Consider the following 72,089-nt stretch of genomic DNA (forward strand, 5'->3'; position numbering starts at 1 on the left):
TTTTTATTTGGTTTTGTATTAATGACTTTAATAACTAGTTGCTTATGTTGAAAGTGACTTTTCCTTATCGTTTGTCCGTAGTGTCTTGGCATTATTTTACTGTCTATATAAAATAAAAGATTTTCACCATTCATATCTCCACGGTATATATGGAGGTATGTTGGCTACCTGGTCGGGGGTTAAGGGAACGGTTTGGTAAGGGTCTTGCCCTTGTTCAGCGTTTAGAGGTCCTGCAAGGGACCTGGGTCAAATTTAGTAGGATCTCCTTCAATACCCATAGGTGTTGGATGGCGGGGATCCAAACTCTTTGACCCCCTCATAAGTTAACTACTATTAATACTATAACCCGGCTATTTAGGACTGTATCCCCGCTGACTCAGACTACTTAGTCGAGGGTAACGTCACCTCCAAAAGAGGGGCCTACCATAATTTGCATTAATAACTTAATTCATTATCTTTCAATAATCCGACCCTTTAGGATTGTATCCTTGCTGACTCTAACTACTGGGTTGAGGGTAACGTCGCCTTCAAAAGAGGGGTCTACTACAATAACTAAGATAATCTCTTAAACAAGTGCAAAAGGGCGAAAATAATCAAAGGTTATACTAATACACGAGTCGGATCCAAGTGATTCATCTTGTCTATCTGTTTTTATTTTTATTTTATTTTTCAGCATTTAGTTAGTTTTTATTTTCTTAGATTAAAAATCTTTTCTAACATTTTGATTTGGTTAGACGTTGAGGATAAACCGGTACTAAAAGCTCTTGTGTCCTTGGACGATCTCGGTATCTTACCAACACTATACTACGTCCACGATGGTGCACTTGCCCATATGTTTGTTTAGTATTAGTGAATATCGTGTTTTATAAATTTAAAACTTGGCTAAAAGTGTAAAAAGGGCTTAAAATATACATCTAAAATACACTATACACGCATCAAGTTTTTGGCGCCGTTGCCGGGGACACAAGGATTTTAAGAAAGTTAGGAATCGACGGCCTAATCATATTTTTATTTTTCTTTTTTATTTTTTAGGATTTTCTTAGTTTTTCAGCTTCTGCAGAGCTCAGCACGGGCCGTGCCTGCTAAACACGCCCCCGTGCTCAATCATTGGAACTGCCAATCCTGTTTTAAGTCAGAAAGTAAGCTGAACACGGGGTCGTGCTCACTCAACACGCCCCCGTGCCCAAGATTCACTTACTGAAAACAGAACCGTTAGATCCCGGCGGTTGGTAATTTCTGACACAAACATGAGTGATGGTAATTCTTTTTACTTTCGGCACTCTTATGGTACGTGGTGTCAATTATGTGGAGGCGAACATAGAGAATTAGAATGTTACTTTCTAAACTATAAGCCCCACTATATAGACCCACCATCTCCTTATAACCTTAAGAGGGGCGAAAGTAAAAATAATCACTATCTCTCCCTCGAATGCGTCCAGCCAGATATTCTAGGAGAAATGCTCCTTGACGAGTTATTTCAACTAGAAGATCTAATTCTAAATTGGTCAAAAGAGCTTAGGAAGGATTTCCTTGATTCACCCCAAGACGAAGACCATGAAGAAATGTTGGGATCGCATTCCAATAACCTCGTTGCTTCCAAAAATACCTTCATACCTAGCGAAGACTTGGACGATAGTCGTCCCTGTGCCGATTGTGCCGTGAAGGACTCTCCATCGACTTCGTTCGGTGCATACATAGACCTGAGCGATTCGGCATATACATTCTTTATCGAGAGCCTGGGAAAGGGTTGGACTTGTCCACCTAGAATAAAAATAGGAATTACCCTCACCGACAACCTCTTGCGTTCTCGCCTTAGGGGGTGTTTGGCCTAGCTTTTTTAACAAAGCTTATAGCTTTTTTTAGCTTTTTTTACAAAATAAGCTTAATTTGGTGTTTGGTTTAGATTTTTAAGCTTATGCTTATTAGCTTATATAAGCTAATTTGAAGAAGCTTATTTGAAGATGGTTTTTTAGCTTATTTGAAGAAGCTTCTTGGTGTAAGGGCTAATGATATAAAATAAGCTATAAGCTAATCCAAACACTTAAAAAAACCTTATCAAATGATAGAAAATAAGCTATAAGCTAGTTTAAAATATAAGCATAAGCTAAAAAATAAAAGCCAGGACAAACACCCTCTTAGTCTAGGACAATTAAGGTATCTTAGGCACTTTGGTGTTGTTCCAACCAGTAAGGAACCACCCGATATTAATAAGATCCTTAGAATTGAAGAAACTCCATAAGACAGCTTCCAGACACGGGGCCATGTCCAGGTCAACACACCCCCGTGCTCACCTAAAAAGATTCTCTGCTGATTTTGTCAGAATACGGACAAAATGTGTTAGGATTTCCTCTGCACACGGGGCCGTGTCCAGCCAACACGGGGCCGTGTCCAGTGCGCTGTCGTTTTCTTTAAATGCAGCCTGATTCCTGCTCATTTTTGACCACTTCAAAAGACAGAGATTCCTGAGATCTTCACTTATACCATCCTAGGTAAGTTCTAAAAGAAGGTTCCCAAGAACCATCTTGTCCCTTCCCTTTTCATTCATTTCCTCTTCTTTCAATTTTTCAAACATTTCCTCCATGAAAGCTTGGAAACTTCATGATTCCAACCTTTAATGTGAAGTTTGTAAGATTATTTGCTAAGGAATCTTGTTTAAAGTTAGTTGTATAACTTTGTTTTAAATTATCTGTGCTTAAAACCCAGCTGAAAATCATAAAAATAATCTAAAACTACAAGACTCCTTAGCCTAAAATCCTGCAGACAAGTGGACACGGAGCCGTGCTCATCGAGCATGAGGCCGTGTCCGAGGTTCTGTTTCGTAAAAATTTAGTTTTCTTCGGTTTATTTTTCAGAAATGGCAAGCAGAACAAGCGGAACATATTCAAGGAATAACCGACAAGGGAGGAGATCATCAACGGCGGAAGACTCTCTTGTAAACTATGTTTACACTCTAAGAGAGGCTATTGATGAAATGACGGGGGTGGAAGAAGCATTGGTCGACCGTATCAACCATCTAACGGTGGGACTGGAGGGATGTCTCCGAGAGGTGAACCTCTTGCACCAGAGGTTAAACCTTCTCGCCTCCCCGCCTTTGGTTCCTGTAATAACCCAAAGGGCGTGGAACATGGTGCCCGAAGTTATCATTCCGGCCGAATGGTACGCCATGCACCCTGAGCCTCCGCAAAGGGTGGTGCAAGGAGTCCCGGTGAGTGTTCCCCCTCCTCCACAAGTTGCTGAGAAAAATGAGGCCGCCTTCTTCCTTCCAAGGGAGATAGAAGAATGGCTTTAAACAACATCTAGGGAAGAAAACCATCGGCCGAAAGTCCTACTACATCGGGAAACTATTCTCGAAATTTTCTTAAAAAGTAGAACTCTTTATGATAACTCCGTGTACCTCCTGACCTAATTAGTTAAGTTTTTATTTTATTTTAGGAATGTTATGTATCTCTCTATGGTTTAATGGAATGATGGTTTAAGGTTTGAATGGTTCATAATAAATAAAACACACTCATGGTGGTAAAGGATGATAAGGGAAAGGAGAAACATGGCCCCATGCACAAGAACAAGGCAACCCGACAACAATTTCTCCATTACAGAAGGTTCAGCACGGACCGTGCCCAGTCCACACGACCCCGTGCTGAACCCCCTGCAGAAAAATACCCAGTTCAGGTAACTGGACACGGGCCGTGTTCATCAGACACGCCCCCATGTCCAGGCTTCTGTTTCTTTTCTTTAATTATCGTTACTGGCACCTGAACACGGGGCCGTGTCCAGACTGCCAGCAACATAAATTTTTGCTTTTAACATCATGTTACACATTCAATCAACCTAAAAATTTATTTTTGGGACACATTGAGGACAATGTGTAATTTAAGTATGGGGGGGGGGATGCTAAAACCTTGAATTTTGCAAGTCCGAATAACAAGCCTTACACAAAACTCTATTGGAACCGCTAATCACCCCAAATTTTTTTTTCAAAAAAATTTTCATTTTTTTTACTTGTCTAAAGTTTAAGTTGGGAATTCTAAGACTAACAAGGTTATATTTTTACAAATTTACAACCAATAGCGTCGTGATAAAAAGAACAAACATAAGAAAATTATGAAACGGCATGACAAGCTTAGTTAAAATTCGATTATATATACTTGATCACATAGAAAAACCCATTCCCACAAAAAGTGAGTTTTGAGCCTTTATTGAGCATACAAATATACATCTTTACGCTAAATGCTCATTTTTCGTTTCTTATGTGAATAGCCGCTTGGTTCTTACGAATCTAGAACTTGCCACGACAATTCATTCCCGGTCCTTACCAACTTAAACCCAAGTAAGTAAATGATGGAGGCATTAGGACTAGCCCTTTTTCTTTCAAAACCATTATTTTTATTTTTCTTTTCACCTACCCAAAAACTCCCCCTAGTTAACCCCTTTGAGCCTAAACCTTTTCATTTCTTAACCCAAAACCCTCTTTACCCACCAAAAACCCTTTTTATTTTTACCTTTTATTTTAGTAACAAGCTCGGTTTTCGTGTGACTAAAAAAAATGAAGTTAGAAATAAACAAAAAAAAGCTCTTAAAAAGCTTGTTTGAAGAAATACTTCATTAAGAATAAAAAGTCACTAAAACAAAATGTTTAACGAAAACCGACGTTTTTTACGCTTTTCGCCCTTTTCTACTAACCACTAACCCAACTACCCACCTTTAGCCCAAGCCTTTACCCAAAAAAGTCCTCTTGATATTTACAAAGGTAACAAGTTAAAAAGGAAGAGGATTGATTGCTTGGCAAGCCTATGGTAGGAATAAGTTCCATACCGCTCTCGAGTGATTCACTAAAAAATATACACCTTCGGCCGAGTGTGAGTGATTTCTCCCGTGAGGTATGTGAACTTGTATATAAATGGAATTTTAAAAAGGCATGTTATGCCCAAATAAGTAATTTCTCTTATGAGACGTTCTAAATAAATCATAACGAATAGGATTGTAAATAAATAAAAATAAAACCCAATAAAGATCTTGGATTCCCGACACTCTATGACAAGCCAAAACCTTCTCTTCTACCCATTCCATTTGGGAGTGTAAGCCACATATTAAAGAGTTTTGCTTGAGGACATGCAAAGATTCAAGTGTGGGGGTATTTGATGTGTGTAAAATGCAACATATAAATTACATCAAATGAGGCATAAAACTAACCCTTTTTAAGTACTAATGTTGGAAAAAGAGTGTTTTTGTCTTCCTTTTGTATTTTCAGGATTAAATGAGCTCAAATTAACAAAAGAAGCAAAAAAGACATCTAAATCTAACATAAATACAAGAAAAGGAACATAAGTGGATTGCCCGACCCCTCGACAGCATCCTCCCAAGCAAAATAGAGAAGGCAGAAGACTGAACACGCCCCGTGCTCAGCCAGCACGGGGCCGTGCCCAAGAAGCAGCAGAAAAGACAAACCAGTAGAAGCTTCTATTGCCCACCACGGGGCCGTGCCCAGTGAACACGGGGGCGTGGCGAAAGTACTGCAGACGCATTAATTGTAATTGCGAATTACAATTAATGAAGAGAGAGAATGTCAGACAGGCACGGGGCCGTGCCCAGCGGACACGGGGCCGTGCCCAGCCTTCTGTTCAGCCTATAAATAGGAGTGCTTGGTTTCATTGCAACTCATCCCTTGGCACACCACCTCTCTCACACTTCCTCCACCACCACCACCATCACAACACCATCATCCACCACCATCATCCATTGTCCATCATAGAGTGTGTGAGTCGTCTCGGGATCCAAGATTGATCGTAAGAGTTCTTGACAATCAAGGCCATGTTTGCCTAAGTCTTTTACATCACTTGGTGAAGACAAGTGTTTAGTATAATACTTTTTATTTTTAATCTTTTGCACTTTTTATTTGGTTTTGTATTAATGACTTTAATAACTAGTTGCTTATGTTGAAGGTGGCTTTTCCTTATCGTTTGTCCGTGGTGTCTTGGCATTATTTTACTGTCTATATAAAATAAAAGATTTTCACCATTCATATCTCCACAGTCTATATGGAGGTATGTTGGCTACCTGGTCGGGGGTTAAGGGAACGGTTTGGTAAGGGTCTTGCCCTTGTTCAGCGTTTAGAGGTCCTGCAAGGGACCTGGGTCAAATTTAGTAGGATCTCCTTCAATACCCATAGGTGTTGGATGGCGGGGATTCAAACTCTTTGACCCCCTCATAAGTTAACTACTATTAATACTATAACCCGGCTATTTAGGACTGTATCCCTGCTGACTCAGACTACTTAGTCGAGGGTAACGTCACCTCCAAAAGAGGGGCCTACCATAATTTGCATTAATAACTTAATTCATTATCTTTCAATAATCCGACCCTTTATGATTGTATCCTTGCTGATTCAAACTACTGGGTTGAGGGTAACGTCGTCTTCAAAAGAGGGGCCTACTACAATAACTAAGATAATCTTTTAAACATGTGTAAAAGTGCGAAAATAATCAAAGGTTATACTAATACACTAGTCGAATCCAAGTGATTCATCTTGTCTATCTGTTTTTATTTTTATTTTATTTTTCAGCATTTAGTTAGTTTTTATTTTCTTAGTTTAAAAATCTTTTCTAATATTTTGATTTGGTTAGACGTTGAGGATAAACCGGTACTACAAGCTCTTGTGTCCTTGGACGACCTCGGTATATTACCAACACTATACTACGTCCACGATGGGTGCACTTGTCCATATGTGTCTTTAGTGTTAGTGAATATCGTGTTTTATAAATTTAAAACTTGGCTAAAAGTGTAAAAAGGGCTTAAAATATACATCTAAAATATATTACACTATACACGAATCAAACAGCATCTTGAGGCTTTGAACCTTGGTATACGTCATCATAAATCAAGCACCTACTAAACCATTCGTTTCTCATTTCACATGGAAATTGTGAATGTTTGTTTGTATATTAAACAAACAAAACTTGAATAAAATTTTTATGTTTAACTAAAATAACCGACATAAAGATAGACTTTACGCATTTATGTTCATGAACATTTAATAAACTACTTAGCAAGGTTCTATTAGTTGCCAATGTTTACAATTTTTTTATATTTTAATATTATACGTATTCTTAGTACTTAACAATTAACTAAATAAATGTAAATATAAGTTTATCTTTAAGTTCGTTTATATTCCTTTAACGTTTATAGATAAACATATTTTGTTATCCCACGAAAATAAACACAAAATCTATCTATCAGTTATACTTAAACCAATAAACATCGAACAAGCCTAACTCGTATACATTTCATTCATTTAGAGATGATATATATATATATATATATATATATATATATATATATATATATATATATATATATATATATATATATATATATATATATATATATATATATATATATATATATATATATATATATATATATATATATATATAGGGAAAGTATAATGTACTTCAAGGCTTAACCTACATTAACATACATGACAAAAAATATAACGTGCGTTATTATCATAGAACGTGCGTGATTATAGTCCCATTCGTGATTATGTGGTCCCATGCGTGATTATGTGGTCCCATGCGTGATTATACCCCTGATCCAACGGTTACCATTGTCTCCTACGTGATGTATGATAAGGCTTTTTGTATGTTAACCTTACTCTATATATATATATATATGTGTGTGTGTGTGTGTAATATCTTTATGGTACATACCGGTTTAGGCATGGGGTATGATCGTCTCTTCATCATTATATCTCATATTTATTCAATGTATTTGCCACTACCATGACTGTCATTCTATCATTTTCTATTTAAAAAAGGTTACCCAACAACGATTCACTTCACTAAAATATTATGAAGTATTAATTTTAGATAAAGAGAGTCCCCTATCACACATGTCTGAACCAGTAACTTTTATTTAATGTTTATTTCTTTTAATATTTAACTTTAATCTTTAATCTTACATGTGTGGTAGAATTATATCTTTAATCTTTTAATATGCGCTACACGGATCTAACGCAGGTTTTGTGAGTTTAATTGTGGTGCAAATGAGCTCGAGTCACTTTTTATTCAACGAGTGAACATCATTAACATGTCGTATTTTGCTTAACCTATACGTCTTACACATTGACATTTTTAAATGGTTTGTTGTTATAATAATAAAAAAAATATGTCAGTATATAAATGAGCTTGAAAATTATGCCAAATATTAAAACTTAAAGCAGAAATGAACATACAATTCTATAATTAAAATTTAGTGTACTTTTGTAGTTTTTGTTCAAAATTTACAATTATATAGTACTAATAATCAAAATCTAATAAAAGATAATCCGTTTAAATAAGTCATGTTCTATTTATCCTAAAAAATCTAGAAATTGTTGTTAATATAACTAGTGTCGTTTACACATCAATTTGTGATAACTTGTGTCATGTCTGCGTTTATCTCCCTAACACGACTTGTCATGTGCATGTCGTGTTTGGAACTGACCCGCAAACACGTACCATTTAACCTCCCTATCATATATAACATACTATAATAGCATATAGTGATAAACAAATTTTTACCGCAATAATTTGATAACCGAATGGGAGAGTGAATGGATAATGAAGGATGTACTTTAGTAGTAATAAGTGATATCTGTTGATTTGCTAAGATTCCGGTTGGCAATGAAAGCTAGTGTCCACCCATAAATACGTATGAAATAGATGACTTCCCTGCTTACGCAAATATGCTAAAAGACAGGTAACAATTAATAAATTATTTTTTCCTTTTAATAAATAAAGAAAATAATTTTAAACGACAGAAATTATGAATTAATCATTGCCATCGATCTTGGTAATCAAAGACGGTTGAAAAGTCAAATTATTTGAAAAAAAGTAGATTAGTCATTATTAAATATTATAACTATCGTACATGAAAAAGAGACTATCATTTTTATTTTATTTTTTTTTATTTATTTTTTTTTAAAGAGAATGATTATTTTTCATTCATATTTGCCAAGTTACATCAAAACAAAAGGTAGACGGGCAACAAGCTGCACCGCCACCCCTTTCTGAATGGCAAACCCTAATCTGCCAAAGACAAAATCTCGTCCCCTTGGTGCCGAGCAATTGTTGTGGATGACCCGTTGGACCCTGGTCAGGAATTGGATAGCTTCTGGCGCTAGAGAGCCAAATGTGTCAAAGGCAAAAGGGACAAAAACATGCTGGTTCTCTGCACAAGTTTTAGCGTGCTTGTCAACTTTCTTCGATTCTGCCTTTCTTGCTGCTTGACCAGCTACAAACCCGTTTTCCCTTAAGCCAACCAGAGGGGAAACCCCCGTGAGGTCAACACAAGCGTGTTTCCCCCTAGCCCAACCAAAAACGAGCAGATCTGCTGGTCGCAGAGTAGATCTCCCTTCCATGGGGTCCGTAAGGAAATTCACAGGAGCCTCTTTCTTAGCTGAAATCCCAGCTCTTCTCAGGATGTCCCACAAAGCATCTCGTACCCAGTCATGCCGATATTTGAACCTAGGGAGCTCTTTACAATGCACTGCGTGCTCTCCGTATTAGAGAGAATTTTTATATATATTTTATTTCGTTGGACTTTTATTTCGTTGGCCTATCGTATTTTTATATATATTTTATATTTTAAGAGAGAGAATTTCATTTAACTTGTACTATGATAGAAATTTTAGTAGGGGCCTATCATATCGGATTGGATACAACCAGGGATCGATATGAACATTCAGATTTCGGTCGTAAATATTTAATATCTTTGACGAATATGTTGTGCTAGATTTACCTGTTTAACCCATTTAATTAAATATATTATGATTATGTAGGCCTATTTGGAAATATGGAAACGTAAAATATCCTATTATCATGTAGAAGAGGATGTATTAATAGTTTATTTACCCCGTATGGAGCCAATGAGCGAAGCCGATTCCAACCGTGTTTTATTGTAGTGGGCTACTGGGCTTTCAGGCTACGAGTTTTCTTTGAAACTGAAGATGGTGGACTTGGACTACCTAACGCTTTTTTACGGTCTCGGTGGTTTTGTGACAGATTAGAATCCGTCACTAGAGGCTTTTAAACAAAGCTGATGATTAAAAACTATGTACGGTTTTTCTTCTATTGCTCCTGTTATGATAGCAAAGTTGCCTCCTTCATTCATCTATCAAATATATTTATACATGAGATCATATCTCCTATTCTAAACACAGATTATTAACATATTCACATTCCATAATTATCTATATTCTGTTACACCCCCGCAGTCGAAGCTTGAGGAGGCCGAATGTTGAGACTGGACCAAAAATCATCAAATAAGACACGAGGCAATCCTTTAGTGAAAATGTCGGCAATCTGAAATCTTGACGGAACATGTAGCACACGAACCTGTCCACGTTGAACGAGCTCTCGCACAAAATGAATATCTAATTCAATATGTTTAGTACGTTGATGCTGCACCGGATTGCCCGAGAGATATACTGCACTGATATTGTCACAGAAAACAACACTAGCTTTGAGTAGCGGTCGGCGGAGATCCAATAATAAGTTACGAAGCCAAGACAATTCCGCTACAACATTTGCAACACCCCTATATTCAGCCTCGGCACTGGAACGAGAGACTACTGCTTGACGCTTGGAAGACCACGAGAGTAAATTAGAACCAAGATAAACACAGTAGCCGGATGTGGAACGACGCGTGTCAGGGCAACCGGCCCAATCTGCATCCGTGTATGCCCGAAGAGACAGATCAGCCGAGGGACCCAAAGTGAGACCAAAAGAGGAGGTGCCCTTTAAGTATCGAATGATATGTTTTAAAGCGTTCCAATTATCAATACGGGGAGAGTGCATGTGCATACACACCTGCTGAACTGCATAACTGATGTCAGGTCTGGTGAATGTCAAATACTGAAGTGCACCTGCCAAACTACGGTACTGAGTCGGATTGTCATACTCTGGGCCAGATGTTGCACTTAGCTTCGGATTGCAATCGACCGGTGTAGCAACTGAGTGACATGACGTCATACCGGCCCGTTCAATAATATCATTGACATACTGCTGTTGAGATAAAAACATAGACTGACCGGTGCGGGTAACCTGAACCCCGAGGAAGTGACTGAGGGGGCCAAGATCTTTCATGGCAAATTCGTCACCCAAACGACGCATGAGATGATCCCGAAGATGATCCGTCGAGGTGGTAAGAATAATGTCATCGACATAGATGAGTAGATAGGCTGTATCAGTACCATGATAATAAACAAATAGAGAGTGATCACATCGACTTTACCGAAACCCAATAGATAGAACAAAATCGGTAAACCGTTGGTACCATGCACGAGGCGCCTGCTTCAATCCATATAACGACTTCTTGAGCAGATAGACATGATCAGGAAACTGCTGATGCCGAAAACCCATCGGCTGATACATATACACTGTCTCATGCAAATTACCATGTAGGAATGCATTTGTAACATCCAATTGATGTATCTTCCAAGATTTAGACAGAGCCAGAGATAATACCGTACGTATGGTAGCCGGTTTGACAACCGGACTAAACGTATCCCCACAATCCACCCCAATTTGTTGGTTACTACCATCACAAACCAAACGAGCCTTGTATCGTTCTAGTGTACCATCCGACCTGTATTTATGACGAAACAACCACAAGCTGCGTAGCACATTCATATTAGGTTGCCGGGGGACAAGTTCCCACGTCTTATTTTTAATAAGGGCATTAAACTCAAGGGTCATAGCGTTATACCATTCCGGAACAGACAAGGCATCTTTTGGTGTTTTGGGTTAGGATGCGACAGAAGTAGTAAGGAGGTTGAGAAAACATCGTGGCTTTGAGATACCGTCCATGGCGCGAGTACGCATGGTACGGGTAGATGTATGGGGAGGGGGAGAGGAGTCGGGAGAAGACTGAGGTGGGGACGAGGTATGAGTGGACTAAGAATAAGAAACAGGCTGGGCTGTTGGGTGATTAGGATCTATATGGGCCGAGTGAGTTGAGGTATTAGGTGAAGAGGTGGGTAGGCCGATTGGGCTGTTGGGTACAGAGGGGTTGTTAGCGGGTGGAATGGGATCATGGGAGGGGAGTGAAAAGTGAGTTGGAATGTGGGCTGGGGTGTGAGAGTTATTAGGTGAGCTAGGTGGGCTCGAAGTAGAAGGGCCGTGAGATAGAGAAACGGATGGGCCAGTGGGGGTATTATTGTGTGGGCCATTGGAAATTGTAGTGGGAATAGGTGAGGGTGGAGTGTTAGCATGAGACCATAACAGAGGATGACGATAGGTGTCGAGAAAATCATAGGGCCGAGGACCCGATGACGGACGATTGGAATAGGGGAATGTGGTTTCGTCAAAAATGACGTGACGACTGATAATTATTTTATTTGTGGCTAGGTCAAGGCACTTGTAGCCACGGTGATTTGGTGGATATCCAAGGAAGACACACGGCATAGAACGATAATCTAATTTGTGAATAGTGGTAGATGGGATAAGAGGAAAACAGAGACACCCAAAAATACGTAAATGATCATAGGTGGGACGAGAGAGATAGAGACGTTGAGTGGGGGAATTGTAATTTAGAAGTTTGCTAGGGAGGATATTTAGAAGGTATGTAGCGACTTCCAAGGCATGATGCCAATATATATTGGGAAGAGACGCTTGAGCTAATATTGTGTGAATAAGATTGTTGATGGTGCGGATTTTTCGTTCCGCTTTACCATTTTGAGATAAAGTATGAGGGCATGAAAAACGAAATTGCATACCATTTTGAGCACAAAATTGATGAAACGAAGAGTTTGCATATTCACGCCCATTATCACATTGAAATTGTTTGATTTTAATATTAAATTGAGTGTTAATGAACTTTGCAAAAGTAGAGAATGTAGAAAATACTTGAGATTTGTTAGAAAGAGGGTAGGTCCATAAAAAATTACTATGATCATCAAGAAATAAAATATAGTATCTATGACCTCCACAACTGAGAACTGGAGAGGTCCAAAGGTCACTATGAACAATATCAAAAGGCATAAACGTATTATTATAAGAATCAACAAAAGGAAGTCTAACTTGTTTCCCAAAAACACATGACTGACAAAATTTTGGTTTCAACGAAGTACAATTAATAAACTGAGATTGTTTGAGAGAATGAAGTAAATTTGATCCTGGATGACCGAGACGTTGATGCCATATGTCTTGAGAGATGGCTGCAAAAGTGGATGGAGTAGTGAACTTGGTAATTTGTGTAGGATCAAGGGTGTAGAGATCCCCCGGACTATTGCATTGTAGGATAGGGGTCCGGGTCTTGAGGTCCTTCACAGTAAAACCAAGAGGATCAAATTCAATAGAAAGATTATTGTCAGTAGTAAAGCGACGAACAGAAATCAAGTTTTTAATTAGAGAAGGGGCATATAAAACTTGATATAATTTAAACGGTGGAAAAGGTGGTTTGAGAATTTGATTGCCTTGCCCGAGAACCGGAATAGTTTTGCCATTACCCACAAGTATAGTTTTAAAAATGCCATTATTAAAAAAAGAGGAGAAATTGTCAGAGAGAGGTGTCATATTCGAAGTCGCACCTGTATCCATAGTGTAGATGGGCTGATCAACTTCAGTGGGTGCATAGCTCGCTGCATAAGACTGTGCTGGCCGTGGACCGAGAATTCCAGCCTGGTTAGATGTGGACCGCTGTTGAGGTATAGTAGGATAAGGACAAGGGGGCACTGTGGCCCAAGGGGCCCAAGGAGGATAAGCAGCATGTGGGCCGGCCCATGTGTTGTATCCAAACGACCAAGGTGAGTATCCAGGAGGATTGGTGGCTTGATGAGAATTAGTGTCGCGTCCTCGGCCATTGGAGCCACCACGTCCACGGCCACGGCCGCGGCCGCGGCCTCGTCCGCGTGTGGATTGGTCCCGGGTAGAATCCGACCGAGCTTCATACCGTCCGGGGTTTGACCGAGAGTCATAAGAGTCAGACGATGTCGGAGCACGGGTATCAGTAGAAGCCACGAGGGCAGTACCGGCAGCTTGAGCCGCGTTTCGAACCTGGTTAGCTTTTCGCGTTTCAGCCATGCATAGTCTGGACCGAGTTTCATAGAAGTCTGGCAAGAGACTAGTTTGCTGGATGATGGTGGCGGTGCTCTCGTACTGTTCCGTAAGTCCCATGAGAAGTTGCAAGACTAACTGTTCTTCAGTGATAGCAGAACCAACATTAGTGAGTTGGTCATAAATTACCTTGAGTGCTTGGCAGTAAGCCGTCATGGAGGAAAATTGATCAAGACGAGTGTTGGCGAACTTGTTGTTGAGGTCGATGGTACGCGTAGCTTTGTTGTCTTGAAAGATGTTTGCCAAGGCTGTCCAAGCGGCATACGCATTGGTGTTAGGTTTCAGTATGGTATGAAGGAGGTCAGTAGAAATCGTCCCATAAATCCATTGTAAAACAATGGAATTAAGGCGTTCCCATGATGGAGATGATGTAGTCTTGTCTTTGGCTTGATCTTTGTCTGAAGAGGAAGACGAATCGGCTGACTTCTTTGGCTGAAGATGATCATAGACATCATAGGAGATGCAGTGAATCTTGAATAATTCCGACCATGCAGTGTAATGGCCGTTTTCAATATCAAGAGTGATGGGAATTAGGGCCTTGATGTTGGTGACTGTGACAGCAGGATGAATGGATGAAGCCATGAGGAAAACGATGAAGAAGGAGGGAGAATAAATTTGCGCAGAGGATGAAGGTTAGGGAGGGCCGATGAAGGGAGGATCGGCTTTTAGGGTTTAGAGGTTTGATACCATGTTATGATAGCAAAGTTGCCTCCTTCATTCATCTATCAAATATATTTATACATGAGATCATATCTCCTATTCTAAACACAGATTATTAACATATTCACATTCCATAATTATCTATATTCTGTTAGCTCCAAACATAAAAGAATAGTGTACACAAAGGAAGATTTAGGCTATGATTTGTGAGATTATCCAATACGTGATTATCTTTCAGACCGGTAAAAAAAATTGAACGGCCAACGAAATAAAAGTCCAGCTACCCAGGGTAACTCACTTATAATTATGTTTTCTAACAGATCTTTTGCTTAAACAGACTGACTCATCCATCCTTTTATTACAACTCATTATCCTGTTTATGACTAGTTTAACATATTTACAACTTGATTATAATTCATTTATAGTATTTATAGTATGTAAACCCGTTTGAGTGACATAATTACAATTTACAATACTTGTTCCAGTGTTCAGATTACATGATTTTAAAATCATGTCGACGTTATGGTTGCTATCTTTTCACATGAAGGTTTTGTTTTTGTTTTTTTTTTTTTTTTTTTTTTTTGTGGTTGAGAAAATTTATTATGGTTATATTATATTGGACTTGTGTTGGTTTATGAGTTAGTGCGCATGCAGAGTAGGACAGAAATCGAATCATGCGTAGGTTGGCAATCAAGCCCGTGACCAGGTGTCGATCACTCTCCGGTTCACGGCCTTTTTGACTATGTTCAATGATCAAGGTTGCTTGTTTATATTTTATGCCGACCTTGCATATTTTTTACTAAGGATAAGATTTTTATTTACCCATACGTACATGCTTCAAGTTGTTGGTGAAATAGTTAGAGATTGTGTTTAAACAAACCTAAATCTAAAAAATATTTGCGTTTAATAAAAGTGTGTGAGCCCGAGTTTTATTTATTGAGTTTGAGACGGCCGGTGATCCTAAGCCAGTCTTTATTGAAATAGTTTATATATTTTTAATTAATATTTATTATTACATATAAAACTATGATAAAAACTAATAAATAATATATACAGTTTTTTTTTTCCTGAGTGGCTTCTGCGCAATCTTTTAGCCAATATGGTAACTCCCACTTGGTATAGAGTGAGCCACTGGTTGGCAATGATAGGAGACCTGGAGAAATGTGGGTTCGATTCTTGATCCAAACAAGTTTTACAGGTAATTTCAGTGTTGTGTCTACGGACGGGTGAGTTACATGGTTTCTCCGGAATTGTTGGTGGACTCGAGTTACTCTCGGAGTACTCCGTTTGGTACAGTAGGTGTCCTGAGAGTACTCGAAATTAATTATGTTGGCCGTTCAAAAAAATATATTCAGCTTTGCATAAAAATTATAATTTTATATATAAAATAATTGCAAATGTATAGATTAATTAAAGTAAAATGTAAGAGCTAAGCACAACCCGAGTTCATTATTTATAAATGAAGCTCAAGATCGAGCTCTCGTAATTTAAACGGGCTAAGCTTTCGTAATTTAAACGGGCTAAGCTCAAGCTTGAATGAGCTTGGGCACATCTAATCTTATTTACACCCCTATTTACACAGGGGTGTATTTCTTCAGTTTATTATTTATAATCAATCTATAAAAAAGTTATAGTTTCAGTGTTTTGATTAGATTATATGCTATAAAAGTTTTTAATTTATTGTTATTTTGTCACGTCAATTTTTATTGATTGCGGTAGTTATTATCATACACTCACTCACTTACGTTTCTAGAAGACTAAGATCTTACGTTATGTTGTAAAGAGCGTTTTAAAAATTCTTAAAACCATCTAATTATAATTCCATTATGAAGAAATCGAAATCTTCGTCTTTGTATTCATCGCTAAGATCATGGGTAATGGTTAATAGCCCATAAAAGACATTTTTCACCACATTATCATAGTGTCTCTAAAAAAGTGTAACGATTAATGCCCGTTAATGCTCATTTCATTGAGTAAATTGCCAAAATCGTCTCTGAGGTTTGAGCATGTTTGTCATTTTCATTCAAAACAACTTTTTTGTATCATATAGCCAATTTTTGAGATTTTTTGCCATTTTCATCCAAGTCAGACTTTTTTGCCAAAATCGTCTCTAAGTTTTGTGATTTTTTGTCATTTTATCCAAATGTTTGATAGTAGAAAAAATAAAGCAAATTAGATGTTGGGATAAAAATGACAAAAAACTCTAAAAGTGAAGGACTATATTGTACAAATAAAGTTGTTTTGGATGAAAATGACAAATATGCCCAAACCTCAGGGACGATTTTGGTAATTTACTCCATTTCATTCATTATTTTCCATTATTTTTCTCCTCTTTGAGCATTATTCTAGCATTGTCCCTCTATCTCCATGCCCTTATAATGCCCAAGAAGGCAGTGTTGAAAGCATTATCAAACCTTTTTACGCCCCTATAATGCCCATTACGCATGACGTAATAGGTCTCCTTTCTCTTGAAGGACCGGTTATGAAACACGTGTTTATTTATTTAATTTGTTAAATTCATGTGTTTGGAAGCACACATTTAAAAACATAAAACTTTGTTGAATGATGCAGGCTCATAATAACATTTCATTGTATAATACGATATGAGATAGTGATGTTTCAAATTATGAATGAAAATATTCATGTAATATTTAAACATGTATCTAGAAGACTTCTCATACCCTATTGAATATTTTAAAGTATATCAACGCCTATACCGCTTTTTGTGTTCTCTCATTGATTCATGATGTTCTAACATGTTCATAGATGTATCATAGAGAATAGTTTTATATGAAACCATGACAAAGCTTATTGCATGCATCTCACTAAAAAATCTCATAATAGTCACTGGTAGACCATAGATTTATGTTATAGTTACTAATGTTACGTGACATCGGTAATAAAAAAAAGTATGACATATATTGTATGCTTCTAGAGATTTACAACTTACACCAATAGTGATTCTAACTAAAAGAGTTTCTTAAAGGTAATGTAGTGTTAATTGACCCATTCTTTTACAAGAGCGTAAGATCATACGTAATAGGCATTATAAAAGCATGAAGGTGCTTGATAATGCTCCCAACACTGTCCTCTTGTGTGTTATAGGGTCATGAGGATGGAGGGACGTTTCTAGTATAATGTCAAATGAGGAGGAAAAAAATGAAAAGTAATGATTAAAAGGGCATTAAAGAGGGTTAATCATTACACATTTTTTAAAGAGGTATTATGATGCTGATGTGGGTGAAAATGTCTCTTAGGGGCCATTAACCATTATGGATGGTCTAATGGGTTAACTAAAGACAATTAACTTTGAGTAAATTCCTATTTTCGTCCCTTGGTTTGCTAAAAAATTATTACAGTCCAATAGTTCAAATCTTGCCAAAATGGTACCAGTGCTTTCATTTTCTTTCAATTAGATTTGTTAGACCTACAAAATAACAGATGATATTCAAAATCCAAAGCACGATCATGTGATCAAGAAATAAATAGAAGCTTGAACCAGATTCTCCCCAAAGATAGTGAGTCTTGAACACCTAATTCAGAGCATTTATTGAAGACAGGCAAACATCTTATCAAAGCCTTGGAACCACTATTCAAGAAGAAACAAGGTCTGTTGAAACCTAAAGTATGTTGAAGCAAAGGTGATGAAGAAGACCAAACATCTCTCTGGGCAAACAGATGTTTGGATCAAAGCAATAGAGGATAGTCCAACCAGATGTTTCCCAATGTAACAGTACTTGTTTTGTATCAGTGTTTAGCATAGTTAGATCAGATGTTAGATTTGCTTATATATTTGCAACACCCGTGGAATCTTTTCTTTAGGAATGTTAAATGTCACTATCAGGGTGATGTCAGCCAATCACAAACAGAGCTTTCGTACTCAGTATAAATATATCTCACCTGTTAGAGATCTATTCATCACTACACATCACCTTTTCTTTTGTACGAACAGTCTTTGTTAAAGTGATCAGTCTGAGGGGAAGTCTGTAAAGTCAACATTCTGTAAAACATTTGAATTATTATGATTAATAAAAAATAGTTTTTGATGATGATTTCTCTTTTGTGATTACTTATCTTTATTACATTACAATTTTTTTTGAGCTTAAGTGTTAGTTTATACAAACCTTGTAAACTCAGACTTAACTATTGGTATCAGAGCTTGGTCACGTTAAACTTGATTTCACAATCAGTTTAACATAAAAAGATCAGCTCAACAAAGATCCAGTACTGTTCATAGCTGAGAGTTGAAAAGTCAAGAACTCAAAAGCGTCTATCACATACTCTGTTTTTCTCTAAAAAGAACAAAAGAAAATGGCACAAAATGACCCCATAACACCGGCTTCAGTAATAAACCTCCTATACGAATTCAACATTTGGCAACATAGGATGGGTCATATACTTGCTCAGCAAAATACAGGGTGTTGGAAGTCCATTGTATTCAGACCGCATATTCCAATGGTACCCAGTGTCGAGAACCCAAATGTGTTTGAGCCAAAGAAGCCGAAGAATTACTCTGGGAAAAATTATCAAAAATCGAGCTGGATGCCAATGCCTTTAGTATCGTAGCTATGGCTCTGCCAAATGATATATATGCTGGCATGTTGCATTGTAACAGCGCCAAAGAGTTATGGGATGCACTGAGAAAAATTCAGTGGAACAGAGGATGTTATCGAGAACACTCAAATAATCCTTAACCAACAATATGAAATTTTCACTCATATCAAGGGAAAGATCCTGACTCAGCAGTTTGAATGATTTTCATGTCTAATCAGTGAACTAAAGTTGGTTAATAAAGAATTTAATAAAACAACTTTAAGTAACCTATTTTTATGATCTTTGCATGAGAAATGGGACACTATTGCTATAGTGATGAGAAAATCACCAAATTTCAAGGACATGAACCTGACTCAGCTTCATGGAAAGCTCCTAACATTTGAAAGGGAGCTTTGTAACACCCTGTGTTTTCGAATGTCAAAGTCAAAGTCAAAGTCCAAGTCAACTTTGACTTTCTTTGACTGTAAATAGTCTATTTTATGTTTTATTTGTATTATGTGGAGTAAGTGTTGTAATCAAGGGAGGATCAAAGTAATCGAATGTGTAATCGACGCGAACCGACTTACGACTGTGAATAGCAGGAAGTAACAATGCGATAAAGTTAACTAGTCAGTAATCAAACCGATCTAACTATCATCAAACTCGAATCTTGAATTACGCGAACTTTGGTTGTTGTTATACGTGTGTGTGTGCCTTATGTGTTACCTGTGCGTGTTTACTTTATGTTTTGTGTGGTGATCAATCGAAACTCGAAACGAAACTCGAAACTCGAACCGAACGCAATCGAAATCGAATTATGACAAATGGTAACGTTAGGATAGGGTGAAGTATAGGTGATTGTATGTTAGATATAGTAGTTGGGACTGAAAGTAATTTGAATAGGAAACTCTATCGTACTCGTATCGCCATCAATCGAAACCGAAATATCGAAAATCGTCGCCCGAACCCTCGAACCAGGCTGTTGATCGATCAGGCTATCAGCCGATCGAACAGCCCAGCCGATCGAACAGGCTGTTCGATCGAGCAGGCCGTCCGATCGGGAAGCCTGGCCGATCGGCCAGCCCTTTCCTCTTTTGGAGCCTATAAATAGGGCTGTCATTGTCACTCTTTACCACTTTTGGAAAGTTCTGACCGACCAGCTCGTGCTCCTCCTCTTTCCTCAGATTTCTTCTGATTTCGGTAAGTTTCCAACCTAAATCTTGTACTTTCTTAATCAAAACATGCTCCTACACCTTTCTATCTTTCAATTTTTGATTTCTAACCGTGAAATCACCAAGATCTAGGCATTCTTTGGTGATGTCATCATGGTGTTCTTCAAGAACACCATGTCTTGACTTCAATCCACCATGAATAGCTTGGATCTAACCGATTTCCACATAAACAAGCTAAGATCTACCGAAGATCTAAACATTTCCACGATGTGAAGGATTGAAAGAAGGAATTCCAACTTTCTTTTAACTCTTTTACGCCCAATGCCTTCAAACCGGTAGAAACGGAGCTTGAGTCAACTCACCAAATATTCTAGTGGATGAGTGGTTCAAGATTCGGATTCTATTTACGAGGTTCACCGATTTCGGGTTAAACATTAAACTACCGTTCTAAACTGTTCACTGGCCGGATTTGGGTGATTCCTGTCCGAACAGGCGAAACAAGTAAGAATGGAAGTTCCATGGTTCACCTCGTTGTCAAACTACCTCGATATAACGTCAAATAACCAGAACAGCCAAGTGTTAGACGAACAGGCCGACCAGGTCAGGATGCTGACCGAACGGTTAGGCTGTTCGAACGAACAGCCCACCCGATCGGATAGGTCAGCCGATCGACTAGGCCAGCCGATCGACTAGCATGTGGCCCCACAATTTGACAAGCTCATGAGGTATGGTATTGAACGAAGTAATGTCCGATCGAACGACTGATTGGTAAACATTACTCTTCGGATCATGAGATACTATGCTTCAACACTTAATCGATTTTCAACTCGTTCGACGCATTGGAGTGCCACCCGATCGAACATGCTATCAGAACGAACAGGCTGTTCGATCGAATATGCTGCTCGATCGAGTGACATCCTGCTGAGGACTACTACTGAAGTTCCTAACCGATCGGTTAAGTCGACCGATCGAACAGACCATTCGATCGATCGACCTGAAAGGTGAGTACACTTCAGTGTTCTCAAATGCTACAACAAAAACTTCAAAAGTTCAAACCATCATACACAAACACATCCTACTCAAAGGAAGAAACAATCCACTCGAACAGTCCAACCGATCGAGCCTACCGGCCGATCGAGCAGGCTGTCCGGACGGATTGCCTAGCCGAACGAACAACCCACTCGAGCGAACCTGCCGTTCGATCGACCAGGTTGTTCGACCCACTTACACTTATTTCCATTCTACGTGTATTCATCGTTATGCTATCGAACTGTTTAGGCTAACCCTACACTTAAGCGCTCCCTTCAATCCATCAATCAACCACTGTGAGTAAACTCGATCCCTTTTTGCTTTTAGCACTTTTGGGTGTTACATACGTTACGTATCAAAATCACTATCGAACACACTACGCAATTATTTGAACGCTAACCGATTTGCATGTATTACGTGACTAAATGAATGCTTGTTGATTGTGTTTACACGTGGAATGCTGTCTACCTGCCTTAACGACGTAGTACTATAGTTTGGACTCAGCACCCGTTCACATGGGGGTTGTTAAGGACAATTACTTGCATGGATTACGGTGGTAATCATGTGTTGCGAACCGTCTCGGACGGTCAACCCGCAGTCATTGGTATCGATAGATCCATGTCGATAATTAACATGCTTCGTTTTCCTCTGTGTACGTGCTGGTTATGCGTAAACTATTTCGAACTCTATATGCTATTATCAAACTTGTATGCTCACCTTTACATTAAGTGTATTGACTTTACTTTAACGTATGTGGCAGGTGTTTAAGATGTTTGCTTGCTAGGAAAGCGAGGCTAGAATAAAGCTCTAGAGGCCCCCAACAAATAGTTGTCTGTCAGGAAAAAGCAGCTAGAGCATAGTTGTCTGTAGATCTTGTCAGGCTGGGTCTTTAGGAGCATCTGAACAATATTTAGTTGTTTTATTTAAATCTGAGTTGTCGGAACAGAATTACTTGACTAGATGTTATTTGTAATAATTTGTTTTGCCATTTAAGGCACGGTATGGGACGTGTTACATAAATTGAATGGTAATGATAGTTGTTATGGAAACTTCTGAACAATCTGTTTCGCTCAGTGCCATGCCCCGATGATTCCGCCATCGGTTGGGGTGTGACAAGCTTGTCCAGAATAAGAAGCTCCAGGAAACTGGAAAAGTTTCTGACAGTTATGTTTTTGGTAACACGGCACTTCTGAGTCAGGAGAGATCATCTGCTGGAATGGGAAATGATTAGATTTTTGATCATTTTATTGATATATCGACTGGAATCAACTCTGATCAACATTCCACAAGTTATGCATTTACAGCAAACGATGATAGTCATGGTCCTAATAGTTTGTTGTTTTGTACTTAATGATCTTAAGCACATAGACCCAACTAACCTAGAGGAATGGATATATTGTATCAAGTGGCACTACTAAGTCTAGGAGTAAATCCAGGATTAAGTGAAACATATTACTCGAATGAAGGTGATTATTTACCGGTGAAACATATTGCCAAAATGGTACTTGTGGTGGGCCGTTGGTGTGTTGAATGGTCCACATTTTTCTAATCTGTACACCTGCAACTCTTTTGAACTCGTTGGAATCACCTGAAACTCACCTTGAACTAGTCTGCGTTTTTTCGATCTGAACAGTTTGAGCAACACATCAGAATGCAGGTGGTGGTTAGATTTGGACGTCGATGAGGTTGTGTGGTTATGGTCGGTGATGAACAACGAGGAAGACGAGGGAGTGGCAAACATGTGTGTGGTGGTTTTAGCAGCGGAAGGAGGGGGTGGGTGACTTGATTTTTCAGTAACTAACTGGGGGTGGGTTTAGATGGTGGTGATGGTGATGGTAGGAAACGTTGAAGAAGAAATGGGGAGGGGGTGATCAGGGAGTGCTAGACCTAGTGGTTTTTAAGGTCGGTAGAGAGAGAGGGAAGAAGAGAGAGTAAAAATAGAGAAATAATTTATTTATATTGTACTTTTTAATAACAAGGGCATTTAAAATTAACATAATAAGTGGATGGGGTTAGTGGAGTGGGTCTAATTGAAACAAAATTAATACACTTGATACTGTTTTGATAAGATTTGAATTATTGAACTGAAATAGTTAATTTTTAGCAAACCACGGGAACGAAAATAGTAATTTACTCATTAATTTTAATCCTTTTTAATAAAAATGGAAAACATTTTTTGATTGGTTAGATTGTGATTTGGGCCCTACTCCCAAGCCCTCACACCCGTTAATGATATAACGAAAAGGACGGCGTGCGGACCATTGACGCCCTCAGATTGTTAGACTACACGTTGTAGAGAGGCTTGAAGAGGGGGCATGAAGCGCCATGTGACAGCCACATTGGCAGAGAAAGATTTCCCCTTCAAGCCCCAAAAAGCGCGGGGTTGGAGGGGGTGTGGACCGACACGTGACAATCATTCTTTTTATATAGTTTATGTTAAATGTAACGCTTCGCATTTTGTACTTTCCTTATTTATGAAATGTGTAATCGTATTTCTTTTTATGGAAACTTGTATTCGTATCATGTTCCTATTCCAGTTCCAATTTTGTAATTCGAGACTTTGATCAGAATGAAATTCATACTTTATACATACATATTATCCTTACAAATCAGTCGTTAGATACGTGTTTATATTCAAATCGATACTTATTATACGTGCAAAATCTCATATATACATTCACGATACACGAATTATACATACACACATACGCTTTCCATACTTGAAAACATGTTAAATTACAAAGTTTTGACATAAAATGAGGAACATATAAAGTTCAGGGACTAAAATGCAATAAAAAAATCTACAAAATGAGGCGTGTCGCGACGCCTAACTTCATTTTGGTAAGGCGAATGTTGTGGCCGATGCTCTTAGTCGCAAAAATCATGTAAAGAGTATCCGTTGTTTCCAAATTCTAAACGACCTTCGAGATCGCATTCGCGAAGCACAATACTCATTCATTAATGAGGATAACTTATACAATGAGATAAAGTGTGGTGCTGAAAATCAACTCGTATCCAAGCCTGATGGTATCCTTTACTACCTCAATCGCGTTTGGGTACCGAACCGTGATGACCTTCGTGAATTCTTAATGAAGGAGGCACACAAGTCTCGATACTTTATTCATCCTGGTGTCGAGAAGATGTATCAAGACCTTTGTACATCTTATTGGTGGCCTGGTATGAAGAAAGATATCGATACCTACGTTTCGAAATGTCTCATGTGTTCCAAGGTGAAAGTCGAACACCAACGTCCCTCTGGTTTACTCGAACAACCAGAAATTCTGATCTGGAAATGGGAGAGCATAACTATGGATTTCATCACCAAACTTCCTCGAACTTCGTCTGGTCATGATAGCATCTGGGTAATTATCGATCGTTTGACCAAATTTGCTCACTTCCTCCCCATTCGTGAAGACTACAAAGTCGAGAAATTGGCTCGTATTTACACGAATGAAGTCATTTGTCGTCATGGTATCCCATTGACATCATTTCTCATTTTTGACTGTGATGGTCGTTTGACCTCGCGTCTTTAGCAAACCTTTCAAACCGCTCTCGGTACTCATCTTAACTTTAGTACTGCTTTTCATCATTAATCCGACAGATAAACCGAGCGCACTATCCAAACCCTCGAGGATATGCTTCGTTCTTGCGTAATAGAGTTTGGTGGCAACTGGGATATACACTTACCTTTGGTAGAATTCTCGTACAACAACAGTTATCACGCTAGTATTCAAATAGCACCATTTGAAGCGTTGTATGGTCGAAAGTGCCGATCGCCTATTTGTTGGCACGAGATCAGAGAAGCTCAAATCACCGGTCCCGAGCTCATACAAGAGACGACGGACCCATGAAATCATATAAAACATAGTGTCAAAACGAGTGTTTAAGACAAGATATATTTTCGCATACATATACTTTATTTTACTTAAAACCCGGACCCGAATCCTTTGCCAAATCCAACTACTTACAAAACTCCGTTTCCCCTTGTAGGGTAACTTCGGTGTTCTAAGCTCAACGCTCGTTAAACTCTCGGTCACTAGGAAAGCTTTGCAAAACCGTGAGTGTATATGACCCCTTTCTATTTTAACACTTTTGGGTGCAATACGTGTAACTTATCAAAAACGCACACATACACTTATAAACGTGCTTACAAACAAACAATCCATGTATAGCGCCATAGGATTAACACTACCGCACGTATTCTTGAGGTCATGTTAAGTAAACAATAACGGTCTTTATCATTGCTATGGTAAGATTACGCTAGCGGGAATCTTTGGGTTGACATTTATAGTTACATGATAGTATTGCCATGTTAGGTTTTAGTATCCTAATTTTGCCATGCGGATTTGTTTAAACTCTATACTTATGCCAGTACTTAAATTTGTATGCTCGCCAATACTTTTGTTTTGACATGTACTTTAACACGTATTGCAAGAAATTGATGACAATGATGATGAACGGAATTTAGTAAGATGACTAGAAACCCGCTTTAATTTTAGTATTGTTGATGTAATTCGTCTCTTGCTCAAGTGTTGTATCTTTGCTTTCAAACATTGTACTTTGTTTTAGTATGAAATGAAATCTTGATTATTAAATATTGTCACAGTTAGCGTTATGAATTCTCTTGCAATTTTGTTTTCGTCTCACTCCGATGTTTGTGCCATCGATTGGGGTGTGACATTAAAAAGAAAAGAAAATTAATAAAAATAACCACCACCTCTGCCACCGATTGGGATGTGACATTAAAAAGAAAAGAAAATTAATAAAAATAACCACCACCAAATCAAAACCATCCATCAGGGGTGGTGTGCCGACGTGGTTGAAGCCCCACGTCACCCCTTCCACGCCCATACCGTCCAGTTTTATAATAATCGTTTAACAGTACAATGGTTTTGACGTAGAGGTCTATTGACGCCCCACTACATTTGTTCTAAAAAAATTGACTCCAATGATTTAACACAAGTAGTGACTTGGTCTACGGACTAATCACTTCCACATGTTACCAATGGTTGTGTGTTCAAACATGTATAGTGACATTTATAATAAAACAATCTTCATAAATAAGCAAATGCTAAAAGTCAAGAATTATAGATATATGACCAAAACGGAAATAATTATTAAACTAAACACATAATGAAATAACTATTAAACTAAATGCAAATAATGAATATCTTTTTTTTTTTCGGAACGGCTTAATTCATTAAAGTATACAACTAACAAGAAACTTGAATAAACAACAACAAAAACTACAAAGAGAAACTAAAATCACACCATAAATCAATTAACCAATCTAATTTAAAAGGTAACTAGGTTTTTACCTTGCGCTTCGAGGCAGGAGCAGGGTCTTTTCTCCCACGCAACGCGACAAGAATTTGGACATTATCGGTTTGGCTTGTCGAAAGTGAGAAAGTCAAGTGTTTATTTTTCAATGCGTGTGCCTTTACCTTGCGCCCTCACATACTTACACAGAGAACTTATACAAGTCACTTTATACAACTTACCAAATTTACAGGCATGGAAGTGTTTAGGTACACCATTATCAACCAATGCAGTACTTACTATGGTGCTCTTGTAAGCTTCATAATACCATTATAATTATAATACACACACCTAACTGTTCATTTATAAACTCAGATAGCAGGAACTAGAAAATTAAGTAATTAAATTATCATCCACAAAATCAAACAAATAAATAAATATAACCGAAAGTTCGAAAAAAACAAAATCGACCTATTCGACTCTCGCCAAAACTTCTCAACTAAAATCTACTTACCATTTAATCCTCAGTTGAACTCCTTTAACCTTTTCTTCAACACATCCATTGACTTTTTCTGGTCACTCTGTTTACCACCTCTGTTCGAAAGGCTTCCAAACAGTCCATCAGGTGCATCTTTATACTTGTCACAAATCGTCCCCACTTTCTTGTGATCCAACGCGTTGTAATTCTTCATACGTATCGTCGGATTCATGAAATTCTCAGGCTGACTGCTCAACAAAAGATTAACCAGTTGTCTCACTTCAAGCAAACACCCTCTAAAACCACCTTCTTTGTACACGTCGCTTAATCCCGTACCATGAAATTGCTCATCCGCAAATTGTTCCAGATTTTTCAGATCATTATTGACGCCCATAACCGCATTTGCAGTAAACCGCTTCACACTATCACTAACTAACGTATCCATAAACGAATTATTAACATGCTCAAACACCCCGTTGCCGATTTTATACACGACATCAAGAGGTAGAATCTGTTGTGCGGCGGATAAAATAGTGTCGATATAAATAACAACCTCGTGCATGTAATCACTTTTATGTTGTGTCACGTCGTCAATGGTCCAGTTTACGTTCTCGGTAAGGGCGAGATACTCGGTCAACTTAGTGTTGACCGAGTTCGAAAGAGTAACATAAGCTTCATCACGTGAAGTTTTTAACACCATTTTTGCCGTTATAGTAGTTTGAGGTCTCGCGATTATTCGAGCGGGAATGCCACATTGTTTGGCTGCGGTTTGAAGAAAATAATCGCACGCACGTTCCAGAAACGATATATTTGCGGCAACCTGCATTGCTTGAGATACATCTGTGCTGCCAGTTTGAATTGTGGTGAGAATAACTTCGTTTAAAACGTCGATTAACAGCTTGTCAAGATACTTTCTCACAAAGTCAAAGAAGTTGGTTTGACTTTGACCACCATAAGACAAGTAACTAACCGAATCCTTAATGAACGATCTAGCTATCCGACAACAACCAGGAACCATTGACGAAAACGGAGCAACATACGGGAAAGCCGGCGTAATATCCGACGTTTGAAGATGAAAACATACGACGTTTGACTGATATTCCGACTCATTCATAACCATTTGCTTACAATCATCGTTAATAACCGCATCCTTGATTTGACTTTTACACTCAGTCAAAAGTAACTCATGATACTTATCCCGACTATTGGTCAACGTTTTAAGAATTGGGCCCACATCATACCCGTATTGTCTTAAAGCCGCCCCGAAAAGTGTCACGTAGTCTTTCACAAGAAGAAGATGACTTGCAGTATCCATTTCAGATAACTGATTTTCCAAAGTCAAAGTCAACTTAGTTACAGCCGTTTCCCACATTGCTTCAACTTGATTAGCCGATAACAAATCACCAGCTGTCCTAAGAACCCGATCCTCAACAATGAAGTAACCGACAATTTGTGCCAAATAAGTCTGATGTGATCCAAGAAAGTGTTGACCCGGTTGACCCGGTGACACTTGTAAATCTGAACTCAACTGCAACATTCGGTTTTTGTAATAATATTCACGAAACTTATCACCAATCCCGAGACATACATGGATATAGTACGCCCGATAAAGAGGCGTTAAATTAATTTTTAAAACAGACGTTTCTTCAACTTCTTCAACATCTAATGAATAAGTGAAATCACCAACTTCTTCGGCTTTTTTCTGGCGAGCAAGCAAATCTTCGTTTCTTTGACGAGCAGAAGATGCAAAACCGATTGCTTTTTGTCCGATATCTTTCGAAGTGCTTCGTATATGAACCAACCATTCGTTAATTTCACCGCAAACGCTTTTTTCGATATGATTTTTAATAACCGGGACCCGCTTCTCTATTAAATTTCTAACTGCCTTAACGGGAATATTCTTATAACTCTTCTCTATCTGATCAACAGCTTTTAACGCAGGGTGAAACCGACCTTCAGACAAATGTCGGTTACACTTTATACAAAGATCCAACACTTCGGCGCAGGTTCTTGACGTTTTAACCGCTTCTGCAATGTTTTTCTTGATTGAATACGATTCAAGCAAATCTTCAAGGCGTGAAAGTAACGCACTCCCGATTTCTTGTAACCGAAAATTATCACTTGCGAGCTCGGTTTTTAACGCGTCTGCGTCAACAAGCACACCTCGAAGCTCATCGACTGCAACGATGAATTCTTCGTAGTGGAGTTTGCATAGTTCTTCAACTTCGACTTCTTTTCGCTTTGCAACGTTTTTGAGTTGGTAAAGAAGGTTTTCGGGTTTTCCCGTTTGAAATGAATGTCTTACCATTGGAGCTAAATCCTCACCGTTGCCTATTAAAGTCATAAGTATTGAATCTTCAACAGTGCCCCCGTTTTCTGTAACATTTCTTGATTTCGTTTTTGCATTCATCGTTACACTCACAAGTCAAAACCTCTGTAAATATGAACCCACAAAAACGGTAAGAAAATATATAGCATAGTTGTGGAATGGCTAAACAAAACTAGTTCCTGCAAATTAAAGAATCATCTTTTTGACAATATAATCCAAAATAATGAAAGGCGAAACCTCCTCTACTGTCACAATCATATCAGTTTCATCACTTTTGCCCAATTTTGATCTAAATGCATAACATAATAGGTTGATTCGGGACAACATGATGATGTAAAGACCACCTTGACAAAGAAAGTGCGGTTCATCTCAAGTTTCAACCAAACTGTTACGAATATACGATATGTTATGTAACTTTTAAAGATTTAACGGTATAAGTAAATGATTAAAATAAGTTGGAAAGTGCAATTAAGGGTGTAAACGAGCCGGGCCGAGCCCGAGCTCGGCTCGTCATGTTTTTATGAAGCTCGAGCTCGATCTCGGCTCGGTTCGAGCCTACTTATTTTAGCTCGTGCTCAGCTCGCGGGTAAAACCCAAAGCTCGAGCTCGGCTCGACTCGAGGTATTTTAAGAACAACCTCAGACGAACTAAAAACTCGGCTCGAGCTCGCTTCAATATCGCTTAAACAAGCTAAAGCTCGGCTGGAGCTCAGCTTGCCAATGTTATCATCATTATTATTATATTATATATAAAATAAGTAATTTTTTTTGGGCTCGTTTAGGCTCGCGAGCCTAAACAAGCTTTGTATTTCAGGCTCGAGCTCGGGCTCGATAACTAAACGAGCTCTATTTTAGGCTCGAGCTCGGACTCGGGCTCGGGTTCGTTAAAGCTCGGCTCGTTCGAGCCTTTCACCGAGCCGATAATGAGTAGCTCTCGAGCCTCTGGGCTTGTTTACACCCCTAAGTGCAATGCATTTGTAAAAATTTGCCTATTTAATCTTTTAAACATCTTCATGAAAAGTGTATTATCTGAAACTTAGGGAAGAATATAACTAAGCAATTGTCATTTGTTGTCTTAAATATTCAAACACCCAATCTATACTTATTAGTGCTATAAATTCAGGTTTTTATATAACAATAAACCCTAAAAATCATTTTGCTGATTTTCCACATAATTAAACAAGAGCATCAAATAATAAACAAATAACCTTTTATATGCAATTCATCCATAAACAATAACTAATTATATGCAAATTCCACAGTTATCTAAACTTAATCAAGCACAAATTAAAAACCTAACATACATAACAGCTTATATCTAATTTCTGTACAGTAGGTTCGTAGTAAATGTAGTAAAAACATGAATATCAACAGCAAGAATTGTAAGAAATCGTGACTTTGAAACGAGTATGCGCGTAAATTAATAAACAACGGAAGGCGAAATGAGATTTTCTAGGTGTAAAACTTGATGCGATTTACCTTCAGACGTCAAGAAATTCTGAGAGATTGATCGAAATAGAGAGAATTCGAAACAGATTTCGTTCGATTGAGAAGCAATTAGGAAGAACCCTAGGTAGGAGACGATGATCACAATATTCGCTCTTGTAAAGCACCACAGTGTTTCAACATTTACCATTTAGTGGAAAAGAAAAAAATATTTATAATTGTATATTAGGTTTAATTACAACTCTCTCTTTATAATACTTTTTACGGCCAACATAATCAAAGACACCCACTGGATTAACGGAGTACTCCAAAAGTAAACTAAACCTATCATCAATTTTGGGAAAATTCGGTAACCAACCCGTTCGTAGGTACGACGGTGAAATTACGGGTAAAACTCGTTTGGCTCAAAGATAGAACTCAGGTTTCCTATGTCTCCTATCATTGTTCACCAGTGCCTCACTCTACACCAAGTGGGAGTTGAACCTGCATCTCCCAATAGAACTAGTAAAACACATGCTCGAAAAAAAAATAAGAGTAAGCTATTATTTTTGTTCATGTGGTTTGGTGAAAATTGTCACTTTCATCGAATACTTGGTTTTCTTGCATCTGCGTCAATGTGGTTTCTAAATTTTATCATTTTCATCCGGTCAGTTATCCGCATCCAATTTTTTTTAGTTAGATATAGGGTATATGAGCAATTTTACAAATCTGTTTTACTTATTGAATTTTATATCTCATTTTATCGACCCCCCATTTAATATCTCATAAATCACCCCTCGTTCAATCAACCGCGCTCAATCACCAATTCTACCTTCAATCATCCTAACATGTGTGTCAAAATCTTCATCAATATTAGTTTCAATTTTCATGTGTGCGTCAATTTCATTCAAAGTTGAAGAATCTTTTGGTGCATATAGAAGGCTAGGAATGGAAAGGTGTTTGAGCAATAGTTAGTTTTGTTAAAAAAGGTTATCAAAGACATTAAGACCTTAGGTTACCTATAGTTTAAAGCAGATCAAAGGAGCATACTCTTAATTGGGTGTAATGGAGCAGGTTCAGTTTTTATCAAATTGGGTGCTAATATGTGGTTTTTGGAAAGGTTATGTATGTGGTGTTAATGTTTGTTTTTGGTGGTTTGTAATAATAGTATGAGCTTGCTTCTTGTTGGTTCTGTTATAAAATAAATTAGGTTATCATCCGTGAACTTCGCGGGTTGGACAATTTAAATTATGTAAACAACGGTTGAACAATATACATAGGTTATACCATTTAATTTTATAATATCTTTTATATTATATCATATTATATTATAAATTATAAATTTGATTGAAATTACATACCACAATAAATAAGAAAATAACAATAACAATTAAATTCAAATTTAAAAATATTAAAATGTAAAATTATACAAATAATTCATAAATGTGTAAATATTTCTTTATCTACAACCATTTGTTATTTTATTTATTACACTGCTATCTTAATCTAATATTAGTAGTTTAGCTTTATCTCTCATTTTAACTCTATAACTTTTAGAGGTTAAAATTACAAATGTGCCCATATCTAGTTAAAATTACAAATGTGCCTATATCTATTCAAATGGGCTGAAAAGTTGTTTTTTGAAAAGTCACAAATGGTTTAGTGACATGGCAGTTGATGTCAGCAAACTGGGTTAGTGTTGGATTAGTTTAGGAGTGTTATCGCCTAATATGATGAAAGTTGGAAGTGGTGTGGTACAAATCGAAAGTTGGGAATGTTATCGCCTAATATTGGTGAAAGTTGAGTTTATTTAAATCTAATATCCCTTTAAAAAAGTTAAATTCGTAACTGTTTTTAATTCTGCCCTGGATATTTCGGTATACATCTTATTGTAAACGGAGTTCTATTTAAAAAAAACATTTTTTGTGTCATAAGCTACACGAGAAAAGTATTGTTATTAACCTAACAACATCAGTTCGTATTATGATAATTGGTACCAATATATGGCAATTTTAAAGTAAACTATGGTTTTCGGTTGATGTAAAACACGTTTCGATATCTCGTACAAGGATTTTGTTTTTTTTTTTCTTTTCAAATAGTAAAGAGGGTGTTGATAACGTAACAAACCAAACTGATATCGACTAACTTCCTTCTGCGTCGCAGCAAGAAATCCCACTAGTTATAGCTAAAAGATGACTTTATAGTCTTTATACATAATAAAAACTATTTACAATAAACAATTTTGCATTAGATAAATCCTTATTTAGAAAAAAAAAACGAAAAACAAAAGGGGTAGTTTGAAACTTTGGATTGCTTGTTTAAACTTAAAACCGTTAATCCCAACCACCACTAAATCATTGTCATGAACGGTCCAAAACAAAACCTCATCCAAAACCAGATTAAACCGGGACACTTTCCTCTCTTCTTTCCCAACTTCATCAATGGCTTCTGCTTCTGTTTCATCACTATCCACCATTTTTTCTTCTTCAAATTCTAAACCACTTTCTTCCACCAAACCTAAACCATCATCATCATCATCATTATCTCCATTGTTTCTTCAGTCATCTTCAAGAAGACAATTCCTCAAAGGATCCTCCACTGTATTACTACCCTTAACAACTCTAATTCCATTGCATTCGCCTTCGGTTTCACTCGCTAAAGAGGTGGAAGTCGGTTCGTATCTTCCGCTATCGAGTTCTGATCCTAGTTTTGTTCTGTTTCAAGCGTCTTCTAAGGATACTCCCGCTCTTCGTGCAGGTGATTTTTCAGTTTGTGTTTGTGGGTTTGATGTTTTTTTTTTATCTCGAATTTGTGTGGATTTGGTTGTTTAGTTTTTAAATAGTTTGTGCTGACTAGTTATGTGTTGTAGTGATTGATTTTTTTGTTCATAAATGTCAATTTGTTAATTGTTATTCCAATGACGGATCTAGAAGAAAAGTTAAGGGGTAACGCAAGCTAATTTTTTTTTATTTAGGAAGAGCGGATATTGTAAAAATGGTATATGAACCAAAAAACCAGTACAAACAACACAACGATAAGCGACAAAACAGCGACAAAACTTTATTATTTAACCAAACCAAAAAACCCCCCTGAAACCCTAGATCTCACCAATAGTGAGATCTATACAAAACAAAGGAAAGAAATACAGAGATTAACTGATACAATCAGTTAATCTTCATAAACTGATACAAACAGATCTCACAAGAGATCAGATCTCACACGAGATCAAACTGAACACAAGAAACTCTAATCGCCTTGATGAGAGAGAACAGATGTTTCGAGAAGATGAACAATAATGATCTAAACACTGTTGAACTCTTTTATATACTGGTAACAACTGAGCTTTCAAGAAACCCCTTGATGTTTCCTCTCTTCACAACAATAGTCCTTAAATGTTACACCTTAGACCCTGGACAATGTTACCTGTACATTACTTGTTAAAAAACTGTTATAACAAGCATAACAAAATATCAACCGATATAATGTTGCAACATGAATTAAACCATATTGCTCATAATTTAATTTAACATGCCCCCATAATTCATGTGGCAAACATGTTATAGAGACAAAGATCTTCACAAAGAGCCTGATGTTGGGCTGCATTCAACCCCTTTGTAAAGATATCTGCTACCTGCTTATCTGTACTGACTTTTTCAGGTTCTACAATACCAGCAACTATTTTTTCTCTTAAAAAATGTAAATCCAATTCGAAATGTTTAGTCCTTTCATGAAATACAGGATTTTGAGAAATAGAAATAGCGGATTTACTATCACAGTACAGCTTAACAGGTAGACTACAGAAAATCTTTAACTCAGATAGAACATTTAAAATCCACATAATTTCACAGGTAGTTGAGCACATAGCTCTGTACTCAGCTTCCGCAGTAGACCTAGAAACCACGTTTTGCTTTTTACTCTTCCAAGAAATAAGAGTTTCCCCTAAAAAAATACCATATCCAGTAACAGACCTTCTGGTCTTGAGACATTTAGCCCAGTCACTATCAACAAATCCAGTCAATACCATATTACTAGATTTCTTAAAACTGATCCCTTTTCCAGGAGATAGTTTCAAGTATCTCAACAACCGTAGAGCAATATCAAGATGAGACTGACAAGGACTGTGCATAAACTGACTTAGAAATTGAACTGCATAACTGATATCAGGTCTAGTTAATGATAAATATATCAGTTTTCCTATTAACCTCTGAAAACCATTAGCATTTTCTAGAATCTTTTGATCACTTTTACACTTGTTTGTGACCAAAAAACTTTGCTCAATTGGTGTTGTAACAGGTTTACAACCCAAATAGCCAAATTCGTTCAACAACTCAAGACAATATTTTCTCTGTGACAAGCAAATATTACCATCAGAATATAAGACTTCAATGCCTAAAAAATATCTAAGCAAGCCAAGATCTTTAATATGAAAATTTTTTCTCAAACTACTCTTAACATTCTCAATAGCAGATTTATCATTTCCTGTAATGACTATATCATCTACGTACACAAGTAAGACAACAAAAACATCTGATTTAGACAATACAAACAAAGAATAGTCACAGATACTTTGAACAAAACCCATAGAAGTTAACACAGAAGTTAACTTTTCATTCCATTGTCTTGGAGCCTGCTTAAGACCATACAAAGATTTAACCAATTTACAAACTTTATTATCTTTTGAACTATAACCTTGAGGTTGAGTCATATAAACATCCTCAGACAACATGCCATATAAAAAAGCATTATTAACATCCATTTGATAAAGAGGCCAATTATTATTGACAGCTAGCTTCAAAACAATCCTAACAGTAGTCATTTTAACAACTGGTGAAAAAGTTTCACCAAAATCCAACCCTTCTCTTTGGTTAAACCCCTTGGCAACCAACCTAGCCTTATATCTTTCTACTTCCCCATTTGCTTTGTATTTAAATTTAAAAACCCATTTACAACCTATTGGTTTTCTTCCTTTAGGAAGATCAACCAATACCCATGTATTATTTCTATACAAAGCCTCCATCTCACTATTCATAGCATCAACCCATTTATCATTTTTAGCTGCTTCATCATAACAAGTAGGTTCATACACTTTATTCAAAGCAGCAACAAAACACTTATTATCATAAGACAAATGAGCATAACTAACAACTTTTTCTATGCCATACTTAACTTTTCCTTCAACAACAAAATCACCAAACTTTTTAGGCATAGACACATTTCTAGAAGACTTTCTAACATTTGTATTACCCTCAGACTGGTTAGTTTCAACAGTTGACCCTATAGTGTTATCTGCCATCTCATTTGTATCCTGTCCACTACTGCCTTCCTGTTCAGGTTGTTGACTCACTTCAACACCTGAAACAGGGGCTGATGCAGAGGGAGACAATGGTTGCTGATCTCCACTAACAGGATCATGTGAACCACTTGTACCCTCTTCATCATTGGGTATGCTAGAAACTTCAGACAAAATGTTATCAAAAAAGTTTGCATGATTCAGCTGATTATCAAAAAATGATTCTTGGTTGTCAAAATTTTTAACTTTGAATGGATATACACTTTCATAAAATTTGACATCTCTTGAAAAAAACACTTTTTTAGTATCTAAACTCCACAACTTATATCACTTTTTAAAACTAGAATAACCAAGTAATACACATTTTTCAGCATTATAAGAAAACTTGTCTGAATCATACAACACAGTACTAAAACATAAACATCCAAAGTTTCTAAGATGTGACAACAAGGGCTTAAACTCAAACATCATTTCAAAAGGACTCCTACCATTTAGCACATAAGATGGCAACCTGTTAATAAGATAAACTGCAGTCAAAACACAATCAGACCAAAATCTTAGAGGTAGACCACCCTGAAACATCAAAGCTCTAGCAGTATTTAACAAATGTCTATGTTTTCTCTCAACTACACCATTTTGTTGTGGTGTATAAGCACACGATGTCTGATGTAATATTCCTTTAGATATACAGAAACTATGCATCTGATTATTAACAAATTCTGTTCCATTATCACTTCGGATTATTTTTATCTTCTTTTTAAACTGATTTAACACAAGCTCATAAAACACCTTTATATTTTCAAACACTTCAGTTTTACTGGACAGAAAATAACACCAAACAGCTCTAGAATCACTTGGGTGCAAATATAAAGGATCCCCTATATCTAACTTACCAATTAAGGTAGGTGTAGAACTACTAGTATCACCCATTCAAACAACAACCAAACAAAACTCACAAAATCAAATAAACCAGACAACACAGATATCGAAAAAACCGATAACAACAAAACCTAATAGGCGAAACTGAGTCAGTGTCAAGACTCCAGGTTCATCACTCACAGATGCCTGGACATGTCTTAACTCAGGAGCCTTTTTTCCTAATACACTAATCAAAGAATGACCAAAGAAAACAAACAAGATACACAACAATCAACAAACAATCAGGAGATATCACACACAATAACACAGATATCACACTCAATCAACAACAAGCAATGGTGCCGGTCCTCACTACCCCGAGTTCAACTAGTCAACAACAATAAAGAACAGAAAACAAAATGAACGATCTTACAGCGGGTGCGTTTTCTTCCAAAGTAGATCAGAACTATAGCCTTCACTTAGGGCTATAGTTACAGATCAGAAGACAAGAAGATAATACAACCGGTCAGTTTGCTCTGTAGCCTTCTAGGGTTACAGAGACCAACACGGGTCTTTAACAGCACCAGGTATCTTTGATTTCTCACCAAACCCTAGATTAGGGTTTCAACCTTCACCAAGAACCTTCGATTCACACCAAACGTTCCTGAGAAAGAACCTTCAAAAAAATCCAGAATCAAACAACAATCAGAGAAATAATCAACAACAAACAGCGGAAGACTCAAAGAACCAAATCAACAGTAAAAAACAAGAGCCAAGATAGCTCTGATACCATGTAAAAATGGTATATGAACCAAAAAACCAGTACAAACAACACAACGATAAGCGACAAAACAGCGACAAAACTTTATTATTTAACCAAACCAAAAAACCCCCCTGAAACCCTAGATCTCACCAATAGTGAGATCTATACAAAACAAAGGAAAGAAATACAGAGATTAACTGATACAATCAGTTAATCTTCATAAACTGATACAAACAGATCTCACAAGAGATCAGATCTCACACGAGATCAAACTGAACACAAGAAACTCTAATCGCCTTGATGAGAGAGAACAGATGTTTCGAGAAGATGAACAATAATGATCTAAACACTGTTGAACTCTTTTATATACTGGTAACAACTGAGCTTTCAAGAAACCCCTTGATGTTTCCTCTCTTCACAACAATAGTCCTTAAATGTTACACCTTAGACCCTGGACAATGTTACCTGTACATTACTTGTTAAAAAACTGTTATAACAAGTATAACAAAATATCAACCGATATAATGTTGCAACATGAATTAAACCATATTGCTCATAATTAATTTAACAGATATATAAAACGAAAAAGAGAAAAAAATTTGCACTAAAAATATACTTTGCAAGAAAGTTGAGGGGTACCCATCTCCCTATGATCCGCCCCTGATTATGTGCAATGAGTGCTTAGGGATGATAATGAGACGTGTTTTAGGACGGGTATGGTATTACAAGTAGTATGGATGAGAGTTTTTTACCGAATAGTATCGTATCATACTATATCGGTAATGATCAAACATATACAGTACTATATTCGGTTGTATCTGTACCATGCGGTTATAGTAGCGGTTCGGGACTTTTAATGGTACCGTACCATACTGGTACAAAGCGAACATATACGGTATGGTATTTGGTTTTGGTTTTAGCAAAATATCGGTATCAGTATTATGCGGTACGATACCATTGGGAGGGGTATTGGTATTCCAAGTAATTAGAGATGATAATATTTTTACGGAATACTAATACCGTACCGTATGATACCGGTACTGCCTGAACATCTACGTTATGATATTCGGTTGTATCGGTACCATGTGGTATGGTATTGGTTCGGGGCCTTTAATGGTATTGTGGATATGGTACCAACTAAACATATATGGTATGGTATTCAGTTTTGTTTCGCTTTGGTTTTAGCAAAATGTTTACCAGTACCAGTCCCATCCCTACCGCGGCGTGTCATCCTGATTATAAAACCGTACCTCATGCCCGACCCACCTGACAATTTCTTGGCAGGTTGGACTTGTGAATCTTTCTAATTATTTTTTTTTTGTTTTTTGGCATTCTATTTTATATACAATTTTATGTTTATAACAACTAAAACATATTATAATCTGATAAAGAGTTAAATGTCATTTTAGTCCCTGTGGTATGGTTCATTTTGTCAGTTTAGTCTAAAGGTTTCATTTTTGGCCTATGGGTTCAAAAAGGTTTCACCGTCGCCATTTTAGTCTACTGGGTTAACTTCATCCATTATTTCTGTTAACGAGAAAGACAATTCGGCCATTTTATATGGCTGAATTGCCCTTCTAGTTCACAGAACTACATATAAAATGATCGAATTGTCCTTCTCGTTAACAGAAAAAATGGATGAAGTTAACCCAGTGGACTAAAATGGCAAGGATGAAACCTATTTGGACCCATAGGCCAAAAATGAAACGTTTAGACGAAACTAACAAAATGACCCAAACCACACAAACTAAAATGGCATTTAACTCTCTGATAAATTACATACACTTCAACATCAACATAGAATTGTTTGAAATATGTTAATTTCATGATAATATAAATTCCAAATGATAAGTTCATGTTTTGTAGGATACAAAAGATATATTATATACTATAATTTTATAACATTTGTGGGCTAAGGGAGTTGTATGTTGTACTATTTTGATTTTGAGTGTTTTGTGATGTTGTACAAAGTCTGTTGTATGTACAAATCGTTGATGCACATCTGCTGCCACGTATAGTTTTCATTTATTGCTCTTTTTTTATTTTCGTTTCATTTTACCCATACAACTCAAATCCCTAGAGAGAGAGAGAGATAGAGACAGAGACAAAGTTAGAAGTGTGATGATGAAGGTGGGCCGGTGATTCTGCTCCGGCGGAAAAGGCTAACCGAGACGACCACGTCGGTAGTTTTATTCAGTGGTGGTTTTTTCGGCGTAGGGTTCCGACGACTACACTTCGATCTGTTGAAATATTATATTACTATGTCCAGTTTTATATTTTAGTGGTTATGCTACTTGTTTTACTTAATTTTGATAGTTTAAGTAATACATATTTTAAAACATACGGTATTCAAAATATATTGTTGACTTTTAACTTTCTTCATGATTTTCAAACGTAGTAACTTTTTAAACACATTAGTATTTCTTTTAAAAATTACGTCATAACTACTAATATTTTATTATCTTTAATATGAGTATGATATTCCTATAGCTTTTTTAATTGAAAAAAATAACATATTACGTAGTTACAATTGTTTGTGTTCTGTTTTCATAACTTGCACAATACCCCTCTAGTTATATAGAAAATACATATTCAGAAAGAAAACTTAGTTTTCCATGTAATGAAGCTACTCGAATGAAAATAACTAGACAAGGGTAAGACTTAAAAGAAAAGTAAACCTAAAAACTTTCGGGTACATCATTTGGGTAAATGGATATTGGTTTTGGGTAACTGGGCCAAGTATCACCTAATCTCACACATGTCCCATCCCCAAATAATAAAAATCTAATAGGAATACAATGATAATAATTAATTACAAAGGAAATCTAATCTAATCATAACTTCTGATTATGATAAAGATAATTCCAATAAATCTTATCTAACCAAACAAATCCCAATAATATATTTTATCTAATCATAACTAGTATTTTAAATCTAATACTCTTGTTCAATGGACTAACTACTACAACCCTCTTGATGCTAGAATCTTATACCTGCATTTGTTATTATAGTAAAATTTTGATTGTAGTTGCTTGCAGGAAATGTGCAGCCATACAAGTTTGTCTTACCACCAACATGGAAGCAATTGCGTATCGCTAACATATTATCTGGAAATTACTGCCAGCCAAAATGTGCCGAGCCTTGGATTGAGGTGAAATTCGAGGACGAAAGGCAGGGCAAAGTTCAAGTGGTGGCTTCACCGTTAATTCGTTTGACCAATAAACCTAACGCAACACTTGAAGATATAGGCAGCCCAGAAAAGGTTATCGGGTCTCTTGGCCCATTTGTTACAGGAAATACTCTTGATTTGGATGAAGAACTAGTTGAAACATCAGTCGAAAAGATTGGAGACCAAACGGTATTATTGACTTATAAACTCATATCTTTTGTTTATGCAAATCTTTACAAGAAACTAAAAACTAATAACCATGTGAATTGATATACTTGGTTTTAACCTTGTTTTTTTTTTTTTTCCAAATATATTGTGCAGTACTACAGGTATGTTTTGGAGACCCCCTTTGCATTAACTGGTTCACACAACATTGCAAAGGCTACAGCAAAGGGAAACACTGTGATCTTATTTGTTGCTAGTGCCACTGATAAACAATGGCCCACATCCCAGAAGACTCTGAAAGCTATAGTAGATTCCTTCCAGGTGTAATCTTTTTCTTCATGCAAGTATATACTAGTAACTATGTCAATTTGATTTTTTTTTTTTGTATAAACAATATTTTGTAATGTTTCCATAATAGAGCTAAAGTAATGGCAGCAATAGATGTTTTTTTTTTTTTTTTTTTTTTTTTTTTTTTTTTTTTTTTGAGTTTGTTTTTAAAGAGTCATGGGGTGTCTAATAATCAGTGATAGCTAACTTTTGGGGTCAAATTATTTATGGAAGTATGCATTAAAGTGATAACAACATGGCAGTGGCGGACCCAGAAAGTATTTACTGGGGGTGCGGATGAGTGGTTCAATCATATTTTCAGGGGGCGTGGTCAGGTTTTTTGCCTAAAAAATACACTAATTTTTTTTTTTTCAAGGGGTGCGCCCGCCCACCCTGGGCTTCACCTAGGTCCGCCCCTGCAGCATAGTAATGTTATGATCCCGAGATCTATAGATGTAGCTTTTAAAAGACATACTTTTGCTATTCAAAAAGTGGTAGCAGCACAGCTTGTTGCCCGTTTACCATCTATCTCGATGTAAATTAATAACTATCATATAATATGAAAGATATTGTTATGTATATAGGTCAAAATGGTAATATTTGGTACACGTTGGGTTTCAAAGGTATATTTAGTATATATTGACCTTGATAACCATTTGATATGGATGCACTATTTGAACTATTAATCATGAGTTATGATTTATGCAATTATGTGACACATTTGAATTACACGTGTATGATAAATTACACTAATGTGCTACTACTTGTTAAGACTTGAATATATATAACATTGTTGCTTGTGTCATGTTTCGAACGTTTGTATATATTTGATATTAACTTTACATGTTTGGTAAATACGATATTGTGCAAGTTTCCATGTGTATATATGAAATTGGAGAAGGAAGGGAGATTGAGGAAAATAAATATATAGACTAAGGAAATTATGGAAAATTTAGCCTAAACCATCAATAACCATACCTACCCAATGGTTTATAGCCACCCAGTCATATTATTTAACTCGAAGTATCAATGGTTTATACTCGCCTTGTCACAATATTTAACTCAACACAGGTCAAATGGTTAAGCTTCGGTTGTTTGCTTCAATAGGCGTGTACGTTCAAACCTGAACCACGCCAACTGCGGAGTTAGCTCTGCAACTTAGTCTCAGATGGTCAATGTTGTCTGCCTCGCTGGGGGATGTGGGGCTACTTGGCGAGGCCGGGTTAGGGTGTTCCAAAATACACCTTTGAATTGCTACACTATATGATCAAAATGGGTCATGCGAGCAACACATACACGCCATCCAAGAAAACTTAAGTTCCTTGTCCTCCGATGGATGTGACCAATTAAGGTATAGACCTTAAAGATGCTTCCTTATAATTTATGGTCATTCTTTATCAATTAAAAATGATAAATGGGGGTGACCGGTTAAGGTAGAGACCTTAAAGATGCTTCCTTTTAATTTAATTATGGTCTTGCTTTATCAGTTAAATTGTAGCATTGATAAATGGGAGTATCAGTTTTAGGTCTATGACCTTACCAAATACGGAGAAGCATAAATTTCTTAACTAGTGTGGGTGTGTGCATAGTCTCATTTAATCACATGTTAGAGTTATTTTAAGTTAAATTACATGGTAAAGCAACCATAAACCATACATTGGACTATGGTCACAAAAATCGTTAGGCGCTCTCTAGTCGGAGTAGGGAGTATTCGGCCTAGGCGGAGAGTACTCGGGAAGTACTCGGCTTAGACGAAAGAGTATTCGGGTCTCGCCAACGTACCTTGTAGCGAGTATTCGGGGAGTACTCGACCTTCAAGACCTTGTTTTACAACCAGGGGCGGATGTACATAGATATAAGGGGTAGCCTCCGCTACGGCTTGGCGCTCCGGCGGTAGTGTAAATTTTGGAAAAATTTGACTTTTTTCGATTTCGTTACTGCTTATTTATAAAACGTTACTGCTTGGCGCGAATCCTAGATCCGCCACTGTTTACAACCACGCATTGGACCATGTGATATTCTATGGGTATGGGTTAACGTTTGAACGGTGACATTTTTTCAAAAGAAGGCATTTTAGCCAATAAACTTAAGCCTCCGTCCTCTGATGGTATGACCAGTTAAGAAAGAGACCTTAAAATGATTCCTTTTTAACTCATGGTCATTCTTTATCAATTAAATTGTAGCTTTGATAAAGGGGAGCATATATTTTAGGTCTATTAACAAATCACCCCACCCAATGACATAGAAACATCAATTTATTGCCCAGTATGGGTGCTCATGGCATTATAGCCTAGTAACATCTTGGGAGTAGGATAAGGCTTAGGACATTGAGGTCCTGGTTTCAATTCTCACAAGTGGGTTTTTCCTAGATTTATTGGGTTTCTTCTTAAATTGGTGTATAGACATTATGGTCTAGTGGAGATGGATATGATCGGGTGGTGATTCCCTGGTGGCACGATGATACTCCAATGGTCCATCAATGATCCAAATTTGTCGTTAAAACAATCTGGCCTACGTGGGTATAAGCATGACCTATTTTAATCACATTGTTAAGAACTACGGTATGAAAATCAAACGAACAAATAGAAGGTATAGCGACAAAACAGGTGACAAAATCTTATGAAACCAACCCAAAATATTTATCCCCCAAAACCTTTTGATCTTACAAAGTGTAAGATCAACAAATAATACAAGATATAGAGAATATCCTGATGATCATCCACTGATGACCATCAATACCAGAAGATCAGTCTCTCCAAGAACATAGATAAGAGACTTTTATAACAATCTTCAACACATCAACAACTATAACAAAACCCTAACGATTTACAAAGAGAACAAGTGAAAATATGCGGGAGGGAATGAGAGCTCTAAATAGATGAGGCATCTTTTATATGCCAGCCAATGAATGTTACATCTAGCCCCTCCAACTATAATACAAGATGATCGCAGTCCCTCATAACTTCCACTTTAACCCTTGACAATTCAAATCTGCACACAACTCACCTCCAACTTATAAAACTATTATATCACACATAAATAAGTTATATTGACCCAATGAACATATGAATGACAACCAGTATTACATTTTAACATCCGCCCTTCATTCATATGTCTTAAACAGATCCACAAGGCCTAACATTTTACAAAACAAACTCATGTTGAGTAACACTCAACCCTTTAGTAAATAAATTAGTAAGTTGATTATCAAAATCAACTTTCTCAGTATTTATGAACCCATTAAATACCCTTTTCCCTTAGTAAATATAAGTCAAATTCAAAGTGTTTCGTCCTTTCGTGAAAAACTGGATTGGCTGCTATAGAAATAGCAGCACTACTATCACAAAACAGTTTTATTGGTAATCTACAACAAACATTCAACCCACTTAACACATTTACAACCCAAACAAGTTCACAAGTAGCTAAGCACATAGCTCTATACTCAGCTTCTCTTGTTGACGTAGAAAGAGTACTATGTTTCTTACTTTTCCAGGATATAAGATTTTCACCCAAGAAGACACAAAACCCAGTAATAGACTTTCTAGTAACCAAACACTTTGCCCAGTCCGAGTCAGCAAAACATGTTAACTCACAAGAACTACACTTTTTGAACATAAGACCTCTACCATGACTTAACTTCAGACAACTCAACAGTCTTAAAGCAACTTTAAGATGAGCAACACAGGGACCATGCATGAACTGACTCAAGTATTGCACAATATAACTAATATCAGGACGAGTCAAAGACAAATAAATCAACTTTCCAATCAATTTTTAATAATTTGTAACATTTACTAATTCTTCCTTACTTATGTCAGTTTTAGCATTAACAACATGACTTAGTTCTATAGGTGTGTTAACAGCTTTACAACCAAGATACCCAAATTCAGACAATAAATCCAAGCAGTATTTTCTTTGGATTAAACATATTCCAGATTTGTCATACAGAACTTCTAAACCCAGAAAATATTTAAGAATGCCCAAATCTTTGATTTGAAAAGTGTACTAAGCAAACCTTTTATTTTATTAATTTCTATATCATTGTTTCCTATGATCAAAATATCATCAACATACACAAGCAGAACTAAGAACACAGAATCTTTTGACATAATAAACAAAGAATGATCACATGAGCTTTGAATAAAACCTACACTAAGCAACACATCAGTCAACTTTTCATTCCACTTCCTAGGGGCTTGTTTTAACCCATACAACGACTTAACAAGTTTACATACCTTAGTCTCATTTTTCGAATAGTAACCTTCAGGAAGTGACATGTAAACATCTTCAGAAATTGGCCCATACAAAATTGCATTGTTAACATCTAATTGAAACAAAGACCAACCATTTTGATCAACAAGACTCAAAACACATCTAACAATCACCATCTTCACAACAGGTGAAAATGTCTCACCAAAAACCAACCCTTCTCTTTGGTTATACCCCTTAGCAACCAAACGAGCTTTATACCTCTCAATCTCACCGTTAGCCTTATAATTTACTTTGTAAATCCACTTACACCCTATAGCCTTTCTATCAACAGGTAAGTCTACTAATTCCCAAGTTTTATTTCTATGTAAAGCTTTCATTTCTATGTTCATAACTTCAATCCACTTAGGATCTTTAGAAGCCTCACTATAGGTACTTGGTTCAACAAGTTTATTTAAACTACTAATAAAACACACATTCTCAGCAGATAAACAAGCATAACTAACAACTTTGCAATATTTCACATTGTTATTTAACACAAAATGTTGAAATTTCTTAGGAACAAAAGTACTCCTTGAATATCTCCTAAGACCAGCTAAGGTTCCCTCAGATGGGTTGATCTCAGCACCTGACACTTCAGCGTCCTCTGTTGTGACAATTGTCAAAATTCCAGGTATCCGTACAACTATTAAACCATGATTAGTGCTTAATGACTGTGCTGAATTACAATTAATGACTTTAATTGTTTTCTGATTATTGCCATACACATACATGTGCATCACATATTGCTTAATGTCATACCATTATTGCATGAAAGCTTATTTGACTCAAATAATGCACGAAAAACAGTTAGCACATATTTCAGACAAATCAGAAATATGCTGACAAAGTTCAGCATATAGGCAGACAGTGTGTTGAGACCCAGAATGAGCCAGAAACTAAGTATTACACTCGTATAGTGTGTAGGAACGTAAGGATCACAAAACTGCCTTTCTAGTGATAATTGAAGTACCGGAAAGTGCCTAAAACTCACATAAAGTGCTGAATTCAGCAAAAATCAGCAATTTTCAGCATTTAAACACTCTTGTATTATGCAGAAATATGGTTAAATGGTCCTCAATGCTTTCCTAAGTGCCAGGAATCAAAAGTGTCACAAAAGGGTACATAAAGCACACTAAACTGCATAGTTTAGCACCTTAACGAACCGGTAACCAACCGAACAACCGGACACTACCGAAACACCAAATTTTCACTAGAAGCACTATTTTAACATTACCAAGCTAGTTATGGTCCCCGAACATCATAACAGATCATATAAATATCTAATAACTAATCACCTAACTAGATACTTGGATTTCAACAATTAACTAATCATCTGGTTAAACCTAAGCCTACTACCCCCCCCCCACCTATGTAATCGGCCCATACATGGCCCCACATCAAGATTTGTTTAAATATTTTATTTGATCTTGTTTATGCTTTAGTGGACATATTATACAAAGGAAAAACCCAAGACATGGGTTATAAGTAGGCATACCAAGTTCATGAGCTCTCATTTTATCATTCTCACAAAACACACACACTTCCTCCCTCCCTCTTGCTTGCTCTCGGCCGAAGACACCCACCACCACATCCCTCACTTTCATTCACTTCTCACTCAATCCAAGCATATACAAGTGTGTTAGAGGTTGCACAAAGGAGCTAGGAGCTTTCGGAAGTTCAAGGACCTTCATCATTTGCTATTATCCATCTCTTTTCTTCACTTGATCATCCCTAGCCTTGAGCTAGTGGTAAGAACATCATACACTCCATTTTTCATCTTATATTAGTGGTTAAAAGAAGATTCATGATGATAATCTTGAAGAAAACTAAGAAACTTGAACTTGAAACATGAAGATAAGCTTGAATACATAAGAAATCTTAATGTTTATGTGTTGTAATACTTGTTGATTGTTGTTTGCTTGTGAAAATGATGTTGATCATCATATGATCTTGCTAGATCATGATTAAAAACATAATCTAGCAAGATGAGAGGATGAACATGGTAGAAGTTAGTGGATCATCCTCATGAGAAGCATGAATTTGAAAAGAATACATTGATTTCTAGTGAAATTATGGTTAAAATGAGTTGTTAATCATGTAAATCTAAGATTTCAAGAGTGATTTTCCAAGAAACCAAGTAAATAATATAAGTTTTACTTAATCTTGGTTCTTACATAATGAAACCCCATTTTTAAAGGTTAAACAAGTGTAGAAACACTTATGTAACAAGAAAAATCAAAGAAGAAATATTTTTGAAAAATATGATTATAAGTTGTAAAGATCCATTTTCTTTAAAAATGAAGTTTTTAAAGAATCAATCACATTTTAAAGAGTAACAAGACTTACTAAATACACTAGTACGTTACTACAAATTTTTACAAATTTTCAAGTTCATGAAGCGGTAGTTTATGCTTGATTTTGGCAAAACCGGTAAGTGTAGATTGTTTATTGTTGATGGTGAATTGATTGTGTTGATTTACAAAAAGAAAATGATATACCTTGATGGTATGGAAACCTCCATTTTTAGGGAAAACTATGGCAAAATTTTTCTAAAAATTAAACACTTAGAAAAATATTTCCAAATAAATATTTACAAGTGTATTTCAAACCATGGATTTTTCACATAAAGTTTGCCATAATTTTTGTTACAAAATATAAATATTGGAGGTTGGTTTTTATAAATAAAAGTGACTAAATATGTATTTAGGAAATATATATTTAGATGACACCATGTGTGTGATTATTTGTATATTATGTGTACTAGTTATACTATTTTAGGACTTGAAATAATATAACTTACTAAAATACCAAAAATTACAATCCAAAATATTACAAAAATTCCAAGAATATGAATATACACATTTTACACAAAATATTGGTGAAACCGAACAAAAGAATGTAATTTACAAAATATTCCGGAAAATTGATTCACAAGTATATTTTGGTAAAATAATATTTTGGACATCAAGTGAATAAAAATATGATTTTTATAATTATTACAAATTTATATCATATTTTTGACAAGAGGAAAATATATTATTTTGGGTGAATAAAAAATATATATTTTTCTTGGAATTATTAGAAGATGTATTATTTTTGGGAGAAAATATATATTTCGTAAACAAACATGAAATACAATATTTTTGGGGTGAAAGATATATTTTCTCAAATAAATATGAAATATATCATTTTTGGAGAAAAATAAGTTTATATATATTTTCTAAGTTAGACTTGAAAATATATTATTTTTGGAACTTATATGAAAATACAAATATTTTTGCCAAAGGAAATTATAAATAATATTTCTTAAAATATATATTTTGGAAATACATATTGGTGAACTTTTATTAAAGATAATATTCTGGAAAAATTAATACGAAATTAAGTATAAGAATACTTAATGAATACAATAAAAATACGTATCCTAATACGTATAAATACACACCGGAATACGACCCCAATACATGGCAAAATATACAAATACAAGAATACGAATGCACCCATCCTTGGGAAGGAAATACATGTATAAATACTTGAAGAGTATCAAGTCAAAATATATTATTATTCCAAAATTTAATAAATATGATTTAAATTCAAATATTTAATATTTTAACAAATAATTATATAACTTGGAAAATAATAATGAAGACACTAAATTATACTAAGTCAAGGCACGACCCGCTCATCTAATAGACATTAGTACGTTGTAGGTAGTAGGTAGTCGTGTACGCTAGGTGAAGCTTTGAGTTACGGTGTTACGAAGAACGCAAGACTGTGAGTTCATGTCCCCCTTTTCTTTTAACTGTTCTAAGTTTTATAACTTCGGGGGTGAAGTACATGTTACAAAATGTTTACAAACAATTACAATTGGTATGGTTAGCTAAGGATTGCATAGTAGATCATGTGAATGGGTAGGCGCACTCCTAAGACCATTAATCCTCGTGCTAGGACCGAGGGGCATGAGTGATAAATCTATTTGGGTGTAGCGAGCCCCATGTGGACCTGAGATTTGGCCCATGAGGTGACTATGTCTTACAGCCGGAGGCCCGGTACAAAATTTGCTAGGTTTGAGCCTTCCAACGCCGTTGCACGCATGTTAATGGCCTTGCAAACCATTAATTGATCTGTTTCCTTGTTTTGCTTTCATAATGGGATTTACAAAACATACATACATACAATGATTACATGGTTTTATTCATACACACAAACAAACACATGAACTCGCTCAACTTTTGTTGATGTTTTCAAAATACATGTATTTCAGGGAATTAAAAGTGGATCTGGCGGGCGTTTGGATGTTTCAAGTCGCATTAAGAATAAAGAATGTCATCCGTTGTCTTAGGGTTTGGTTAGTGTGTCTTATCCTGGACAAGACACATCTCCCAAAGCATGGTTTTATTTAGAGTCTTTTGATGAGTCCTTATGGAACTCTGAACAATTCGTATTGTTTGTAAAATTCGAATTTGAAGTCTATGTTTCAAACAACGATGTTTGTGATGATGTTTTTAAACTTATTTAATGGATGATCATCTTGGGTTTTATCATATAGATGTTGTTATGATTGAATGCAATGATATTAAGCAAGTCACACATAATCACGCTTCCGCAAAAGTCAGGGTGTGACAGTTTAGTATCAGAGCTTCAATTGTAGCGATCTAGAATTCCTTCTCGAGTCTAGACTACAATCCTTAGGGCTCTCACGAAAATATTTTTACAACATGTTTTCATTGCATACACGAAACGCCCAGATCCGGGGAAACAAACATTTTTACAAATAGACACGAAACACGATAGTAAGGTTGCATTATGGTTTAGTCTGGGAGACTAGGAAGGATAGAAAGGATTTGTGAGGAATGATAAGGATACATGATTGCATGATTTCATTATCTTTGACTGCATAATGTAGTGGTTAATATATGTGCATATGTTGTGATTGTTATGTTACAGACACCATGTCATCATCCGAGAGTGGATTGTTCGATACTGATGACCCTATGGCTATTGTTTCTGACGATGAGATCGTCCCCGAGCCAGAGATCTTTACTTCCGATACAGAGAGTGACCCCGATACAGAGAGTGACCCGAAGATGATGTCCGACGACGACGACTTTCAGCCGTTTGCGTTGCCTGATTTTGGAGATGACTTACCGCTTGCTGATGGTATCCCAGACGAGGATCCTTTTGTTATTCCCATTCCAGTTCACGATCATCTTATCATCGGTCACCCCGATGGTGAGCATGTCGTGGCACCGATCCTCGCTCCCGTTCCTCTCATGGTCATTCCACCTGAGGATTGGCCTTTTGATGATCTTTTTGACGATGATTTTGATATGTTTGTTGATGGTCCTCCCGATGATGCCCATGGTGATGGAGAGCTCGATGAGGACGTTGTCGATATCCCACTTCTTGGGATCCCCGTTATTGAGATTTCTTTTGATTCTAGTTTACACTCTGTCTCAGATTCCTTTGAGTCTGTGACTTCCTCCGCCTTGCAGGCAGTTGGTTTGCGACGTTACGCCATTGATTCTGACGATAACACAGCCATGTCATCAGCACCATCCCCTCCACATGACTTTGAGCCTGGACTTGAGCCCGATTTTGTCCCTGTTAATCAGCCTGTTGATGCACCTGCTAATCCTGAGCCCTTGCCTGATCATGACCCTATTCCTTTTGGCATACCTGACATTGCACCCCTCATACTTGACCCAGTTCCTGCACCCGTGGATCCTCCTGTTATTGAGCCAGCCACTCCTCCACTTGCACCCGCACCCGCTGATGTTGCTCCTTTTCAACCAATGTAGTCTGATGATCATCGTGTTGATCTACCTATTGTTTTCTTGTAGTACATACCCGCACCCCATCCAGGGGAGGGCACTTATGGCCAGCAGCCTAGTCATGACCCTCATGTTTCAGCAGCTTTCCCACACATACCTCAGTCTGCACCTTCTGCTCCTTATACTACTTCACCACTTGATGAGCCATTCTGATGGTTCCTACCGTACACCATGCCAATTTCTGATCCCTACCATCCCTCGCACTTTACTGGCTATACCCGGGATGAGTTACTTTTATCACTTCAGCTTCAGTATGAGATTATAAGTCGTAGGATTTTGGAGCTTGAGATGACATCGCGTCCTTTGCCATGTCTGTGTCAGCCTGCTTTTGTTCCATCTCGTTCATCACCGTCCCTGTTTTCGCATCCTCCTGCACCTCTTACTCCATTTCCAGAGTTCGATACTCGATTTCTTACCATTGAGCAGCAGATTAGTTATCTGTTGCGTCATGTTTATCGCTTGAGGAGGAGCTTGCGCATGTGCGCAGCTTGCTTTTTGTTCCTCCACCCCCTCCTCCACCACCATCAGCATAGCCGGTTTTTGGTTTTATGTTGGTTGCTTTGCTTTTGTTGAGAGCACCACTATTGAGCTGAGCTAGTGAAGCCTTTTAGAGACGCCTTTTGACTGTATGACTTTTGGTAGATTGATAGACATTTTGGACAAGGGTAGTGTGACCCTGTGTTCCCTTTTGATACGATACTTTTGTAAAACATGTAACAACATTTGTGGTCGATGATTAATGAAAGCTCAATCGTCATGTTCTCATTAAATACGATGTTAATTAACTTGTTGTGCTATGATTGTGATGATTACATGCTTACTTATTATGACAAACACTATTATATACATGTACTACTTATTATGTAAATAAGACCTGACCTATACAATCTTCTTTATAGAAGATGCCTCCTCGAAGGAATACTCAGTTGCCCACAACAGAGGCAGAACTGCAAGAACGGATTTCACAGGCAATCGCACAACATGAGGTCTTGCACTTTGAACACAGCGGAGGTACCTCAGGAAATAACCCACCTCACGGTAATGTTTAAGTCACCTAAGACACATTACGATACGTTTGGACATTCCACGTATGTTTGCTAATGGTTTCTGTGAATGATGTTGCTTGTACAGGCTGTACTTATAAGCTGTTCCTAGACTGCAAGCCTCTGAACTTTGACGGCACTGGAGGTGCTGTAGCTTTCGTAAGGTGGCTTGAGAAGACAGATTCTATGCTGCGAATGAGTAAGTGTGCGCCGGAGCATCAAGTCACTTACATTTCTGGACTATTCCTAGATGGAGCTCTGTCATGGTGGAACCTCCAGGTTCAGACTCTAGATGAGCCTGCAGCGTACGGTATGACATGGGATGAGATGAAAGAACTGGTGCGCAAGAAGTACTGTTCAAGGGCTGAGATTCAGAAGTTGGAAACCGAGTTTTGGAATCTGAAAATGGATGGTCCCAAGATAGCGGAGTACGTGCAGAGATTCCATGATTTGTCTCGAGTTGTCCCTTACATGGTAGAGCCGGAGTTCAAGCGAGTTGAACGTTTCATTTGGGGATTGGCACCCCAAATACTGAGCATGGTGACTACTTCGAAGTCTCCAAGATCACCGAAGCTATCGATTTGAGTGTGGCATTGACTGAAGAAGCCGTTAGACTGAACAAGTTTTCAATCTCTGAGGGAAAGAAGAAGGAGACTCATAAAACAAAAGGAAGTTCTCAAACTTCAAGAAAGGTACTCGTGCGAGCAACAATGCCAACAAGCATAGAGACGCTAACCCACCAGTTGAGGCCCAAGTTGGTGCTACTGGTGCTGAGATTAGAGGGAAAGAGTATATGGGCACCCTGCCCAAATGTGATGTGTGTCAGTTTCATCACACTGGACGATGCAGAGCAGGCAAGTGTGAAACGTGCGGAAAAGTTGGCCATGCCAAAGAGACATGCTGGTATGGAGCCGGTCGTGGGAATGGTGGTCATAGAGGAAATGGTAATGGCAATGGAAACCGTGGTGGAAACGGTTATGGAAATCGCAATCAAGGAGGAAATGGTGGTAATGGAAATCGTGGTGGTTCTGGAAATCAAGCTGGTAGCGGAAACCGCAGAGGAAACAACAATCAAGAAAGACGCAACCAAAACAACCATCAGGGTGGTACTGGAAACGGTTAGGGATGCTTTAGTTGTGGAGATGTTGGGCATTTCAAGCGAGACTGCCCAAAGAACAATCAAGCCCAAGGAAGAGTTTTCAACATTGGAGCTAGGGAAGCTCGTCAGGATCCGAACGTAGTCACTGGTACGTTCCTATCAATCAACACTTTGCATCTGTGCTATTTGATACTGGTGCCGACTATAGCTTCATATCTCTAGAGTTTAAGAATATACTTGGGTTAGTTGCCAGTAAGTTAGATATCCCGTATTCAATAGAACTAGCTAATGGAAAGCTAGTAGAAGCAAACGAAGTAATTAGAGGCTGTGTAATAGAGTTGGGAGAGCATGAGTTTACGCTTGATCTTCTGCCAGTCGAGTTGGGAAGTTTCGACGTAGTAGTTGGAATGGATTTGTTATCAATTAACCGCGCTGAGATCGTATGTCATGAGAAGATCATCTGTATCCCGATGGTGAATGGAGAGACGATTGTAGTGCACGGAGAAAAGCATGATACGCCTCTAAGGATTATCAGTTGTTTGAAGGCCCGAAAGTTTTTGCAGAAAGGATGTGTTGCCTTCCTGGCTCACGTTGTGGATAAAGAAGTCGAAGAACCGAAGCTGGAAGATATCCCTGAGAGAATGTCCTGAAGTCTTCCCCGAAGATTTGCCGGGATTGCCGCCGCAATGACAAGTTGAATTCCATATTGACTTGGTTCCAGACGTCGTGCCTATAGCCAAGGCACCTTATCGACTTGCGCCTTCCGAGATGCAAGAGTTGTCGACGCAGCTTCAGGAGCTTCTGGACAAGGGATTCATTAGACCAAGCTTCTCGCCTTGGGGAGCTCCAGTTTTATTTGTCAAGAAGAAGGACGGTAGTTTTCGTATGTACATTGACTACCGAGAGCTAAACAAGTTAACCATCAAGAATCGGTATCCTTCGCCGAGGATCGATGATTTATTCGATCAACTTCAAGGTTCAAGTTTGTCACAACCCCCGACCCCACCCTGGGAGCGGGAGCCGTGAGCCAGTTTCGGTGGTATCGGTGTTTATTAATTTGGCAGCGGAAAAATTTCATCAGGATCGTAGTTAGGAAATATTTTATCAGAGTAAACCACCATATTTTATAAATACAAATACATGGGGAAACCCAAGTTTCTTATTACAAACTGTTTATAGAGATAAACTTTATTTTATTTGAAATAAAACATCTTCTTTATTTAGGTAACTTTTATAGCCACTTTTCTAAGCCTTCAGTGCTCTCCAGCTGCCCTTTATGTGCTTCACACTAAGTTACCTGAAACACGTGTTTAAAACATTTTATCAACAAGAAATACTGGTGAGTGAATCCCAGTTTAATCAGTTTTAAATAAAAACCCTTGTACAGCATTGAGGGCGGTCTCGCAATTATATTTGTTTCCAAGTCATATCAATTAACACCCACGGTATTGTCAACCCGACTTGTGGTCATGTTACACCTCGCAAGGTAATAACAAATTTTGTATACAAAACCCCAACATACCAACGATAATTATATCCTTACAAATACTCAATAACTGTTTAATATATAATTAATCGTGTGAGGTTTTGTAAAAACAATTTACAAAAAGGAGATTATGATACGTGGTCGGAAACCGGTGTTCGTTATTGCATAACTCGATGTTTTTACATAAGTTTTAATTTCGGATAGCCTACTTTTAATCAAAAATGTGTTTTGCAGGTTTGATGAAGTTTAAGGAGCTTTTCGGGAGTTTTACGAATCATCGGGTTGAAAACCGGAGCACCGGGACGCGTTATGGATCAACCGGGAGTGCGAGAAGTGAAAAATGGGAAGTTGGTACTGAAGAGGCCGTCGCCGATGGGCTAGAGGCCGTCCCGGACGGGCTCTAGATAATCCCGTTGGCCAGAAATCCCGTAACCAGCAATACAAGCCGTCGGACGAAAACACGAGCAGGGGAACCCGTCGCCGACGGCCCCCCACTCGTCGCCGACGGGTTGTGGTTTCCGGAAACGTGAAATCTTGGATTTTTGGGTTAAGCTTGATTCTTATTGGTTCTTGGTCATTGATTTTGGGGGTTACACTTAGTTTGGACTTAAAACTTTGATCTTGGAGCCAAGAATCATTCATCATTCATCTCAAATCCATTGATCACTACTCACAACATCACCCGAATCACATCAAGATTATCATCAATCATCATTGACAATCAATTCATCCTAAACCCTAATTCTCCATACCATCAATCCTTCCATCATCATCCTTCACCAAACCTTCATCATTCATCAATTCTCCATCATTCAAGCTTCAAGATGACTTCCTTCAAGTCCCAAGCATCCGGTGTTCAAGCTTCTTCAACCATGAGCGGCTAAACACCTTTGTTTCACCCCGGTGTAGGTAGTTGTTTATTTTAGGGTTTCGAATTGTTTCTTGCTTCAACTTTGTGACAAATTGTGTTTCATTTTTGAAACCTTTGACAATAGTTTGCATTTGTTTCGTATTCGTAAATTGTCGAACGATGTTAAAAGTTATGACTTTCGGAAACGGTTATGTGTAGTATGCATTGTCTTAGTTAGGTTTTACTTGTGTTGATTACAAAGTGCATTCTTGTCCATTTTTCGAAGCGTTGATAGTTATTGGCACCTAAGTCACGGTACACTAAATCCGCTTATCATATGCAATTGAGTTGGATCTAAAAACTTGTAGAAACCCTAGGTTGGCAATTACCGAAACCAGGTGTGAACCCTTTTTCTTATTATTGTTTACTAATCAATTTTCTTTCAATCGTCAATCATTAGTTGTTAATTAATTAAATCAATCCCATTAGTTCAAATTCACATCTCTCAATTAAACAAAACTACAAAAATATCTGGCAAGCTTCATAATCTGTGACAATTGTTCTAATTCAATCGAATCCACACACAAACCACATACTCTTCGTGGTTCGACCCCTTGCTACCGCTAATATTTGTTAAGGGTAATTAGGGCATATAAATATTATCTTTGACCGGAGCGCGACACTCCGATCAAATTTTGGCGCCGTTGCCAGGGAGTGCGTGCACCTTGTGTTTGGATTATTGTTTGAATTTTCGTGATTAACTGTTTAAGTTGCAACATTTCATTTCTTGTACTTTGTCTTTTTCCTTGTTACGCGGGTGTGTTACTTGTGCAGGTTACAGGTAGTGTATGCATACGCGAAACTCTGGGAGGACTTCACCGTTACTCTACGAACCGGAAATCGAAAGAGTCGCAAGAAGAAACCTCGCAAGCCGGTTAGAAGCAACTCTTGCTTCTAATCAAACCAATCAAACACCACAACTCACACCGACCATTGAAACCTATTTAATGGCAAACCAAAACTCAAACCAAAACCTCAACCAAAACCAATTCCAATACCGAAGCAACTTCAATCCCGCTCAAAATGTTCAACCTATACCTCAAGAGCGACCGGGTGGTAACAACAATACCGGACCACCCACACCACCTTTTCAAAACCAAAATCCCAACAACACCCAAAGAACACCCCAATAACAAAACCTTCATCGACAAACTTCCTTACCCATCAACCTTGATGACTGGAATGTCAATTCCAACCGTCGAGGTAATCGAGATCGTGGCAATCCCGTGAACGAAGACCCAGTCTTCAACATAGACGATTTGAGGAACGCTATCCCCGATGACGAACCATATAGTGTTCCCGGTTACCAATCGCCGGAACATGTAAGTGTTCATACGAAAAATTCGGATGATGGGGGATATTATGATGATCGGGCTAACGATGACGAAGACTGGGGATATGTGAATCAGGGTAATTTCTACAATGCAAGAGGGTATGAAGATGAGGAGTTTGGTTACCAAAACGCCAACTATGTGGGGAATGATGATTATGGGTATGGGAATAGGAGAAATGACGGTTACGAGAACAACCGTCAACCAAGAAACAACAACCAAAGGAACCGAAATGATGGGTTTTACAACAACAATAACAATGTCAACCCTAATTGGATCCCTCGTTTCTTGGGAGGAGGTAATCAAAGAGGTAATCAAGGTAGGAATCAAGGCGGGGATATAAGGGGTGATCGAAGGGACAACTGAAGGCCGGTCGATCAAGAGGTTAACGGTCCACAACGTCGTCAACAACCTCCACGGGGAGTGAATGACCGTTTTCGACCGGTAGTTACCGATAACGACTCTCCGATAGTGTGCGAAAGGGAATGTTTGATTGTAAACCTCATTACATTAATATACTTCCCCATTTCAATGGGAGGTCTAATGATGAGCCGTACACGCACTTGGCGGAGTTTTCATCCATTTGTAACACTATCGGGGGGCACAACTTTGCATTAGAGGAGGTCAAACTTCGCTTGTTCCAATTTTCGTTGAAAGACAAAGCAAAGCAATGGTTTCTCACACTTCCGGCGAATAGCATCCGGACATGGGGTGAGATGCAACAAGTATTTTTAGAAGAATATTATTCGATGGCGAAGACCGACGACGCTAGGGATGAAATAAGGTCGTTTCGGCAACTATCGAGTGAACCGTTACATGAAGCGTTCACTCGATTCAAAGAATTGATGCGGAGATGCCCACATCACCAAATAGAAAAGTGGGAATTGGTGAAGTGCTTTGTACGTGGTTTGGATGACGCGACATGGAATCGCCTCGAGTCGACGAGCAACTGGACTCTTTTGAGCAATCATGAAGATGACGATTGGGAATTTCTTAAGCGGATGAGCAAACGGTCAAAGGAAAAGGAATCGGCCGATAGAGCCAAGAAACATCTCGTTTCCCGATCACTACCCGATCTTGATTCTAAGGATCGGATTTCCACTTTAGAACGGGAAATGGCTCGTATGAAAAAGAAAGAGGTGAATGCGGTCCAATTCGCGGTGTGTGAGGATTGTGGGGATATTGGCCATAGGACCGATCAATGTCCAACGGGGCCGGGTGAGTACACCGAGGAAGTCAATCAAGTGTTCGGGGATAGAAAAAATAATGATATGAATTCGAACACTTATCATCCCGGATTGAGAAACCATCCCAACTTCCGATATGGGAATGCTGCGAATCAAATGAACCCAAATTTTCAACCGGGTAATCAAAGCGGGTCATCGTATCAAAATCGCCAAGGTGGTAACCAAGGGGGCTACCAACGTAATTACAACCAAGGTTACCAAGGCCGGGACAGTAATTACCAAGGTGGGTACCAAAGGAATTACAATAATCAAGGCGGTAATGGAAGCGGGTCGAACAATCAAACCGGTGGTGATGACTTGAGTGCCAAAATGGATGCTTTGTTAAATATGCAAAAAGAATCTCACAATGACATTAAGGAGATAAAGAAGACAAACGAGATTCGGTACAAAGCACATGAGGCATTGGCAAAGCAAGTGGGCTAACTCGCGGAGGAAATGGCTCAAATAAGGGGAAGCATGGGAAAGCTTCCAAGTGACACCACGGTGAACCCTAAGTATCAAGGGTCAAGCTCAAGGAACACACGTGAGGTACCAATTAATAAAATTACTTTACGTAGTGGTCGAGTTGTGGATAATGGTGTCAAAACACCATCACCCCAGTTTGTTGAAGGGGTGGTGGAAGATGCTAGTGAGGATGAGCATGAGGATGGAAAAACATGTCAAAATAAAAATGACTTGAAAAAGAATAATAACACTCCCGTTGTGACCATCCCTGTCCCCAAGGCTAACGAAAAGGGTGTGGAGGCTAATACCGCTCCTTATCCCGAAGCATTGAAGGGACCCATTAAGAAAGTTGTAAACAAAAGAGGTCCACAACAAGAAGAGTTGTTGGAGATTTTTAAACAAGTAAAAATAAACTTACCTCTTTTGGATGCAATCAAACAAGTACCGTCTTATGCTAAGTACTTGAAAGAATTGTGTACCAAGAAACGAACTCATAAATTTCCTAAAAAATTAGATTTAACCGAAAATGTGAGTTCGATTCTTTCAGGTGCACTTCCACCTAAGCTCCAAGATCCGGGTGCGCCTATCATTTCAATTCAAGTAGGCGATTTTAAAATCAACCGGGCACTTCTAGATCTTGGTGCTAGCGTGAGCATTCTACCGGGTAGTTTGTATGACCAATACGAGTTTGGTCCCCTTCAATCGTCAAACACCACCGTGGTGTTAGCCGATTTGACACCCAAACTACCCCGTGGAATTGTCTCGGATGTGATAGTAAAAATCGAGGATTTTTACTATCCGGTGGACTTTTTAGTACTTGATTACGTGGCCAAGGACCCAACCAAGCAACCTACGGTGATTTTAGGTCGACCGTTCTTAGCAACCGCAAATTCTCAAATTGATTGCAAAACAGGAACGGTTGACATGACATTTGGAAACCGAAGGTTGAGGTTGCATGTTTTTTCTGGACTTATGAACCCTCCAGTTGATGATGAATGCTATATGGCAGGCATTGTTAACATGTGTATACCTCTTTGCGACATAGTCGTAGATGGGGAAAACACAATGGAGGATTGTTATATGTTTGACAGGTCACAGGTGGAGATGGATAAGAGCATAGACGAGGAAGTGAAAAGTTTGGAGGTGCTTGCGGTTAGAGAGGGAAAACTGACATGGACGCACCAAGTTGAGAGTTTACCGGAGAGCATTGATACCAAGTTGAAGCCATCGTTAGTAGAGCCTCCGGAGGTTGAATTGAAGGCATTGCCGAAGCATCTCAAGTATGCTTATGTTGGTTAAGGCAATACACTCCCGGTTATTATTGCATCAAACTTAACCGCGGAGCAAGATGCGAAGTTGATGGATGTTTTGGTCACCAATCGGGCGGCGATTGGATGGACCATTGCTGATTTGAAGGGTATTAGTCCCTCGGTGGTGATGCACAAAATCATCATGGAAGAGAATGTGACTCCCGTTCGAGATGCACAACGGAGATTAAATCCGAATATGCGGGAGGTGGTGAAAAAGGAAGTGCTAAAGTGGCTTGATGCGGGTATTATTTACCCGATCTCGGATAGCCAATGGGTGAGCCCAACACAGATGGTTCCCAAGAAAGCGGGTATACAAGTCGTCAAAAATGACGCAGGTGAAGAGGTAGCCACTGGGCCGGTAATCGGGTGGCGAATTTGTATTGATTATAGGAAGTTGAATACCGCAACTTCCAAAGATCATTTTCCTTTACCGTTCATTGACCAAATTGTTGAGAAACTGTCGGGGCAACAATTTTATTGCTTCTTAGATGGCTATTCTAGTTATAACCAAATTGCCATCCATCCAGAAGATCAATCTAAGACCACGTTTACTTGTCCCTACGGCACCTTCGCATTTAGGCGAATGCCGTTTGGACTATGTAACGCCCCCGCCACCTTCCAAAGGTGCATGATGAGTATCTTCTCAGATATGGTGGGGAAGTCTTTGGAAATTTTCATGGATGATTTCTCAATTTTTGGGTCATCATTTGAGGCTTGCTTGGACCAACTAGACAAAGTATTAAAAAGGTGTGTTGAAACTAGTTTGGTCCTAAGTTGGGAAAAGAGCCATTTTATGGTTCAAGAGGGAATCGTGTTGGGACACGTGGTGTCGAGTCGTGGGATAGAGGTTGATCGTGCAAAGGTACAAGTTATATCTACTTTTCCGTATCCCACGACTGTTAAAGGTGTTAGGTCATTTCTAGGTCACGCGGGTTTTTATCGACAGTTTACTAAGGGTTTTAGTGACATAACCAAGCCTTTATGTAATTTGTTGTTAAAAGACCAACCGTTTGATTTTAATGAAAATTGTCAAAACGCTTTTAACAAATTAAAAGAAAAATTAGTTGAGGCCCCAATCTTGCAATCGCCAAATTGGTCTTTACCCTTTGGAATTATGTGCGATGCAAGTGATTATGCGGTGGGGGCCGTGTTGGGACAACGGGTTGACAAGAAACCCGTTGCCATATACTACGCGAGTAATACTCTTTCGGATGCACAATTGAATTACACCACTACCAAAAAAGAGCTACTCGCGGTGGTATATGCATTGGATAAATTTCGGTCATATATATGGGGTAGTAAAGTGATTATTTATTCTGATCACACTGCAGTTAGGTACCTCATGGAGAAGAAAGATGCTAAACCGAGATTGATCCGATGGGCATTGTTGCTCCAAGAGTTTGATTTGGAGATACAGGACAAAAAGGGTAACGAGAAGGTAGTAGCGGACCACTTGTCCCGATTGATGGTTGATGAGGATCCTAAATCGTTAGATATCAATGAGTCTTTTCCCGATGAGCATATTATGAAATTAGATAAGTTATCATGGTATGCTAACGTTGCAAATTATCTTGTTACAGGTGACTTACCGGCACATTGGGATAGACGGAAGAGGCAACATTTCATGTCTCAAATCAAGTATTGTCGGTTGGAAGAACCGCACTTGTGGAAAGAATGTGCGGATCAAGTGATTAGAAGATGCATAAATGATGAAGAAATTCCAAGCGTGTTGCAGCATCTACATTCATTTGCGTGTGGTGGCCATTTTAGTGGCCACAAAACGGGTCATAAAGTATTGAATAGTGGTCTTTATTGGCCAACTATTTTTAAAGATGCAAATGAGTTTTCAAAGAATTGTATAGAGTGCCAAAAACTAGGGGGTATTTCAAAAAGGGACGAGATGCCCATGAAACCAATCCTCGTAGTCGATGTTTTCGATGTGTGGGGTATTGACTTCATGGGCCCATTCCCCAATTCTTATGGCAATTTGTATATCTTGGTGGCCGTTGACTATGTGTCAAAGTGGGTCGAAGCAATAGCCACCAAGACAAACGACCATTCTGTTGTTTGTAATTTTGTTCAAACCAATATTTTTTCAAGGTTTGGGATTCCTCATGTCATCATAAGTGATTGAGGATCTCATTTTAAAAACTTTCGGTTTGGGAAACTTTTAAAACGGTTTGGTGTTGACCATAGAATTGCTACCCCCTATCACCCGCAGACAAGTGGGCAAGTTGAGGTGTCAAATAGGGAAATCAAAGAGATTTTGCAAAAGACCGTGCGGGTGGACCGTAAGGATTAGTCAATTAAGTTGAACGATGCTTTATGGGCCTACCGTATAGCACATAAGACACCCATAGGCACTACACCTTACCGGTTAGTTTACGGTAAAAATTGTCATTTGCCGGTTGAAGTTGTGCATAAATCATTATGGGCTATTAAAGAAGTGAATGTTCAATATGATGACGCAGGTAAGGAACGGAAACTCAAGTTATGTGAGTTGGAGGAGCTAAGAGAAATGGCATATGAATGCGTGTCCAAGTACAAGGATGGGATGAAGAAGGCGCATGATGCCAAGTTGAGAAAGAAAGAGTTCGAGGTTGGGCAAAAGGTGTGGCTTTACAATTCGAAGCTCAAATTCTTTCCCGAAAAGCTCCGAAGCAAATGGATGGGACCCTATGTGATCACCCGGGTCGGACACTTGGGTGATGTTACCATTGAGGACCCGAAGGATGGGTCACGGCAAACGGTTAATGGGCACCGGCTAAAACCATTCCTCGACGGTAACAGAAAAGTGGACGAAAACAAGGAATTGGTGAGCTTTGTGGTAAGCACACCGATTTATAAGGTCGACTAAAAAGGACCGGTAACATTTTTTTGTAGAGTTTTGTATAAATTTTTAATTGTTTGCGTGTTTTGGATATAATCGTTCTCGTTTCATACTAACCCCGTTTGATGGTGTGAAGTTCGGATATCCCGAACGAGTCTTGAAGACGTAAGGTATATTTTTAGACTTTGTTATGTGTATTGAGGACAATACACGATTTTTTTGGGGGTGGTAGGGCCGTTAACGATTGTCGCATTTTCAAAAATTTAACTTATAAAAACTCACAAAAAGATTTTTAATAATTTTTAGGAATTTTTGATGTATATAATCCCTTTATTAAAATTCCTATTTCAAAAAAAAAAAAATCAAAAATCAGAAAATGTATGAAAAAGACAAAAATATATGTTCTTAGTTTGAGAAATAAAAGGCTAAAGTTGTTGCCTTGTAGTTGATATTTATAGTTTAGTTGAGCTTAGAATAATGCTTTTGTAATAAAAATCTAATTTTCATCACCTTAGCCACTTTAAAATATCCTATTTCATACCCTTAGCCTAGCCTCGTTACAACCCTTACAAAGACCTTATGACTTGTGCTTAGTATTCGTGATCGGTGGTGGAGAATGATTGAGTTGCAAGCCTATGCAGGTACGTGTTCTAATCGGTGTTGAGTGATTAATTGTTGAAGTGCTAGTACATTATACACATTAGCCAATTCTTAAGCCGAGTGGAGAGAACATTGTAAGGGATTTGCATGACTTGTTAGTTTTACGGGCGGGTTAATCTTGGATAACCATTATTATATGTGATTATTCACTTGACTGGTAAATATGTGGAAATTGTAAAGAATGTGAACTTTTGTATGACAATAGACCTTAACCTTTGTCTCGGGAATGGGAAGTGTATTCATTGTTCGACCCACGTGAAAGTGAAAAACAGATTTGCTTGAGGGCAAGCAAAAGACAAGTGTGGGGATGTGATACGTGCTCGGAAACCGGTGTTCATTATTGCATAACTCGATGTTTTTACATAAGTTTTAATTTCGGATAGCCTACTTTTAATCAAAAATGTGTTTTGCAGGTTTGATGAAGTTTAAGGAGCTTTTCGGGAGCTTTACGAGTCATCGGGTCAAAAACCGGAGCACCGAGATGCATTACGGATCAACCGGGAGTGCGAGAAGTGAAAAATGGGAAGTTGGTACTGAAGAGGCCATCGCCGACAGGCTAGAGGCCGTCCCGGATGGGCTCTAGATAATCCCGTCGGCCATAAATCCCGTAACCAGCAATACAAGCCGTCGGACTAAAACACGAGTAGAGGAACCCGTCGCCGACGGCCCCCCACACGTCGCCGACGGGTTGTGGTTTCCGGAAACGTGAAATCTTGGATTTTTGGGTTAAGCTTGATTCTTATTGGTTCTTAGTCATTGATTTCGGGGGTTACACTTAGTTTGGAGTTAAAACTTTGATCTTAGAGCCAAGAATCATTCATCATTCATCTCTTATCCATTGATCACTACTCACAACATCACCCGAATCACATCAAGATCATCATCAATCATCATTCACCAATCAATTCATCCTAAACCCTAATTCTCCATACCATCAATCCTTCCATCATCATCCTTCACCAAACCTTCATCATTCATCAATTCTCCATCATTCAAGCTTCAAGATGACTTCCTTCAAGTCCCAAGCATCCGGTGTTCAAGCTTCTTCAACCATGAGTGGCTAAACACCTTGGTTTCACCCCGGTGTAGGTAGTTGTTTATTTTAGGGTTTCAAATTGTTTCTTGCTTCAACTTTGTGACAAATTGTGTTTGATTTTTGAAACCTTTGACAATAGTTTGCATTTGTTTCGTATTCGTAAATTGTCGAACGATGTTAAAAGTTATGACTTTACGAAATGGTTATATGTAGTATGCATTGTCTTGGTTAGGTTTTACTTGTGTTGATTACAAAGTGCATTCTTGTCTGTTTTTCGAAGCGTTGATAGTTATTGGCACCGAAGTCATGGTACACTAAATCCGCTAATCATATGTAATTGAGTTGTATCTAAAAATTTGTAGAAACCCTAGGTTGGCAATTACCGAAACCGGGTGTGAACCCTTTTTCTTAGTATTGTTTACTAATCAATTTTCTTTCAATCGTCAATCATTAGTTGTTAATTAATTAAATCAATCCCATTAGTTCAAATTCACATCTCTCAATTAAACAAAACTACAAAAATATCTGGCAAGCTTCATAATCTGTGACAATTGTTCTAATTCAATCGAATCCACACACAAACCACATACTCTTCGTGGTTCGACCCCTTGCTACCGCTAACTATTTGTTAAGGGAAATTAGGGCATATAAATATTATCTTTGACCGGAGCGCGACACTCCGATCAGATTACTCACATTGCTATTATAGGTCTTTCCTTTGTGACTTCCTGGTTATGATCTATTAATTAAACAATGCACACGTGTTAGTATAATAACCCAATTTACATTAGTTATACCCTCCCCGAGACAGAAATCCAACGACTATGTCAGGCAGAACCTTGACAGCCGTTACGGAGCACTAGATCAATCGGGCAACGTATCTAATATGTAACCGAGGGTTATGATACTTACATCGAGGTAGAGCTTTGCTATTTAGGGGGGTTATAATACCTGGGTATTGAGAGAGATTGAGAATTGTGAACGAAATGGGACTGAAGTGTAACACCCCGAAAACGGGTTTGGTAATCAAACCACATTTATACTAAAAGACGGGTAATTTACCTTTAGTGGTAAAAGTAACCCGGTGAATATTAGGATTCTTAAATAAACAAGCCTATTATTAAAATAAAAGTTAAATGAAAGTTTTCGAAGAAATAAAGTTTATAGAAGCCCGAGATAACGGGACTTAAAATAAACTTAGTCGTAAATTCCCTCGAACTCATTAAATTAACTAGGAATGTTTAACCTAGCTTAAAAAGTGGTAATGTTGTTAGAAGTTAAGTAGGTTGTGACCTATTTAATAAACTAACCAACAAGAGGGACCAAATGCGGGTAAATGGAAAGTAAGTTATAAAAAGAAAAACTTAAAAATAAAACACACATTCAGTGTGTGTTGTGGGTGTTCAGATCGACCAGAAGCATCCCCAGGAGCTTCAAAACCCTAGCTTCACTATAATCATCAAATTAAAGGCTCAAACGAAGCCTGAATTCACAATTGAACATGGATTAATGATCACCCAAGCTAGGGGATCACAAGGTATGTAAAATCTTGATGTTTGGTGAAGTTGTAAAAATTTGATAATCATCCTAATCGCGAATTAGGCATGGATTAGAGAAGATATGGTGAGATTAGTGATGTATATTTGCTTAGAAACAAAACCCTAAGTGAAAATCATACATAACATGCTATGAATTGAAGAATTTGATGAATTAACGCACTTAGATAAGTGGGTTTTAATGTTATAATGAAATTGATGATGAATCAACATGCATGATAACAAATAGAAGGTGTTTGATTAAACCATGAAGTTGGGTACAAGATCATACTTCTCACGAAATGGGTTTTGTATGATAAAAAAGAATTGGTGTTAAGATCGTGATATAGATGCTTGAAATCATGTTACCTAGTTGTTAGCGTGTAAAATTTGATTTCGTTAAGAGTTCGGATGAAACGCCTAAGCGAAATTCAATAAACCAAATGTACATTGAATAAGTTGATAAGTCGATTGACTTTAAAAAGTCAAACCGACCAAGTATATGATTGAATGATAAGTTCGATATAAGAAGCGTAGGATGGAATAGTCGTAAATGATTATGACTAACCTAACCATCTTACAATTACAATGATAGTTTGACGCTTGGCAAGCTAGGTGAAAGCTTGGGGAAGGAAGCGGGTCAAACGAATCAAGAATGAAGGAAAATCGTAATTCGGATGCAAGGTAAGTATATCTTACACTAGTCATATATTTTAGAATATTCTTTTGTCGTATTAATTACGAAAAAGACAAATACCTAATTGAGATATGGTGTTCCGGCGTGTAGTCGTACGGAACAAGATAATCAAATATGATAAGAAACCATAGTGATGGCTGAAAATGAGTTAAATCGGTAATTCGATCATATTATGACGAATGAAACATGTACTTTTAATGGTTACCATATAAGGTAAATCATAATAACCAATAAGGGCAAAATGGTAATTTGGTCACACATTGACCATAACCGTTAGTTTTGAAAGACAATTATGACGTAAGCCATAATAGGCCAAAAAGTGTTAAGAAATGAATTTATACGTAAAATGACCGCACGGTGTAAACTGGAGCGAGTCATATATACGAGGTGGTAATAAATGTTATCTCGCTAGTATAATCGGTCATTTAGACCAAACGGGTCAAAAGGTGAAATTATCACCCTTTGGCGATATCGACTAATGGGTTTTTGAGTTGTATGATTTTAGGAAATAAATAGCACATGGATGTTTACATCGCTATTACTTAGCAGCCTCTAAAGCAAGGTATTGAAACGGGTCAATATATTTATCCGAGCCAGGTATGTATAATGATACAACTCATCATGTAGAATTTGGAGTTCAATAACAGTTAGACAAGGTTAAAATAAGATATTCGGTTATCTTTTAGGTAAAGCGAATAAATTGAGTTATGATTATGGTGTTTTAGAAACATATTGGTTTCTAAATAAGATTATGGTTAAAAGGTCGGATTTTGGGTCAAACAACTATCTAAAAGTCCTTCGTCGTAAAAGAAGGGTGAATATTGACCAAAAAGCCTTTATAAGCTAAATTGAATAAACGACCTATAAAGGTTGTTTGAAAACGAGCTTTATGAGTAAATAAATACTTAGAATAAGTATAGAAAGTGAAAGATGTAAATACTTGGGTCAAATGACTATATAGGAGTCTTTGCCGTAAAACAATGATCCGAGGGTAAAACTCGGAATATATAGATCTCCACATTAAATCCACCACAAATACAGTTGTGGTGGAAGATTACTTGGTAAGAAATGTGGAAATATAAAGCTAGATACAAATGAATACTTAAATACCCTTAACGGGTCAAAATAAGCATACGAGCGAAAACGGGTTTAAATTGTGTAAGAAACCTGTGATTAGAACCTAACATGGTAGGTAACATTAATTTGAAGAGGTGCATGTGAAATAAGGATCAAACAAATATGTTTGTTTGATAAAATGCATAAATGGGTTAAAATTCGGTAAAAAGGTAGTGAGTCGAAGGCTTAGAAGTCTCAAAATTTATTATGTCGGATGTTGGATTTTAACTCCATAAGATGGAGAATTAAATTATGGACGCGTAGGAAAAAGAATCGGGTAAAACGGATTAAAAACGAGAGAGTTATGCTCGTTTCCATGAAATCGAGTCATGCTGGGAATTATGCAGCACCAGCATCAACATTCTGTCGAAACAAGACCGTGGCGTCGCGCCACGGCCAGGCCGCTTTGCCGTCGCGCGTGGCGACGGCCTAAAACGCTAAAAAATTATTTTTTTGGTTTATTTCGATTATTTGACCCAATTTTCTTGTTGTACTTGTTATTTAACTATCAAAACTGACTTCTAAGTTGGTTTTGATCATAGGTGAATGTCGAAAGTCCCGGATGAAGATCAAGTGGCGAGCAAGAACCGAACACACGTTAAATGAAGCTTCCGCGTCAAATCTTGAGTTGTTTTCCTAAAAGTGAATTATGTAAACATTTATAAACATGTTTTTGAAATGTTGTAAACTTATGAGAATGTTAATGTGACAAGTTTTTGTAAAGTCACATTTTAGCATTTAAAATGTGCATCTTATTATTAAAATCTTGATAAATTGAGACGGGCGTTATAAGTTGGTAATCAGAGCTCATGGTTAAAGAATAAAGTGTGTTCGGTTCGAGGCTTGATCACAAATCCGGTTAGTACATGTATATCAATGGTTTAGTATGATTAAAGTGTTGAGAACAACACATATGGTTATCGTGCAATACACGTTACACCAATAAAATCGATATAGAGTAGATATAGTCAACGAAATTACACGCGTTGATGCGTATAGTAGAAAAGCCTTGTATTATAATACGGGCATCCATTAATGTCGAAATTACTAACTGTGGTAAATGTTTTAATTGAAGGACACTCGCATCTGAAGATAGTGAGAGTTTAGCAAATTGCGGATATGAAGGTGGAACGGTCCGAGGTATGACAAGCATAGCATACTCATCAAGGACCTAAATCGCGTGACGATCGTGAACAAGGTTTACGACATAAAAAGCCCGTTAGGGCAAGCATTTACAGGTGCACATTTTAAATTATTACGTGAGTAGTAATATGCAACAAATACGTAGAGATTGAAAGTTGCATATGTAGATTAAAAACTTGGAAAAACCCGAATAGAAAATCTATCCGGGATATTGTTTCCAAGAGAAACAAATAGAGGCATTACATACATGGGGTGTAATGTGAAAATTATAAAAAGGTGATGTATACCAGGTATTGATCGCTTACTCTGGCCAAGTAAGTGGTGAGCACGTGGTACCATGAACTTTTTATGATGGACATGCTTACATCCAGTGTTGTGACAACTGTGCTCTGTAATCAACGTACAACGTAAAACAATGATAATTATTAATAAAACAATGTGTTTTGGTGTTCTTAAGTGTGTAATTATGTTAGATGATTTTACAATTTGATTCGATTCCGATTTCAAGCTTTACATCGCTTTCTGGAAGGTTATACGCAATCTGGTGCGTAAACGTAGTCAGTTTAATGCGACAAACACTCCGGAATAGTGACATAGGCTTAACATACCTTAAATAACCTCCACATAACTTAGAAATAAGTTTTGGATGGTTTGGTGTGTTGAAATCAAGTTTGTTCAATCGCAGGGACTATTTGTGTCAAACTGCGAAACTATACCGATTTGGATAGTAACGAACATTCCAGAACTTGATCATAAGTTAAACATACCCTAAATATCCTTTACATAGCTTAGAAATAGGCTTTGAGGGGTTCGGTATGCTAAAATAAACTTATTTGATCAATAGGGACTAATAGCGTCAAAAATTGCACACGTTCGCATTTTCGCGCATATCTTACGTTCTGAATATATCCGGACACCCAAAAATTTATGTAATCATTAAAATATTTTATTTTAGTGATTGGCATGATAAAATTCCATTCGTCGCTTAAATTTGATCGTTTTTGTGTTCGTTGCGACTTCCGTCGTAATTAACTGAACAACGCGATCGTACGACCAAACGAGCCAACATTCGAGATATTTTTGAACATGTTTTGAGTTCCCTATACTTTAACATCATTTTAGAGCCTTGAAATGGGGTTAACGGGGCTTAAACATGCCAAAAATGCATCGAAATGCAAGTTTCTAAGCTGCAGGGACTAGTTTTGACAATCTGCTAAAGATGCCCAGGCGGGCCGCGTAAGCCTAAGCTATATGCTACGCGGGCCGCGCCAGACTTGCAGACAGAAACATTGAATCTGGCTCAATTTTGAGGTTTTGATGGTTTTCAATGCTTGTTTTGGATTACCATCTGCTAGAAATTGATGGTTTAACATGTCCCCTAATTTTTGTAAACCATTAACCCACATGTATGGCCAATATCTTTCCCTCTTTGCCAAGAAATGATCTTAACGGTTTTGTGAAAAGTATAAATAGGCATACCCTCTCATCCATTTTTCCTCACATTTGATCTAAGAATTCTCTAAGTTGATGTGATTATTAACTTCATAACTGAGAATACTTGGAATCAAATCTCTTTGGACCCTTTGTAAGCCCTCTTTCGTTCTTTTATGCGTTTTTAGCATGAAAGTCAAACTCTGTTTGAATTTCTGCATTGACCAGTTTATGGTCAACACGAAGTTCGTTTGAACTTCGCAACATGATTGTAATCATGATGGTTATAGTCCTTAGTGACTATACCTACTGATTACCACGTTGACTAGGCGTAGTGACGAGTCGTAGTTTCGGTCAAAATGCGCATTTAAGCGTATTTTGCAACCAAACTACTCGTGGTATCAAAACACTTTGTTTTGGTTACGAAACCTGTTTTCTAACTTAGTTAAGCATGTTTTAACATGCTTAGCTCGTCACTTTTAGTTTAGTGCTTGTTTAGAGTCGTAAGTCAAGCGGTCTAAACCACCGCTTAGACTTTCGAACTCGTTCCGTTTGGTCGATTATTAGGATGCAACCAAGCTTGTTTAGTGACCATAGTTACATAGGGAATAACCTTCCAAGGTTATACCTTATGGTCACCTAGTTTAAGTAGTTGTATGATAGGTAGTTTATATGCCTTAGGTAAATTACCAAAATGCCCTTTTTATGCATAATTGGATTTTATATGTAACCCAAATATTTGTCACATAACTGATTATGCAACATAAATAAACATGTTAGGGCATATAATACTTGTCATAGGACTAGTTAGACGTCTCGAACGCGTTTTATGCAAACGACGCATTAAAGTAGCGTAAGCTACCTAAACGGGTCGTAACGGGTCGAAAGCGCTTAGGTTAGTTTCCGATTTAGAATGTAGGCATTGTTAAACCATATCACATGAGTTCCTACACTCATTTGGTTTACAATACCTCATTCTATTCGATCTTCCGATTTAGGTGTCAATTATTTACTAGTGATCCGATTACTAGGTACTACTTGAATTTCTTTGGTTTGCCTGAGCTTCGCTAAGTTCTTTAGATCAAGGATACCTTTCCATTCAATGTGAGTACATAGTTCCCCTATTTTACTGTTTTC

At 37.7% G+C, this 72,089-nt stretch overlaps 4 protein-coding genes across 4 annotated transcripts; 3 read left to right on the plus strand and 1 right to left on the minus strand.

Moving 5' to 3' along the window:
- Positions 1 to 27,108: 27,108 nt before the first annotated feature.
- On the minus strand, positions 27,109 to 31,196 carry LOC110900043 (exocyst complex component SEC15A). The gene is made up of 2 exons (XM_035978571.1): positions 31,032 to 31,196; positions 27,109 to 29,658 (listed from the first exon to the last, which is right to left on the minus strand). The coding sequence occupies exon 2, from the start codon at positions 29,632 to 29,634 to the stop codon at positions 27,271 to 27,273; it is 2,364 nt and encodes a 787-aa protein (XP_035834464.1). The 5' UTR covers positions 29,635 to 29,658; positions 31,032 to 31,196; the 3' UTR covers positions 27,109 to 27,270.
- Positions 31,197 to 33,340: 2,144 nt separating this feature from the next.
- On the plus strand, positions 33,341 to 41,678 carry LOC118482992 (psbP domain-containing protein 6, chloroplastic-like). The gene is made up of 3 exons (XM_035978582.1): positions 33,341 to 33,734; positions 40,927 to 41,246; positions 41,379 to 41,678. Exons 1-3 carry the CDS (start codon positions 33,419 to 33,421, stop codon positions 41,547 to 41,549), a joined length of 807 nt encoding a protein of 268 aa, XP_035834475.1. The 5' UTR covers positions 33,341 to 33,418; the 3' UTR covers positions 41,550 to 41,678.
- Positions 41,679 to 55,501: 13,823 nt separating this feature from the next.
- LOC118490175 (probable serine/threonine-protein kinase clkA) lies at positions 55,502 to 57,869 on the plus strand. Its single transcript, XM_035987517.1, has 2 exons — positions 55,502 to 55,613; positions 57,376 to 57,869. Exons 1-2 carry the CDS (start codon positions 55,502 to 55,504, stop codon positions 57,867 to 57,869), a joined length of 606 nt encoding a protein of 201 aa, XP_035843410.1.
- A 119-nt stretch (positions 57,870 to 57,988) lies between these two features.
- LOC110907859 lies at positions 57,989 to 59,173 on the plus strand. The gene has a single exon (XM_022152779.1). It carries the CDS (start codon positions 57,989 to 57,991, stop codon positions 59,171 to 59,173), a length of 1,185 nt encoding a protein of 394 aa, XP_022008471.1.
- Positions 59,174 to 72,089: the final 12,916 nt, after the last annotated feature.

The sequence above is a fragment of the Helianthus annuus genome, chromosome 1 (assembly GCF_002127325.2).
Source record: "Helianthus annuus cultivar XRQ/B chromosome 1, HanXRQr2.0-SUNRISE, whole genome shotgun sequence".
NCBI classification, from domain to species: Eukaryota; Viridiplantae; Streptophyta; class Magnoliopsida; order Asterales; family Asteraceae; genus Helianthus; species Helianthus annuus.

Excerpts from the sequence above, each read along its gene's own strand:
- LOC110907859 (XM_022152779.1), top strand. The coding sequence starts at position 57,989 with ATGTTTGATTGTAAACCTCATTACATTAATATACTTCCCCATTTCAAT.
- LOC110900043 (XM_035978571.1), bottom strand. The coding sequence starts at position 29,634 with ATGAATGCAAAAACGAAATCAAGAAATGTTACAGAAAACGGGGGCACT.
- LOC118490175 (XM_035987517.1), top strand. The coding sequence starts at position 55,502 with ATGAAGTTTAAGGAGCTTTTCGGGAGTTTTACGAATCATCGGGTTGAA. Across the intron at positions 55,614-57,375 it reads AAGTGAAAAATGGGAAGTTG|GTAATCGAGATCGTGGCAAT; the intron begins GTACTGAAGAGG and ends CCAACCGTCGAG.
- LOC118482992 (XM_035978582.1), top strand. The coding sequence starts at position 33,419 with ATGGCTTCTGCTTCTGTTTCATCACTATCCACCATTTTTTCTTCTTCA. Across the intron at positions 33,735-40,926 it reads TACTCCCGCTCTTCGTGCAG|GAAATGTGCAGCCATACAAG; the intron begins GTGATTTTTCAG and ends AGTTGCTTGCAG. Across the intron at positions 41,247-41,378 it reads AAAAGATTGGAGACCAAACG|TACTACAGGTATGTTTTGGA; the intron begins GTATTATTGACT and ends TATATTGTGCAG.